Source organism: Pinus tabuliformis, chromosome 9, assembly GCF_031772625.1.
Source record: "Pinus tabuliformis cultivar Carrire ecotype Pingquan chromosome 9, CPIR1, whole genome shotgun sequence".
Classification (NCBI taxonomy): Eukaryota; Viridiplantae; Streptophyta; class Pinopsida; order Pinales; family Pinaceae; genus Pinus; species Pinus tabuliformis.
This window is the reverse complement of record NC_142307.1, coordinates 14,529,480-14,601,568: the sequence shown is the minus strand read 5'-3', so window position 1 is coordinate 14,601,568 and position 72,089 is coordinate 14,529,480. Positions and strand designations below refer to the sequence as shown.

Sequence of the window (72,089 nt, the reverse complement as noted above, 5' to 3'; positions counted from 1 at the left end):
ATATGTCACAGATAGTTTTCACCTCCATCAAAAATCATTAGCTCCGTTCCGTGTCATTGATGTGGGATTCATTAAGGCCCTCCTTTGACGGATCACTTCTTCTCGACATCAGCTCATTATCCAAGAAGTTGATCAAGGAACAACCACTTCAGTACTTTGAAGCTTGCATGCCTCAATGGCAAGTTTCTCACTTCCGGCGACACGTATACATCAATGACCTTCGACCGAAAGATTTTGCGTGGTGTTCGACGCCAAGTCCTTTATTCACACCACGTGAATTGTACTGCAGTACCTTGAGGGTCATTATCATTATTGGTGATTCCTCTCGCGCTTGTTAACGGTTTACCTCATTGACCGGTAATCAAGCAATGTCTTTCCATGTTCGACTTCAGAACATTTCTCACATGGATCGACTTGTACTTAGAGTGAAGATCGAACGAGTTTGAAGACCCCGGATCTAGTTTCATCCATCCGGGCTGCGATATATATTCAGGAAAGATAAAGGAATTGACATGTACATCATTGCAGCAGATAATCATCCTACCCAAAGGATGATAATTTAATCAAAATTATCAGTCTACCATCAGACGATTGTCTGTTCTATGTACAGAAAAATGAATTTATAAAGCTGAGCATGGGAATGCCCACCTCAGCTAGATCATGAAAGCAGTATGAAAAATAATGTATTGTATTGTATCTTATTACAGGTCTCCTCCCAGCATTGGATGAACTTCGGATCCCCCTGATAAAGCATTTCACCCGATAAACAACCTCATACTTTAGGGGGCAACTGTTATAGACATTTTTGTGCCTTACAGCATTGAGCATGAAATGTCCATAATCTAAGGGATCCAAAAGTCCCTAAACATGTTGTTCCTACCCCTAGAGGAACAAGGCTAACAAACCACAGCAATTCACAGAAGTTCTCCACCAGAAACTGCTCAAAAACAAGTCAATTCAGGATCAATTCAATGGCTCCACTAGCTGTCTGCGCTGAATGTCAAAGCCAACACTGGCTACCTGCACTGCAACGCAGGTAGAAGCACTACCAGGGTGCGTTGAGCGAGAATTACCAAATGGCAAGTTCATTCCAAGAGGTGTCAAGACCCAGGAAGCTTCCAGAATCTTCCTCAATGACACTTGCCTCAGTGAATTCGACTGGTGATGAGTAAGAGGTTCCTAATCTCCAAGTGGAAGCAAGAACCTCCAAGTGGAATCAAGAACTGACAGAGGGAGAGGACACTAGTCAGATCTCAAGCTGACTCATCCTCTCTCCAAACATCTATATATGGATCTCTCCTCCATGAGATCTAGGGGCTGGAATTTTGTTATTGCAAAGAACTGCTGTTGGTTTGAGATTGGAATCATTGGGTGCTTAATGCTTTGAAGGGGGTGAAGATAGGAATTCCATTTGCTGGGAAGGAGATGCTGGATTGGAGCCCTCTGGGTTGTATCTCTTCCTGAACCTTGTTATTCATCAATAAAGCTATCTTGGTTTCTCCTATATACTGATGTATCTTTGATGTATGATTGCATTAGTATGTTTAGTTTATTTCTAATCCTGAACTAGTTATGAATATGAATCCATGTCTTGTGTAGTGTTCTCTTCTTGTGATCTTGCAGAAACCTCTTGAAGCTGGGCGAGCGAGAAGGCAAGTAGCTGGGAACCCTCAAAGAGAAGAGAGACCGGATTGAGGGACAAACAGAAGACACCGGTTAGTCCATCTATCTCTCTTCATTCTTAATTCATAAAGGAAGAATACTAGAATAGCTGTCTCTGTTTGTTGCTAAGGCACTGTCACACCTTAGGTGGATAGGATCGTCCTGCATAGGCATTTTTCCCCACAACACCCCCCTAGATTGGAGTGTTGCTTGACGATTCTTGGTTGGAGTAACAATCCATATGGTAGAGAGACTTCAGGGAATGATTGAAATTTGTGAACTAGATTTCACACTAATACTAGATTTCCATAGAAAATACTGGAACCTATCCAAGAATGCCTTATTTTCTATATCATATACTATTAAACCTTTAAAGAAGTGAGATAATCTAAAGATCCAATCTACTAATGTCATATTTATAGATTACTTTTGATTGACTTTTGCATGATAGATAATGTCAGGTTGAGTAATAACTCCATGGTTGGATCTAATTTCATTAAGATGAGTCATAGATTAAAACAAACAGAAGTGACATTTGGTTTTCATTTTCCAAGAGGTGTAAAGGAATTTTCAAATTCATCCTAAGTTAATATGTTTTCTTTACAATTTACCTCAATCCCTATGGACTACGTATGTAAAATCCCCTGCTCACCCCCCAATTTGTGTTGATTTTATAGTGCAAACAAGACTATTATAACTTTTCAAACTGATAAGTACTTCCAATGATATAATTTGATTTTAGAGCATTCCAATTACTAAGTAGTTTTACTTGAAAAAATTTCAACCATTAACTTCAACAGAGAAATTTAGATCACAAATAACAATAAAACAAGAGACACCAAAATTTCTTGGGACAAAACCCCACAAGGGGGAAAACCCGATAATCTTTCCTTATGAGAGAGATTTCAATTCATCAAAATGCACATCAAAATATTCTAGTCAAAATTTCAATCTTTGACCTCAATATTTTCCAAGTCAAAACCAGTGAAAGGAGAGAGAAAAAGTCAATGCAATGTTCAAAGTACAACTATGCAACAAAGGGATGAATTTTGGCCAAAGATAGTTGGACAAAGGGCCAAAAATTAGTCCTATAATATCCTTAGAATTCTGGTCAAAAATTTGAGTTTGACCAGTGGGAAAACCCTTGGTCAACGATCCAAAACAGAGTCACAAATCCAGTTAAAGACAGTCAATGATCCATAGATAGTTTTGGTCTCCAAGTTGTAGAAATTCCCACCGTAGATCAACAGATTATGCAATATACTAAAGTAAAATACAAGATCTACTTCTACAACAAACTTTGCGGAAGCTTAATCGAATATGAACAAGATCAAATAGAACACATATAATTGAGAATGAGAAATCAATCACACATGAACACAGAAGAATACTCTGGGGAAAGCCTCAGTTAAAAACCTTGATCTCTGTATTATCATACAAGTGGAAAATAGTTTGGATTACACAAAGAATTAGCTCACAAGCTATCCTTCTCTCAGTACAATCCCTCTGCTACTCATAGACAGTCAAAGGCTTCTCACAAACCTTCTCCTTTGCCCTCCAAGCCTCCTATTTCATTGCACAGTTTTCCTTGGGGTCCAGTACTGCCACCTGTGTGAATTGGCCTCTTCACACACTCACTAACCTCTAATCTAACTGCGCAATCCTGAAGGAGATAATTCCTTCTGCATGGATGAGTTTCATTTATAGGAAAAATCCTCCAACTGATAGTACACTGTCCCTTCCTCTGATCTCAACTAGGTCTCTAACTGAATTGACATGCATGAGTTATTTATGAGAGAATATTTAGTTATCTGGAGAAAACTAGTTGCATGCATGCATGCATTAACTGACTGAACTCACAATTAGTTCCTCCAATTGTTTGGAACTAATTTAACAGGACTTAACTCAGTTAATTGAGCTAACTAATTACAACTTAAATACAACTCATCCTTGTCTCCTTAATTAAGGGATAACTTCCTTAATCAAAGGGATAATTGTTGCATGTCTTCACAAAGACTTCATGTTTTCTTTTCTCCAAATAATTAACTCAAGATGAATTAATTAATTATTTTACAAACAACTGCTAAGATCAAATTCGAATTTTACTTCTCAATTTTAGTTCAGGGACTGTTATAGACATTTTTGGGCACTGCAACCCTAAGCATAAAATGTCCATAAACCAAGGGCTCCTAAGTCCCTAAAAGTGTTGTTCTAACCCCTAAAGGAACAAGGTCAACTGATTACAACTTCTCCCAAAAGTTCTCCATGAAAAACTGCTCAGAACAGGTCAAAACAAGATCATTTCAGCTGCTCCATAGGCAAAGTGCGTTGCATCTCACCTAAGTACACTCTGTGGGTGCGTTGCATTTCAAAAAGCCCTTCTATGGGGTGCGATGGGCGAGAAGTGACAAATGGCAGTGCCAATCCGCGAGGTGGAGAGGCATGGAATCTTCCAGAAACTTCTCCTGTGACACTTGCCTCTCTGAATTCGACCAAGGATGAGTAAGAGATCATCAATCTCCAAGTGGAAGCAAGAACTATCAGAGGGAAGACACTAATAAAATCACAAGCTGACTCATCTCCCTTACAGATATCTATATATGGATCCCTCATCCCAGAGATCCAGGGGCTGGAATTTTGCATCTTGTAAGGAGTTGCTGTTGGTTTCTTGAGACAACATCATAGTGTTGGGTGATCTAAGATTTGTATGAGGTGAAGAAGGGCTTACTTGCTGAGAGGATGATGCTGGGTCAGAACAACTGGTTGTAACTCCCTTGGCTCTTTCTTGATTATCAGTAAAAGGTATTCAAGTTTTCCTCCTTACTCTTGTGTCATTTATGTTTTATGCATTTGTATGGTCAATTTACATCTGATCCTAGATTGTTTATGATTATAGATCCATGTTCTTGTATAGTGCTATGCTACTTTGATCCTACAGGTACTCTGTGAAGCTGGGCGTACAAGGAAGCAAGTAGTGAAGGACTATCAGGAGAGAGAGGCACCGAACTAGGAGATAAGCGCAAGACAGAGGTTGGTCTCCCTTTGTTCTTCTCTCATCTATATTTCATAAAGGAAAAACGAAAGTAGCTTTACTTTGTTTGTTTCTAAGGTAGCTACCACACCTTAGTGGGATAAGCAGTTCTGTATAGACACTTTTCCCTGTAACAAAATGACGACTCTGTTGGGGAGCGACTAGGTTGTTTGTTTATCTTCCTTGTTGTTTATTTTATAAACTTACAGATGGAGCCTGAAGTCGAGCCAGGTAGCTTTCGAACTGCATTTGCTATGAAAATGCAAAGTAGATAAATGCTGCTTCAGACAATCTCTGGGATTTGTTTATGAATTAAACAACTGATTTACAAGCTCTCTAATTGGCCTCGTGGTAGCTCTTGGAACCTCCTTAGATCTACCCTGATTGTTGATTTACTGATTACCATTTGCTCGGCCAAAACCCCTGAACTGAACTGCAAACTGTGACCTAGAACCCAAGCAAAGTCTCGTCTCTGACCCAGCGCAGGCTCTGTTCTGTGAATCTGAAATTCAGTGCACTTCCCGAGTGTAGTAGGTGCGCTGCATTTCAAGTTCACTGTGTTACAGGTGCGCTGATCAGACTAGGCATTGTTCCTCAGTTTTGGTTTCTGCGTTCATTCTTTTTAGTTCTATTCATGAGTTTTGCTGTTTGTAATCAGTATATCTCTGTTTGAAACCCCTTTCCTTGCTGATATTCCGCCTCCATTGTGCAAAAGAACTGTAAATGTTTTTGTGTATTTGTTGAGTCATTTTAAGTTCTCCTTTGCAAAAAGTAACGTAATTGTACTATCGTTTCTTGATTTGAAAGTGTCGCAAGTGTCGTTTTCAGTCATATGAGAGAGTTTGGTTGCTCTTGATAGTCGATTACCCTGTTACTATTGTATTTGGTCTGAATTTGTAGTTTTTCTAGTGTCGAAAGCAAGTATTCATTTCCGAATCATAAAGTGTTGTGATTGTCTTCATTTTTTATTTTGAAAAGAAACTTGTTAGTAATTGTTGTTTGAAAAGTAATTCAGATTTGCACATTAGCTTTCTTTTTATCATTCACATAATAAGAAAGCCGAAAACAAATACATGCATGTGCATTTGCATTTAGACTGTTTCATTAGTTTGATTTAGGACAGTGCATTTAGTGTCTGCTCTTTGCTCTTTGTGAAAGAATACTGTCTCTCTTTCCTTAGTAGCTAGGATTTTCATTGCACAAAGAAGATAAAAGACTGTTTATCATCTTAGATTGCATTTTAGGAATTGTACATCTACATCTCGCGGTGGACCTGAAAGGCAAATTTCTTAAGCAAGATCAACTATAAAATAAATTTAATGAATCTAACAACGCTTTGGAACCTAACGCACAACATCTAGAAGTCTAGGCTAGAGACGTATTCCAGCGTCGTAAAGCCTGGTAACTGTTGTTCTCACTGATGGTTGGATGATTCCTCCACTTTGAGACGATAAGTGCTAGTATGGACTTGTGCTCCCACGTACTGTCGAGTATATTTTGGGAGACCACAATAGGCTTAATCCTTTATCCATAGGAAGCCGTGTCTGCCGCCCTATTGATCGCAATGCACTGAACACAACATTCGGGAAGATTGACTGCCGTACCGTAAAAAGTATTCTGCATTTTGGCGATTGGTTTGGTAATCCCTCTACCTAGATTTCCAGAGCAGTCCCTTTCATTCCTTTTAAGACTCCTTAATGGAAAAGGTCCATCTGAGCACTTGTCACTTCAGGCTCATTAAAAATCGAAGGCGACTAGAGTCATCTTTTGTTTTTTCTTGACTCTTTAAAATTGAAAAAACAAGTTGTGTCAAAGCGTCTAAAATTTATTTTGAACGGAATAATCATCACCCTTTCCTACGTTGATCTTAGGTTGGGAAAATGGAATCCACCAACTAAGGAATTCCCCTTCGAGGAAATCCTAGTCCCTTCTCCTCTTGGGGAGATGTTGGTGCACCCCATATAGCCACATTGTCGCTTCCAGGATTGAAAATCGGCTTGCCCGTATGGCTCTTCTCAACCTCTGTCGTTCAGAACACCGCAATTCCTAAACAATCGAGTCAGCAACTAGACGATTCCAGAGTTACCCACCAACCTTCTACTTCCTCCAATTCTTCCTCTCCTGCTTCCTCTTTGCTTGATGGGGCTGGTAAAGCCAAAAATCAAGTACCTGAGAAGAAGAAGGAAAAGAAGAAGAAAGAGAAGAAGAAGAAGGAGCCAAAAGCGAAAGGGGGCAATCAAACATCGTCTAGCGAAAATCCACACACTGCAGCGACCAGGCCTAAGTCGCCATGTGTCATTTGCAAAGGAGACCACTATCATCGAGATTGTTCCTACATCCCTCGGATCTTAAGGGACTGATCTCCTCGTTTTCACAACCCAGTGTCGTCAACCTTTGATGATCATGTTGAAAACACACCGTCGACTAGTGAAAGTGAAGCCCCAGGACAAAAAGGAAAATATAGATTTCCTTGTAAACTGTGCGAAGGCGATCATGTCGTCCACCGTTGTCTCTTCTTAGACGAGGCTAAAAGAGTTTTGGATGATCGTCCGGTTTCACCGTTACGACTTCCTCCTAGATATAAAAAACTCTTGCGGAGTCTGTCACAAGTTGAAAATCCAGCTGACCCGCCCAGGTGGTCGGCCGAAGCATCTATCATTGAAGACGAACCATCTGAACCCATACCAGACGAAAGTCAAAAGGTTGAGGCGGCAGTTGACCCAGTCTTGCCTTCAGAGGTTCCATCTTCAGATGATACAGTCACAGAAGAGAATAAGGATGACACCGTCCAAATTATTTTTGTAAGCACAGACTCCGATGAACATGGGGGCAATTTACCCATTCCTTTACCGCAGGAAGGAAGTTTGTCATAGTCGTACCCGGCTGTCTATTTGGCCCCACCTCCAAGCAACCTAGTTGTTTCCTTCGACTGGAATCAACTAGGCAGACCCCGTTTACCGGCTAGTGTACCATTCCGAATTATTGCTCAAATATATAGAATGGTTATGGCTGGTACCATCATAGATGAAGGGGTTTCTGTGAGTATCCTTTCCTCGACTGCTTGGAAAGCGCTTGGTTCACCATCACTTTTTCCTGAGATGAGAAATATAACAGGCTTTGACAAAGGAACCAGTCGACCGTTAGGGATCCTTCCCAATGTGCCCATAACATTGAGAAGGAAAACCGTTCATATGAACGTAATAGTAGTCCAAGGACCCCTGGATTATAATCTACTCCTTGGACGAGACTATATTTATTGCATGGGAGCCATTGTCTCATCACTCTTTAGAGTAATGTGTTTTCCGCATGAAGGAAGAGTGGTCAAGCTCGTAGACCAGCTTTCATTTCCCGGATCACGCATAGCAAATAGTCATATACCATCCCTAAATGGTCTTTTCACACAAGGAATGTCTCATCAATCTCCAGTCCGTCCACCTGATGAGCGCGAGTGATTCGGGGGACATGACTGAAACCCAGGGGGCATGCACCCTGGTCTGCTTCGGCAGGAAAACTTCGGGTATAGGGTAGGTTTCCGTGAGAGATATATGACTAGTCTGTACTCCCGTCCGTGATTGGAAAAGGGGGTTAGACTGGAATAAGATTCCCTCGTCAAATTTATGTGAGTGGATTGTCTCACCTTTGTCTATTTCGGTAGACATCGTCGAAGAAGTGTTTTATTTGCTATGTGAATAGAGCAATCTTTGGTAACCTGAAAGAGGTAGACCTTTCCTGATAAAACAAATGTTTTGTCGGTAGAATGAAAGGTGACCTTGAAACTTTATTTTATACCTGGGGGCATGCAAACCTTTTGGCGTGCAAGGAAAGAGCGACCATTTATTTTTTAAATTTATAGGTCCTCTAACCCTTTAAACTTATAGGATTGGTCGTTTCCTAACTTGCATAAAGAAAGGATCAGGAGCGAGGTTTAAGCTTCTGAAAAATGGCATCTTAGATGAGACATCCTTATTATACGACTGGATTAATCGAGCAGTTTTAGCACATATTTCAAGCTCGTTAAAAAATAAACATAAGTCATGAGCAAATGTTTCTCCCCGCGTTTAAGCTCGTTAAAAAATGAACTATTTCCAGGTAAATAACCATCGTGAATGTAGTACTTCAGCCTTTAAAGCCTTGGTCGTGTTCTCATCATCACCTCCACTCTGTATTGGCTGATCATTCACCTCCATTTTATTGTTTACCCCTTTTGAGGAATAGCTGCGAAGAGTGATCCCACTAGCCATCCTTGTAACACTGCCGTGATTGGAAAATTCCAAACCTTACCTGGAATCAGCTGCTACCCAATTTTATCACTCGTTCCTCAAAAGACGAGTCTCCTTTAAGCTCTTTTCAACTGACTTGTAAAATATCAAAATATTTCCGAGCCATTGGCCTCTCCAGCTCGTTAAAGGGACCGGAAGTGCTATCGCTCCTTTAGATTTTAATCTTTTTGGACCTGAGGGATTATTACACAAAAAGATCGAGCGCTTGTTTTATTCGGCTCGTTAAAAGTATCGAAAATTCATCCCTTCTGTATTGTTTTATACTTTTTCGGACTTAAGGGATTAGATGACGAAAAAGGAATTTTGGAGTTTCCTTTACGTCCCTTTTCAGACTCTCTAAAATTGAAAAGGACCGAGTTATCTTTGTCGTTAAACTCGTTAAAGCTTAATAGCGACAAACTTGTCCATAGCAGACAAGAACGAGTTTCACTATCGCTAGGCTCGTTAAAACATAGCGATGGGTTTGCCCGAAGGGAAAATTATAGAACAAGCATATGTTATCCTCCTCAAGCTTGACAAAAATAAAGAGGTACTGGTCAGCAATGACTGGGGAAACATTGGGAAGAAAACTTGAAGAAACTTTGTTGGTAGCAAGTCGCTCTTGAACATGACACTTTCACTCCGCATCCAAGTCGGGTTGGGTTGTTTCATTCACTGGTCACATCACCATCGTCCCATCAAACCATCCACATTTGGGGTTAATGCTACCAATCCATCACGTCAGTGTCGCCGATATGTTCAAGAGAAGTCATTCAGAGAATTCACCTGTGTCTCACCCGCTACAATACATTTACACTCCATTCTTTCATGACCGCCACCCTGAACCTTATATCACCTGATCGTTTTCACCTCCATTAAAATCATTTGCTCCGTTCCGTGTCATTGATGTGGGATTCATTAAGGCCCTCCTATGACGGATCGCTTCTTGTTGACATCAGCTCATTATCCAAGAAGTCGATCTGGGAACACCCCGTTCAGTACTTTGAAGCTTGCATGCCTCAATGGCAAGTTTCTCACTTCCGGCGACAGGTTTACATCAATGACCTTCGACCGAAAGATTTTGCGTGGTGTTCGACGCCAAATCCTTTATTCACACCACGTGAATTGTACTGCAGTACCTTCAGGGTCATTATCATTATCGGTGATTCCTCTCGCGCCTGTTAACAGCTTACATTATTGGCTGGTAATCAGGCGATGTCTTTCCATGTTCGACTCCAGAACATCTCTCACATGGATAGACTTGTACTTCGAGTGAAGATCGAATGAGATTGAAGACCCCGGATCTAGTTTCATCCATCCGGGCTGCGATATATATTCAGGGAAATAAAGACATCAAATGTACATCATTGTTGCACAGATAATCATCCAATCAAAGGGATGATGACTCTACCAGAATCATCAGTCTACACTCAGACGATTGTTTGTCCTATGTACATGAAAATGAATTTATAAAGCTGAGCATGGGAATGCTCGCCTCAGCTAGATCATGAAAATATTATGAAGATAATGTATTATATTGTATCTTATTACAGGTCTCCTCCCAGCTTTGAAAGAACTTCGGATCCTCGTAATAAAGCATTTCACCCGACATCAAAAGATTAACGACCTCATGCTTTAGGGGGCAACTGTTATAGACATTTTTGGGCACTGCAACCCCAAGCATAAAATGTCCATAAACAAATGGCTCCTAAGTCCCTAAAAGTTTTGTTCTAACCCCTAAAGGAACAAGGTCAACTGATTACAACTTCTCCCAGAAGTTCTCCACGAAAAACTGCTCAGAACAGGTCAAAACGGGATCATTTCAGCTGCTCCATAGGCAAAGTGTGTTGCATCTCAACTAAGTACACTCTGTGGGTGCGTTGCATTTCAAAAAGCCATTCTATGGGGTGTGATGGGCGAGAAGTGACAAATGGCAGTGTCAATCCGCGAGGTGGAGAGGCATGGAATCTTCCAGAAACTTCTCCTGTGACACTTGCCTCTCTGAATTTGACCAAGGATGAGTAAGAAATCATCAATCTCCAAGTGGAAGCAAGAACTATCAGAGGGAAGACACTAATCAAATCACAAGCTGACTCATCTCCCTTACAGATATCATTATATGGATCCCTCATCCCAGAGATCTAGGGGCTGGAATTTTGCATCTTGTAAGGAATTGCTGTTGGTTTCTTGAGACAACATCATAGTGTTGGGTGATCTAAGCTTTGTATGAGGTGAAGAAGGGCTTACTTGCTGAGAGGATGATGCTGGGTCAGAAAAACTGGTCGTAACTCCCTTGGCTCTTTCTTGATTATCAATAAAAGCTATTCAAGTTTTCCTCCATACTCTTGTGTCATTTATGTTTTATGCATTTGTATGGTCAATTTACATCTTATCCTAGATTTTTTATGATTATAGATCCATGTTCTTGTATAGTGCTATGCTACTTTGATCCTACAGGTACTCTGTGAAGCTGGGCATACAAGGAAGCAAGTAGCGAAGGACTATCAGGAGAGAGAGGCATCGAACTAGGAGATAAGCGCAAGATAGAGGTTGGTCTCCCTTTGTTCTTCTCTCATCTATATTTCATAAAGGAAAAATGAAAGTAGCTATACTTTGTTTGTTTCTAAGGTAGCTACCACATGAATCTTATGAATCAGAGCTGCATCATTTATTAAATTCCTGGCCAAGCTGTACAATGAAACACTGAGTTTTTTCTCCACAATGTTTCCCAGAAACTCAAAACCTTTCACAAAGGTTTTTCATACAATAAATAAACTCAATCTGTGGGAGAACAAATCGATGAAGATAGAGAGTCATTTAATCATCATTAGCAACTGAAGGTGAAGATCCAATCATCCGTTTCTGAAGATAAGCAGCGTACATTTTCTACTCGAATTTGCGGAATGACCGAAGAAGAGGTGAAATCTGCCAGTGTAAATCCCTTTGAATCGCACATGAAGACAAAAATGGGCCCCATGGCTTATTTCTCTGCCACGTTTTGATGCCATACGTTTTAAATTTGAGCGTTCGGTCTTTGACCATTCGCTTTCCTTTACATTGGCCATTTGAATAACTTTTGGAACCATTCATAATATTTCCATTTTTCTTTGGCTTTAATGTTTTTTCGTGTGCATATGAGCCAATCTACAGCAAATCCGTGCGTTTTCGTGCGATTTGGGCGAGTTCTGGAGATTTTTGGGCCCCCTGGCTCTGTGCGCCGCGCCGCGCCCTTTAAAAAATACACTGTGGCAGCAAGCCCAGTGCGCCGCGTCGCGCCTATGTGCTGCGCCTGTTCCCAATGCACCGCGCGCATTCCGAACACGCATCTGGATGGGGCCTTTCACCTTGTTTGAGGGATAACTGTGGAATCGACCATATGATGAAGCTTGGGAGTGTTCACCACACACAAAACTTGTACATCGCCTGCGTGAAAGCATGGATTTTTGGCCACGACTACTTTTCCTTGGACTATGCTAGTTTTAGAATCCTGGGGATTTTGTGTAGATGCAGAAAGCCCAGCATCATGGAATTGGTTATTTCCTGGTGTATATGAAACTTGAACCAATACTTCTTCATACTTCAATGTTTTGCCTTCATTCAGGCACTCCATCAAGCATCGTTCCCTTTTAACATCTTTTTCCATTCTCTCTTTAAAAAACCAGAAATAGTTGAGCCTCTGCCACACCTTTTTTTTAGCATTTTCTCGAATCGCACATGTGTTGATGAAGATGATTTTGGCATTCTCTAGTGTGTCTACAACCTCTATATATTTAGCACTTTTCATGACTGTCGAATCCGTGCAAGTTATGAGTGTTTGGAACAAGTTTTGACCAATTTTTAGGCTTTCTGGCTGTGTGCGTCGCACGCGTGCCCAGTGCACCGCGCGCGCCATGTGCGCCGCACCTTTGTTAATTTACACTGGGTTCTGAGGCCCAGTGTGCCACGCTCAGCGTATGCACCGTGCCACCTGTTCTATGCACCGCGTAGACTTGTAAACAAAGTCTTGGCTTTCCATTTGTTGTAATCTCTAAACTAGTTTCGAATTGCAGTTTAATGTGCCTGGAAAGTGCTTCTCAACGTTGTTGACATCATTGACAAGTGGCGCCCTTGGATCATCAACCGAAATAGCAACAATTTTCCAATCCACTACACCTTCATCAAACATTGCTAAAGCAGCTAATGGCTTCACTTTGGGTACTCTTCCAATTTTAGCCTGCCTTTCCCCAATCTTCGCTACATTAACTGGATCATTGTCATCAAATGCTCCTTTAACTTTTGCATTTGCAAGAGATGAATCTTCCCATGTTCGTGGAAGCAATCCATAGTTCCAATTTCATGTTATATGGGTAATATCGAAGTTTTCCCTTCTTAGTGTTTTGCTTGATTGGAAGTTTTCCCTTTTTGCAGTAAAATGTATCTTCAGTTGCAACTTCTATTTTTGCACCTGTTTCCTTTGGTATTTTAACCACAAAATTGATGACCCCATCTCCTAATTGCAACATCATGCCAAGGTGATATCTTCTAACCAGTTTTCTCAAAAGAAGAAAACTCTGTAATCCAGAGTTTATGGCTTATTCTCTCAACTCTGTTTTGGGCATTTATATCATCATGTTTCTGATTAACTGAATGCTGGATTTCTATTTGTCTTATAGGGTATAGAGATGCTGAAGATAACAAGGCGACCAAGGCCTGCATTTGAAATTATTCATGACAGAAGACTTTACATATTAATTACAAACATTAATTTGATGATTTCCTCTTCAAAACAGAGTTTTGAAGAGGAATAAACCTTGAGCATTACTGATGATGAAAATCTGGAGATGAAACTTATTGAACCTCCCTTCAGCCTGCTGGCATTATTGGGCATTTTGAGGACTAAATCAACTACCCTAAACTTGGTGACTAAAATTACTTATTGATCAAGAGACGGAAAAAGGAATGTAAGTGGCTTTAAGACTTGATTTAAATGAACAGACCTGAGCCATCAGGTACAAAGCATGAGGGAAACAAGAACACCAAGCCCTTCCGTCAGTCAATGGCATGCCCCTAAAGGAATGCAACTGAATGAATTGAGTGAGACCCCTAAAGATGAAATGGAAAAAGAGTTTTGATCTTTGACGGAGGACTGACAAGACCGACTCTAACAGTAGCTATGCCAGCTCTTAGGAAGACCGAGGAGTGCAAGACTCACCATGTCATCATCGACTGTCGTGATCCCCACACTTCCAGGCTCATCCCTGCAGGTGGTGATCTTGTTCAGATATGTAGAGTGTTGAAAAGTGTGCAACAAGAAATGCTAAATTTAGAATGTGATAAAAATAGAACTCAAAAAATAGCACTTCTAAAAATAGCAGTTTGGCCAATGAGCATTTTGGTCACCTTGGGTGAGAGGTGAAACTGCTAAAAATAGAATATTCTAAAAATAGTGTCTCTAGGTCCCTTCCTATTTTTAGCAGTCCCTAGTCTAATTATAGGAAGTAAAAACGAATTTGGTCTTAACAACAGTTTAAAATATTAATTAATTAATCTCCATGAGTTAATTAATTATGGAAAATTAAACTTGAAGTCTTTGTGAGAACATGCAATTAGTTGTCCCACTGATTGAGGAATTTATCCTTGATTTTCTCCACTGATTGAGGAATCAAGTATGAGTTCTATAATGAGAGGATTAGTTGACTTAGTTTTACTTAGTCAAGTCCAGTTAGATTAATTTAACAAGTTGTTAAATTAATGAGATATAGTTTGTTAATGCTTGCATGCATGTGACAACTATTATTTCAGATAACTAAGGATTCCCTCATGGATAACTGATGCATGTTAGTTCAGACAGAGACCCAGTTGAGTTCAAATGAGGGACAATGTACTATCAGATTCTTGGATATTTCTAGTAAGTATTCGTTGCATGGAGAAGGATCTATTTCCAAGAGAAATACATAATATAGGAGATTGGAGGACTTGTGGCCTGTATATTGAGGCCTAGGTAGTCTATGATCTTCATCTTTTGATTTCAGAGAGTACAACATAGCTCTTGAGATGATTCTTTTTGTATACAGAAGAGGATTTCCACTTGATTGATAATACATAGTTGGGGTTTTATGCTGGTGCTTTCCCTAGTAATATATCTTGTGTTATGTGTGATTATTTTTCTTGATCAGTTATATGTGTTTATGCTTGATGTTGCTCATGAATTCGATTATGCTTCCACTTAATGTTTTGTAGAACTAGATCAAGTACTATGCTTTAGTATATTGCATATATTAGTTTGATCTACAAGTGTGAAATTTCTACATGGTATTGGAGCACAGGTGATCAAGGAAGAACAATATACAAGCAATAGAAATTCGAAATTTATTATTTGGGATATAGATCTCAAGTTCTTATCACATCTATTTCACCAATGGCTTTCTATGGTTTGAGACTTGAGTATGCCCTTGATGGCAGCTCAAACTACATAGCTTGGAAGGATCGCATGGAGGCAGTATTGGAAGATAATGACCTTAAGGACTTCATTGATCAAGATGTCCCTAAGCCTACTGATGCTACTCAATTGGCGGAATGGAAGAAGTGTGTGGCTAATGCTAGGAGAATCATCCTGGAGGGAGTTCGAGATCACATAGTTTCGAGCCTCCATGGGAAGGAGACTCCGCATGCAATGTGGAAAACATTGAAAGATTTATATCAGAATAGCAGTGATCAGAGGAAGCTGGCATTGAAGGACAAACTTTGCAAGATCAAGTGTGAAAAGGGTGACACTATCTCTACGTTCCTGAACAAGCTCACCACCTGCAGCGATGAGCTTGCAAGTGTAGGGGTCGTGACTGCTGATGATGATATGGTGAGTCTAGCACTCCTTGGCCTTCCTAAGAGATGGCATAGCTACCAGGACTTAGTGAATGGAAGGGACAAACTGCCAGATTGGGAACGACTATGGTCAGATTTGATGTAGGAGGAGATCAGACAGAGCAGCAGGGATGGAGCTTCTTTATCAAAATATGATGATGAAGAGAAATTGGCTTTAGCATTAAAGCTAAGAAAGGGAAAGGGAAGGCATCCCAATCCAAGTCTTCTCAAGGAGGGAAGAAGTTTGACAAGTCGAAGGTGAGATGCTTTCATTGTCACGAGTTGGGCCATTATGCTACTAATTTCCCAAAGAAGAAGTCCAAGAAAAGTTCCTCCAAGGAATCTGATGGTGATGCACTAGCTTCAAGATTTGAGATGGATTTCTCACTTATTGCATGCATGGTTTCATCTAGCATGGGATGTGTTTGGTACTTGGATAGTGGAGCCTCTTTCCACATGTTAGGTGACAAGAATATTTTTAGCACTTTGGAGGAGAAGGATCTCCAGATACGGATCGAGATGGGTGATGACGGAAAGTACCATGTCTCAGGTGAAGGTACGGTTGTATTTCAGAGGGAGCATGGTTCTCCCCTCACTCTTTCTAATGTTATGTATGTACCGGGGCTGAAAAAGAATCTTGTGTTTATTTCTATGCTTGAGGATAAAGGCTATGATGTAGTCTTTAGTTTGGGATAGGTTTTCCTAAGGCATATCGACACTGGATAGACCAAACAGATAGGATTCAAGTTAAGAATCTCTATAAGTTACAGGTAGAAGACTGTGCTGCACTGAGTTCCAAAGCAGAGGTGGTGCATGGCTAAGATATTGGTGAGTTATGGCATAGGAGACTAGGCCACTTTCATCATGGGCCCTTGAAGATCATGTAGAAAGTTTCTACTAGATTACCCAAGTGCAAGCTGGAGCAAATGAGCACATGCAAAGGTTGCACTTTGGGTAAGTATGCAAACAATTCCTTTCATGATCAGGATAGTAGAGTAGGAGCAGTTCTGGAGCGAGTTCATTCAGATGTATGCGGGCCCTTCTCTACAGCCTCCACGATAAAGCATAGGTACTATGTTATTTTTGTTGATGCTTTTTCTCATAGATGTTGGATCTACTTTGTTAGAGTCGGTCTTTGTTGAGATTGCAACAAGATGATGGAGCTTAGTGAAAAGAGTCGCCTTCACTAAGTGGGCCCGCAGGCTATTTTTGGCGCAAGTCTATTTTTAGACTATGTCTATTTTTAGACATATGGATCATGTCTATGGATTACAGGTTGCTGTTTATGGATGATTGGTCAAGTTGGGAAAAATAGATGGACTTATATTTTTGATCAAAGTGTGAGTGATCACAGTGTGAGTGATCAAAGTCTATTTTTAGACTGGCTGTCAAAAATAGAAAAGTCAAATGTTATTGTCTCATAATAATATTTGGACTATAAACTTGATCTTATTCTCTTGGAGCACTTCAGTTTGAGCTACAGAGGTGGCACATGCAAGTTTAAGAAGGAAATACACTTTTCTTATGAGTCATTTGAGTTGTTGCATGCATGACTTCAGTTAGAACTCAATCAGTTGAGTTTGGTGGAGTTAATGGAGTTGTGTTCAGTTTGACTTAGTTAAACTAGTTGTAATTAGTCTAACTGCAAATAGACTAATGATGAGTTGTTAAACTAATTATTAACTCATGATGCAACTAATGAATACATCAGTTAACTCAGTTGCATGTCAGTGCATGTTCAGTTCAACAGGGACAGGTGGTAGAGAATCAGATTGCTATCAGTTGTGACTATAGTTGTGCACCAGATCTTGCACAATCAAGGGATTGAGTATGCCAATGAGTTTTCTCATGTATTTACCTAGTTTGTAGCCTTTTCTCACATCCAACAAAGTGTGAGTGATTATTTTGAGGTGAAATACGAGTTTGGTGAGCCATTCTCATCAATTCTTGAGCAGGTATTGAGCAGTGGAGGCAGGCAAGCAGTGGAATAGATTTGGAGATCAGATCTGAGTTGTATTGTGTGTAACAGGTGGAGCTGGTACTGGATTGCTTGTGATAAGCATTGTACTTTGTAATGTTACATGTTCTCAATCATTAATATACAAATAGTTGGGGTTTTTAGCGAGATGCTTTCCCCGGGTTACATACTGTGTTAATGTGTGAATGCTCTTGATGTTTTATTGTTATTGATGCTGCTATATTGATGATCAACGTAGAGGAGCTTATGTATTGTGTATGTATTCCACAATAGTACATGATCAGGATAATCTCTGTTGAATATGTGTTAAATTATTCAAAATTTCTACAGTCTTTGTAGCCCTCCGTCAGAGATCAAAACTCTTTTTGCATTTCATTTTTAGGTGTCTCGCTCGTTTCACTCAGTTGCATTCCACTAGGGGTATGCCATAATCTGACGGAAAGGTCTTGTGAGTCATTGCCCATCATGATTCGTACCTGTTGGTTCAGGTTTGTTCATCGAAATTTATTAAATAAATTTTAAGTCATTTGCAGTCCTGTTCTAATATCTTGGTCAGCAAAAAGTTATTTAAGATTTTTAGGTCTTTTAGGTCTAGGTTTTTTTTTTTCCAGCAGGTTAGAGGGAAGTTTTAAATCAGTGTTTATTCCAGAAATCTCAACGTCATATTGCTAGACTATGACTTTTCTTCAAAACCCTGTTTTGAAGAAAAAGTCGTCTTTTCGTCTTTTGAAATAATTGCCATAGATTTTTCAGTTGAAGATGTTCACATGCAGCTTCTCCTGATCTTTTGCCGAAATCCAACATCAGTCACCCCTGCAAAATCAACCAAGAAGTCCTCATTCAAAGTCAGAAGAAACAAAGTTTATTTTAAAATGTGAAAGGAGCCGAGACCAAAACATTACATAAATGGGTTTGTAAGGCAATTCCATTATTTTTACATCCATTTGCATCCAAGAAGATTAGTTGAAATCGACTTGAGCAGGTGAGAGGGCTAAACTACATTTTGGAACTAAGACTGAATATTTGTGTGTGGCGCGGCGCGTTGGGCTTGCGCGTAGTGCACAGAACTGGAACAATAAATTTTTGCCTCTGCTCTCTAAAAACAAAAATTCCTTGCTCCAAATGGATTTGTAAAGCCGAGAATCGCCTTTGGACAGTGTTTAGGGTGATTGCAGATTGTTTCATTAGAATTTTTGTTTGATTTGGTTTATATGCAGTTATGGTTTCCGCAATCAATGTTTCCCAAGGGGGCCGTCGATACTTTGGAGCCACCTACAGGAAATTAATTTGATGATTCTATGAGCAGGAGGACCAAAGCCAAGGGAATCCGAGAATTATGGGGAGCTCGTTTTCTATTCTACACAAATATTTACAACAACATCGACATCCCCGCTAGAAAATTCACCAAGGCGTGAGGTGAATGAAGATTTTTCCTTGGTTCGTGTTGCGACCTTGGACATCCAAGATAAAACATGGAAGAGAAAACAAAGTTTTTGAAGCCAAAATGTGCATTGAAGGGCCGCGCGGCGCACTGGGCGCCTCCACGCAGTGTGTTTTTACATGGGCGTGGCGCACACAGCCAGGAAGACCGAGAATTTTCCCAGACTCACTATGATCGCCCAAAAATGCGCGGATTCGCATTATGACAACTGGGACCGTTCATTTGCAATGTGTTTTCCATTCACTAAAGGCCAAATCTCCGTTCAAGTCTATTTTTATTAAAAAATTGGTTTTATTCAAACGGCATACGGAAAGCGAACAGTCAAAGACCAAACACCTAAATTGAAAACGTAGATGTCTACCGTGGTAGAGAAATAGTATCGGGTGTTTGTTTCTAGCTTCAGTTACGACTCAGGAGGTCTACGCTTCAGATTTCATTGGTCATCAATAGATTGAAATAAAAAGTGTAACGCTGCTCCCTTTAGCGATGACTGGCTTTTCATCTTCAGCTAAAAATGATTAAATCATCCCATATTCAGAGTCGATTCATTTTTCATATAGTGAGTCTATTTATTGTATTGAATATCATTTTGTAAAGGGTTGGAGTTTCTGGGAGAGGTGTGGAGGAAAGACCAATGCTTTTTCATTGTACAATTTTTGGCCAGGAAATTAATAAATGATGCAGCTCTAATTCATGAGATTCATGTGGTATGAAGTTTAGCAAATGTTTCCTTTTTCAGCTTCATATGTGCCTTGTTATGTTTTAAATTTCATTCAGAATCATTTCCAGTTGAATGCTCTTAAGTAGGAAAGGTAGAATCCATTTTTATGCTCTGCCTTGTAAAGCATTCATACTTTGTGTGTTTTCCTCTGTCTGAGAAGGATTCATGTATATGCCCTTTTCAGCTTTCTCAAATGTCTTTCCACTACATATTATTTCAGTTTAACTGCTAAACCTCCTGCCTATCTTGCCTCACGAAATACTCTGCGTCTTTGATTTAATTTCCCATCTCAGGCTGCCCTTTGTCCCATACAGCCCAGAAAGTTTCAGTCATTCAATAAATTTCCTTTTTCATATCCATTTACTAGCCTAAAATCAGCATTCGTTTTGAGTCATCTCAGATCCTATTGTCTATTTTAACTGAGTGTGACCTGGAGAGAGCCCTCTCCTGTTTTGGTAGGGCTAGCTACCAGACTGAGCATGATTTGTGGTTACCCTGAATTTTTCCTTCCTTCAGCCTAAGGCAGATTTAGGCGCTAACATACTTCATGAAAAAGAAGAATCAAACCTTCTTGAAATTTTGTGAGTTCAAAGCTTTGGCAGAGAAAGAATCAGGGATGAAAATAAAGGCCTTGCAGATTGATAACAATGGAGAGTATGTTTCCAAGCATTTTAAAGACTTCTGTGCTTCAAAAGGAATTAAACGAGAACTCACAACACGTCATTACCCACAACAGAATGGGGTGGCCGAAAGGAAGAACAGATCTATTGTGGGAGTAGCTCGAGCGATGTTGCATGACCAAGGCCTACCACTTCATCTATGGGCTAAGGCATGCAATACAATAGTGTATCTTCAGAACAGAAGTCCTCATCATATTTTGGGGATGAAGACACCTATGGAGGCTTTTTGAGGGAAGCAACCAGATGTGAGTCACTTCCGCATCTTTGGATCACCAGTTTTCTGTCATGTGACCAAAGATGCTTGGAAGAAGCTAGACCCAACAACTGAGTTGGGAATACTTGTGGGGTACACGGATACACCTCACAACTATCGTGTGTTTCTACCTGCTAGTCAGAGGACCGTAGTGCACAGGGATCTGAAGTTTGATGAGCAGCGAGCCATACAAGTGTCACTTGAGAGGCAGCTCAAGTTGCATGGTGATGATGAGGAAATATTAGTTCCTAAGGAGGTGGCGCCTCCTGATGATGTGGATCAGCCACATGCAGAGATTCCAGTAGTGGATATCACCACTGCTGGAGAGTCTTCCAGAGATGGGCGAAAACGCTCATGGGAAGCTAACAGATTGATGTAGGATGCGAGAGAGAATGTGGGGTAGCCATCCTCTCAGCGCAGACTGAGGAGATCTCTGGATAGATACACTGGCTACATAGCCTTGGTTGGGGAATGTGTAGCGACTGAGCCTTCTTCTTTTGAGGAGGCAGTGCAACAACCAGTTTGGGTGGATGCGATGGTAGAAGAGTATGATTCTATCATGCGGAACAGTGTGTGGGATGTTGTCCCTAGACAAGGGGACAAGTTAGTGGTTACTTCCCGATGGCTTTATAAGGTAAAGCATGCAGCTGATGGCAGTATTGAGAAACACAAGGCAAGGTTTGTTTCCTATGGTTTCTCACAGGTGGAGGGGATTGACTATGATGAGACCTTTGCTCCTGTTGCAAGGTACTCATCGATCAGATCAATTCTAGCACTATCAACATAGATGGCTTAGAAGATCCATCAGATGGATGTGAAGACAACTTTCCTCAATGGGGAGATTGAGGAAGAGTATACATAGAGCAGATTGAGGGATTTGAGACCTTAGATTGTGAGTCGCATGAGTGTCGGCTCAAGCAAGCACTGTATAGGTTGAAGCAAGCACCCCATGCTTGGTATACCAGGATTTATAGATATTTCACCGGGTTGGGCTTCACCAAGAGTGAAGCGGATGCGAACCTCTATCACATCATGGTAGAAGGTAAGTTATTGATTATTGTACTTTATGTCGATGATCTGATTTTGACAGGTGATGATTGGTTGATCAAGTCTTGCAAGGAGGACCTTGCAAGCGAGTTTGAGATGGAGGACATGGGCCTCATGCACTACTTTCTAGGCATGGAGGTGTGGCAGAGAGATGGGGAAGTATTTGTGTCTCAAGGCAAGTATGCCAATGAGATACTCAGGCGCTTCCACATGGAGATGTGCAAGCCCATGGAGACTCCTCTAGCAGGGAACTGGAGGAAGGAGGATGCTACTTCAGGTGAGGTAGTAGTTGCTACTGTTTATCGGCAAATTGTGGGTTCACTTATGTATCTAGTGAACACACGACCAAATTTGTGCTTTGTGGTGAACCAGCTGAGTCAAGCTATGGTTCAGCCAACCAAGTTATTTTGGAAGGCGGCAAAGCATGTGCTGAGATATCTCAGAGGTACTACACAGTATGGATTATGGTACAGGCAGACAAAGGGAGTGAAGCTCCAAGGCTTCACGGATGCAGATTGGGCAGGTAGTCCATCAGATAGGAAGAGCACTTCTGGAGGAATCTTCAACCTTGGGTCAGCTGCGGTTTCTTGGTATAACAGGAAACAAAGATCAGTTGCACTTAGCTCACCGGAGGCTGAATACATGGCTGCTAGTCAGGCTGCATGTGAGGCCATATGGATGTGAAATATTCTAGTGTGATTGTTTGGTCAGATGATGGATCCTACTGTGATATATTGTGATAATCAGAGTTGCATTAAACTCTCTAAGAATCCAATGTTTCATGACAGGTCCAAGCATATAGATATCCATTATCATCGTCTACGAGATTGTGTGGTCAAGAGGATCATGATGTTGCTATACATTTCGACTGAGGTATAGGATGCAGATATTTTGACAAAGGCATTGTCAAAGGGAAAGTTTGAGTTCCATAGAGACAGGATCGGGGTTGCTGATAATCCCTTTCTTACTGAAAGGGAGTGTTGAAAAGTGTGCAACAAGAAATGCTAATTTAGAATGTGCTAAAAATAGAACTCCTAAAATAACACTTCTAAAAATAGCAGTTTGGCCAATGAGCATTTTTTCCACCTTGGGTGAGAGGTGAAACTGCTAAAAATAAAATCTTCAAAAAATAGCATTTCTGGGTCCCTTCCTATTTTTAGCAGTCCCTGGTCTAACTATAGGAAGTAAAAACGAATTTGGTCTTAACAACATTTTAGAATATTAATTAATTAATCTCCACGAGTTAATTAATTATGGAAAATTAAACTTGAAGTCTTTGTGAGAACATGCAATTAGTTGTCCCACTGATTGAGGAATTTATCCTTGATTTTCTCCACTGATTGAGGAATCAAGTATGAGTTCTATAATGAGAGGATCAGTTGACTTAGTTTTACTTAGTCAAGTCCAGTTAGATTAATTTAACAAGTTGTTAAATTAATGATATATAGTTTGTTAATGCTTGCATGCATGTGACAACTATTATTTCAGATAATTGAGCATTCCCTCATGGATAACTGATGCATGTTAGTTCAGACAGAGACCCAGTTGAGTTCAAATGAGGGACAATGTACTATCAGATGCTTGGATATTTCTAGTAAGTATTCGTTGCATGGAGAAGGATCTATTTCCAAGAGAAATATGTAATATAGGAGATTAGAGGACTTGTGGTCTGTATATTGAGGCCTAGGTAGTCTATGATCTTCATCTTTTGATTGCAGAGAGTACAGGATGGATCTTGAGCTGATTCTTTTTGTAAACAGAAGAGGATTTCCACTTGATTGATAATACAAAGTTGGGGTTTTATGTTGGTGCTTTCCCCAGTGATATATCTTGTGTTATGTGTGATTATTTCTCTTGATTAGTTATATGTGTTTATGCTTGATGTTGCTCATGAATTCGATTATGCTTCCGCTTAATGTTTTGTAGAACTAGATCAAGTATTATGATTTAGTAAATTGCATATATCAGTTTGATCTATAGGTGTGAAATTTCTACATAGAGATCGTGTTGCCCTTTTCAAACTTGATTTTTTGAAGCTTGTCTTTCAGTGCCAGCTTCCTCTGATCGTTGTTGTTCTGATATAGATCTTTCAATGTTTTCCACATTGAAAATGGTGTCTCCTTCCCATGGAGGCTCGAGACAATGTGGTCTCAAACTCCCTCTAGGAGGATTCTCCTTGCTTTAGCCACACATTTCTTCCATTCCGCCAATTTTGTAGCATTAGTCGCTACCATCTTGGGGACTTATTGATCAATGAAGTCCTTTAGATCGTTATCCTCTAATACTACTTCCATGTGATCCTTCCAGGCTATATAATTCAAGCTACCATCAAGGGTATACTCGAGTCTCAAACCGTTGAATGCCATTGGTGAAATCGAGATGTGATAAGAACTTGATTTCTATAATCAGGAACCTCAAACTTCTACCTTCTCCCTTCTTGTATACTGTTCTTCACTTTGATCACCTTTGCTCTGATACCATGTAGAAATTCCCACTGTAGATCAACAGATTATGCAATATACTAAAGAAAAATAAAAGATCTACTTCTACAAAAAACTTTGCAGAAGTTTAATCGAATATGAGCAAGATTAAATAGAACACATATAACTGAGAATGAGAAATCAATCACACATGAACACAGAAGAATACTCTAGGGAAAGCCTTAGCTAAAAACCCCGATCTCTGTATTATCATACAAGTGGAAAATAGTCTGGATTACACAAATCATTAGCTCACAAGCTATCCTGCTCTCAGTACAATCCCTCTATTGCTCATCGACAGTCAAAAGCTTCTCACAAATCTTCTCCTCTTCCCTCCATGCCTCCTATTTGGTAGAGGGAATTACTCCCCTAGGGATTTTTGGGTGAAACCCTAGCAGACTGAAAGTTGTCTATTCAAAGAAACATGCATTCATACAGCCATTATGCTATTATAAGCAAATTCTATGATAAGGGTACGTACCTTCGGTCCTACGTTTGAGAAGGCCTTTAGGGTCCAAACCCTTCTTGGAGTTCCCTTATTCTCTTTTGTCCTGCAAAACAAACAATTCAAAGAACACAACAGTACATGGACAAAAACTTATAAAGAAACCATCTTCATGTTATAAAGAAAGGTAGTTAGTTATGAAATCCAAACAACCATTTACACATGAATTCAAAACATGAATATCATTAACATAAAGAAGATTCATTTCAGGAACCAAGACATGTGTTTCTTTTATTATAGACAAATAAAGTACATAAAAAGGAATATGTTCACCTGAGTCACCTTCAGCAGGCTCCAAGCAAAGCTTCCTTCCGGATCCATTCCAGCCTCAAGCCTCTAGCAAAACTCCTTCCATGACTCTCTCAATGATGTCATAAATGGTGGATGGACATCAACACACAAGGAAACAAAGGTTTCCTGTACAAAATGGGGGAAGTGCAGAAGGCACAAGGGACTTCAGACCTAGTCAAGGGAAAAATCTCAGCATAATAACCTTTCTCTCTATTCTCTCCCCTTAGGCCTTCCCTTTGAGGTCTTTTTATACCATCTCCAAAGTAGTTTTTTAGTTAGGAGTTGGCTGGGAACAGTTGGGCCACGGGCACTAACAGGTGATCAACAGGTAAAACCCGCGATCTCCGCCCGAAAAGAAGGAATTTTATATTTTTTTAAGTGTTTTAATACATACACGCGGGTTGGATATACACAGACCCACGTATACACGCGTTTAACTCAGGGCAATGTCACGTATAAGGGATAAAACACTGTTTTTTAAATTTTAGGACCAGGTCTAGAAGGAGGGGTTGCCCTAGGCCATGAGTACAGCATCACAAACCATAAGAGTGAGATTTGGAGCTATAACAGATGCCCCCTAATATATGAGGTCAGAAGGGGTACATGATGGCCGAAATATATTATGCGAGTACATGGAAAGGAAGTCTGTCAAAAACCAAGGAGGACTTCACTAGAATTCAGCCTGCCAAGCCACCAAAGGAGATCAGAAAGAAACACTATCTGAGGCGGGCATACCCATGCTCAGAAAAAGTAAAGCATGTCCGCATATCAAGTACAAGCGGATCCACTAAGTATACAAGTATAAATGACTGAAAGATACATAATGGATCATCTGATCATAATGAACAAGTACATGTCTGAATATCACATATAAGACTGTCAATGATGCCGAAAGATGCAACAGATCACTGATATCAAAAACTGATCCCAAAAGGTACCAACTGAACATGATGGAATAGGATGGTACTACACTGCAAACTCAGGTGCCAGCATATAGAATGTCGCCATGACTGACTGCAACATATAAAGTGGAGTGGTATCAACTAGCAACAACAGGAGCAACTGTCAAGTGAACTAATGAATGCTGATACAACCTGAGGTCTTCACTGACCATCGTGGTACATTTCTACACCATGGGAATAAATGATCTGAAGTCGACCATGTGAGAAATCGTTTGATTACCGGTCATTGATGTATACCGTTAACAAACGCAAGACTACTCACCGATAATGATAATGAGCGTCAAGGTACCCAGTACAATCTAACAAGTGTGAATAGATGAGCTGGAGTCGAACACCTGTAAGAATCTATCGATCAGGAGACAATGATGGTTTCCCACTCTCGATAGTGAAGGATCTGCCACTAATGACTGCAAACCCCAAGGTACTGCCAAATGGACTCTAGATCTTTGCCCCAGAGCAATGAGTCAGAGTCGATAGGGAAAGATCCGCTAGAAGGAAGGCATTAAGGCATCCTTCATCAATCTAGCGCGAGTGTAACCCGTAGGCCAATAATGTGGAAGGAATCGGACGAAAAAGATGTAGTAACCCAACCGAAGTACGTTTCCGGCGTACGCAAGATGTGGCTGGCGCACGGCAGAAACCCTCTGAACCAACCAATAATGAAAGCTGACACAGAGGCGAGGTATCCACCAATAGGGTCAAATGGAAACCAAGGTACTGCATGAATCCCAATGTGTGATAATGTAAGCTGATGTCGAACAAAAGGGAAACCACTCAGTCAAAGACCCATGATACTGATCGATGCTGAGCACAAGGTGACCTATCAATAATGAAAATAGGGCCAGGGTGCGGCTCTAGGCCTGTCCTCAGAGCAAGGTGTCGTCGTCGATAAGGACAAGACCCGCCAGCAAGAAGTCAATGGGGACCTTCTCAAACTGGCACGAGTAAAGGACCAATATAACTGATGTGATGATAGACATGACACTGACAACCAGGGATGGCCGACTGAAAATTGAGTCAAGAGACACCGCAAAGAGGCCGACTCAGGCTAACTTCCCTTGAACAAAAGCACGACTCAATGTGACTGTGTGGCAGCATATGATGACTCTGTATAAGTTCGCCATGCATGAGGCACGAACGAACCCTCCATATGATTGGAAGAGATAACCAATCGGGGGAGAACTGACTCAATAACAAGGTTATGGCATACCTAAGTCAAACTAAATCCCACCCATGCGGAGGAGACTTTTGTTTTGAGTGCTTTGTTCAAGGGCGACACGACTGACTCTAGCTGCCAACAATAAATGGAAATAATGTCCCGTTCCCGCTCTTTTTGGAATATTTAATTTTTTTGTCTTTTTCTGTTAAGCCGGAAAAAGAATAAAAGAATGCTATGGTACAGTGGAAAGAGCGAGTGTCAGTGAAATAGATGATCTAGTTCCCGGGAAAGGAACGTTCCTATGCTCAATGCAGGGAGGTGAAAACTGGTCAGTGACACTCAAAGGTATGTTCCTTCCACGGGTCAAGGTGTGTCAAGCTGCAGAAGTCAAAGGTATGCAAGGTTGATTTTGCAGACGTCATGGTCAAAAGTTGGCTTAAACACGAGTCCAAGTGAAGCCGGCTCTAGGCCAAAAGGTGCAAGTGGTCAACATGCAATGCAGTAGTACAACTCAACACAAAGGAGCCTCTAGGGTATAAGGCCAGAACGAAGCGAAGAAGCTAAGAAGAATGAGTCTTCAACGCATAAGTCATGGCGGGACTACAGAGGACTCCCGAGCCTAGGGATGAAAAATCAACATGAGTGCCAAGCAACAAAAAGGTACTAACTAGGGCACCCATGATAAGGTAGGCTCTACCACACAAGTCATGATACTTCTAAGCAATGAGAAGGTTCCGCACCATAACTTGGTGGGGTCGATCCTAAGGCAAAATGGAAAAGGAAACTGATAAGTGCACAATGCAGGCGGAAAAACCTAACCTATATGCCAGTTTCGAGAACCAATACCTGTCAGAACGGACCAACCATAAACTTCCAAAGGAGACATCTTCCAAGTTCTGTGAACATAAATAGGAACACTAGACGAGAAGTTAATGCATCCCACATATAAACTTCATATAAGATCTTGTGTTATAGAATACCAAACTTGAAAATGCGTACCTCATATGTACAATATGGTACAGGGGACCACGCAGCCTTGCGGCTTACGCATAATAGTTCTTCTGGACAAACCCTTTGCAGGGATCGGACCAAGGACTCCTTTGGTAGTCATAACTCATGGCTTCAAAGAGTTCCTCCTGTGAAGGCAAAGCAAGATCTGAGAAATCATGAGAACTACAAGGATTAAAAGAGGGAATTAAAGGGTCCCATGTCCCTATAGGAAGAATCTCTCGGTCAACTGCCGAGAACAAGTCCCAAGAAGGAGAATAATAGGTCAAAGGATTCTTCTTAGAAGCGATTGAACATTGAGGATTCAATGCCACATAATTGACCCGTGGCAGGGTAGAGTCTACTTGAACACTTGGAACAAACCAAGGGGCATTCTGTAATAAAGTCGAATTTGGGTGGTGATTATCAGATGCAAGCTGATCAATAGTGACAAAACTCCCGTTATGAGGAAAGCACATTACTCGAAAGAGTGAAGACACCACAGCATTCATAGCATAGACATAATCACGCCCAAGTAGCATATTAAAGTCTAAAGGGCTATTAACCACCATCATATTGATTAAGACAGTCTTCCCACCTAAAGTGATAGGCAATTGAGGAAGAACACCCATAGATTTACCAGGTCTTCTATCATAGGCTAACAACTGACTTTGAGCTGTCAACAACTTTGGGGAACCCAAAGCTTTCCAAGTCAAAGAGGATATAATACTTGCAGAGGATCCTTCATCCACCATACATCGATAGACATTTGTGGAATTAACCCTGACCTTTATTTGAAAAGGTGCAGCGGAAGGAAGACGAGGCTCAACAAGACTATCCCAATCAAAGGAAACACTCTTAGCACTTGGAGGGGGAACATTCGAAGTAACCGGAATGCCCCCTATACTAGAAGACTCTGTACTAGAGATCAAACAAACTCTTTTGTTAGGCCCTTCACCCCCCAAAAGAGGAGTGTAATCGGCCAGCGATTGCACTGGCTCTACCACATTATCAACCAATGGTTGATGGGATTGATGAGAAACCATATCAGGTTTAGGAGTAGAAGTACTTTCAGACTCAGACCATATCCTTTGAACCTCTAGAATACCAGGGCATAAATGAGTAAGATGGTCTCCCTTGCATATCTTACAAGGGAACTTAGGTTTAAAACTTCTACGTCCAGGTTTCTTATCAACCTCCATTCCACCAACATGACTAGCAGTGGTTCGCGGAGAGTCCTGAACATGACTTGCAGAGGTCGGTGACTCTTTGCTAGTATGACTCATAGTGACTAGACCTGTGCCCTCAGCAGGACTTGCAGCGGCTGAAGGCTCATCTCCAACATGACTAGCAGAGGTTGAAGATGAAGTGCTAGTGTGACTCGCAATGATTAGACTTGTGCCCACAGCATGAGTAGCAGTGGTTGAAGGCTCATCTCCAACGTGACTCGCAGAGGTTGAAGATGAAAGGATAGAATTATTCTTTTTCTTTGACTTCCTTTTTCTCCTCTTTTTAGATTTCTTGTGACAAGAAGGAGGAGAAGAAGGAACCCCAGATTTCTCTTTGAAAGAAGATGAACAATTAGCACCCATGTGATGCCCTTGAAATAAAGCATTCAACTGAGAGGCTTCAAGAGCATTTGGAATATTCGGAGTGGACCACAGCCAAACGGGTAGTCCAACATTCAACCCAGGAATATTCAAAGTGGCCATCAAGGGAGTACCAACATTTCCAAAGGAAGGAAAAGCACAAGGATCCCCTTTCGGGAGGGCACCTTGGTTGGTTTCCACGGGAATATTGGCCATATCTAACTGATCCAAAGACCCTTCCCTTACGGGAATATAGAAATAACTTTTCAAGGAATATGGATAAGCAATCAAAACCTTTGCCCTTGAGGAGGCAACTCCACAACTTCTAAAAGAACAACCAAAAGCCTTTCAAGATCGGTAGAGTGGTAAGCCAGTCACTCAGAACACAAAGTCCAAACGTGACTAGACAAAAATACCTAAAGCCAACTATATACAAGGAGCAAAGAGCACTCACTAAAAAGTCCCTAAAGATATCAGCCAGTCAAACAACTTCCAAGTATTTCCGCTTCGGGTGATGAGGACCGGACACCAAAATACAAGAAAGTGGAGTCAGGGGCCTTCCGAAGATAGTCTGGGATAATGACGGCCCAGTCCTATCAGCGAAGGTAACAGAGGAAGTTACGCTGACCTCCTAACAACAGCCTGCGCCGGTGCAAGCCCCCAAGCTTCGCAAGGGTGCCCTCCAGTAGTACCGTTGAGAGTGATGCAACGTCAACCTCAGGTGCCACGGGATTCCCCTCCGCAGCCACCTGTGTAGTTCCCTAGGAGCAGCAACTATGGATACCAACTCGTCGCAGAAGCCAGGCGGAACAGTCGTGAGGTAAGTTCAGACAAGTAGGAGAGGGGGTATCTCTCTTCCCTGTCTTCACAGACCCTCGTGCTTAACTCCCAGATCCGGAGCTTTCCTAGTCTTCCTAACGCTATTGGATTTTCTCTCGTTATTCAGACTCCTACGTTTGACGTTTATATGGCCTTGGAGAGTTAACTCTCCACTCGCCTAATCCAAGGCCCTAAAATCCTAATCTTGTTGGTGTAACTGACTAAAACAAAAAGTTCTAGTGAATTTTAGTTAGCGCTTGATTTTATTAGGCTGTTCTTTAAGTCACAAGGTAACGGAAGTGAAACTAGTGGTGTTTTTTGACGCAAAAGAAATTAATAAAAACTTAACTACATGCACATGCACTTTTTCGTTTTTCGATGAAGAGCAATTTCTATAGGGTTCGGAGGTACTTCTAATAAACAAATTTTTCTTTTTCTTTTCAAACTCCACACTCACAAAAGTTAACAAAACTATGGATGCCTAAAAAGATATGCAAATCTATCCTAATGCAACAAATATATGTTGATGCAACAAAAAATGAAAGTTGCTTGCTTATCAATCTTTATCTTGCCACTTAAAATGCCTAGATGGAATATGAGATGTTACCATCCATTTCGTCTAAACACTAAAAACAAGTACTAAGACAAACATAAAGCACTTTCACTTCACTAAAAGGAAACCAAATGAAAAGCAAGTTCAAGAAAGCAAAACTAAGATTTTCAAAAGATTTTCTTCAAAGCAACAAACAAAAAAGTCTTTTCAAAAAATGCTCTCAACAACACTGAAACTTGTGATTGAAGAATAGGCAATTAAACACTTTTGCGAATCAACACCACTTAATGGATGAAAACCCAACAAAAATAAATGTGTTTGAAATCGCTCTTAACAATCAAAAGCAGCAATGAAAGCCTTGGCAATGAAAACCAAAAAGATAAAAAAGACAAATTCCAAGAAAGTGTCAAACAACAACTTTCATGAAACAAAGAAGTAGATGGTCACAAAAAGTGATTGTGTCAAGCAAACAAAAAGTCACCAAAAGCAAGATTAACACAAAGATTGAATTCAATCTTCCTACCCTGATGAAACAGAGCATCCAAGATTCCTAGCAAGAAATCTTGCGTGCTTTAGCCGAAAACGATGACGCTTGCAATCAACAAAAAACAAGACCAATACTCCTTATAATCCGAGAGAATTCAGAACGAGATGCTCGCTGTAAAACAAATAACTGATACTGGAAAATGACTGTTTCAGACTGACTCAAACCACCAGACAAGCCTTCAGAGACTAAAAATATTTATAAATCTCGAAAATTGCAATATATACGCGACTGTACTTAAGTACAGATTGCGTGTATACGCGACTGTGTTTGAGGAAACCTGCGTATACGCGGGTTCACTCAAAGAAACAAGCGTATATACGCCTCTGTATCTAAGAAAAACAGCGTGTATGAAAAACTTCAAGAAAAATAAAAAATAAACTGAAGAAACTGGCAAAGCTTAAAGTTCAAGAACAGACCAGACAGTAAGAGCAAGCAGACAAGGCAGCTGAGCCCTGATTGGCTTGAAAAACACCCAAACTAGGAACAACAAGAGTGTTGTCCCTAGTGGAGTCTCCAATTCTGGTAGAGGGAATTACTCCCCTAGGGCTTTTTGGGTGAAACCCTAGCAGACTGAAAGTTGTCTATTCAAAGAAACATGCATTCATACAGCCATTATGCTATTATAAGCAAATTCTATGATAAGGGTACGTACCTTCGGTCCTACGTTTGAGAAGGCATTTAGGGTCCAAACCCTTCTTAGAGTTCCCTTCTTCTCTTTTGTCCTGCAAAACAAACAATTCAAAGAACACAGCAGTACATGGACAAAAACTTATAAAGAAACCATCTTCATGTTATAAAGAAAGGTAGTTAGTTATGAAATCCAAACAACCATTTACACATGAATTCAAAACATGAATATCATTAACATAAAGAATATTCATTTCGGGAACCAAGACATGTGTTTCTTTTATTATAGACAAATAAAGTACATAAAAAGGAATATGCTCACCTGAGTCACCTTCAGCAGGCTCCAAGCAAAGCTTCCTTCCGGATCCGTTCCAGCCTCAAGCCTCTAACAAAACTCCTTCCATGACTCTCTCCATGATGTCATAAATGGTGGATGGACATCAACACACAAGGAAACAAAGGTTTCCTGTACAAAATGGGGGAAGTGCAGAAGGCACAAGGGACTTCAGACCTGGTCAAGGGAAAAATCTCAGCATAATAACCTTTCTCTCTATTCTCTCCCCTTAGGCCTTCCCTTTGAGGTCTTTTTATACCATCTCCAAAGTAGTTTTTTAGTTAGGAGTTGGTTGGGAACAGTTGGGCCACGGGCACTAATAGGTGATCAGCAGGTAAAACCCGCGATCTCCGCCCGAAAAGAAGGAATTTTATATTTTTTTAAGTGTTTTAATACATACACGCGGGTTGGATATACACAGACCCGCGTATACACGCGTTTAACTCAGGGCAATGTCGCGTATAAGGGATAAAACACTGTTTTTTAAATTTTAGGACCAGGTCTGGAAGGAGGGGTTGCCCTAGGCCATGAGTACAGCATCACAAACCATAAGAGTGAGATTTGGCCTATAACACTATTTCCTTGTGCAATTTTCCTTGGGGTCTAGTGCTGCCACCTTTGTGAATTGGCCTCTTCACACACTCACTAACCTCTAATCTAACTGCGAAATTCTGAAGGAGATAATTCCTTCTGCATGGATGAGTTTCCTTTATAGGAAAAATCCTCCAACTGATAGTACACTGTTCCTTCCTCTAATCTCAACTGGGTCTCTGACTGAACTGACGTGCATGAGTTATTTATGAGAGAATATTTAGTTATCTGGCAAACACTAGTTGCATGCATGCATGCATTAACTAACTGAACTCAAAATTAGTTCCTCCAACTGTTTGGAACTAATTTAATAGGAATTAACTCAGTTAACTGAGCTAACTAATTACAACTCAAATACAACTCATCCTTATCTCCTTAATTAAGGGATAACTTCCTCAATCAAAGGGATAACTGTTGCATGTCTTCACAAAGACTTCATGTTTGATTTTCTCCAACTAATTAACTCAAGATGAATTAATTAATTATTTTACAAACAATTGCTAAGATCAAATTCGAATTTTACTCTCAAGTTTAGTTCAAGGACTAACTAAAATTGGAATCTATCCCAAAATACTATTTATAGCAATGTTATTTTTAGCACTTCTATTTTTAGCATTTCTTGTTGCTATTTTCAACACAATTTTAGTCAAAAGATCGATCAAACAACGACAATAAATCCCAAGTCAACATTGGTCAAAGAAAAAAAAGAAAGGTCAAACTTCATTGGAAACTGGTGTCTTCCTCATTTGCATATGTGAATGAAAATCCTTGTTTCAGATTGAATGGATGAGTTGTGATGGATGCCAAATGAGGTCAATCGAATGACAATATATATCTGTGCTAGGGGATGGGTTTTGACCTTGGCGTCAAACCCCTTCAAGTGTTGATGCTGACTTGGACAACTTGAAAATACATAATTTCTTCTTTGTTTTGCCCATGAAAATGCTGACTCAAGCTACCAATTTTCAACACTCTCTCTTATATAGGAAATCAATTTCCATTCTCTCTCTTGAGATCAATCTACTCGACCAATCCATTGGTTTCTTAGACTTAATGATCTAAGGGAGAGATCACAAAGTTAATCTCATCGTAAGGAAAGATACATAGAATCAAACTCATCCCACAAGCCAAAACCCAATGACATCAAGGTCAACACCCAACTAACCATGGGATTAATCAATGAGGCAAAACTCTCCAACCATATGCAATGGTTTCTCAATCAAGTACAGTGACTGAAGAGAGAACTAAAAAATCATTCTTCTTGACAAAGTCCACTTGGTATCTCAGTTAAACACAATGACTCAAGGAAGATAACTCAAAATCATTGTCCCTGACTAAACCCACTGGTCTCTCAGTCAAACACAATGACTTAAGGGATCACCCCAAGCATCAAAACCAAACTCCCCAATGGCATTGGTTTCTCATTCAATGACCTAAGGGAGTAACCAAGACAATCTTCTCAAACATAAACCAAGGTTTCTTAGCTAATGCCAAGGAAAATCGTTAATCTCATGATGCTATACAATCAATTCTCCCTCTCTCCAAGAGAGGGATTCTCAACAAATCCAATTTGTTCTCTGAAATAATAAAACTTCATCTGGCATAGTGGCTTTGTCAAAGCATTAGAAACTTGGTCATCAGTAGGGATGTATTCAAGCCTCAATGTTGGAAAAACTGAGAGGAGGGTGAATCAACATTTTTCTTCAATTAGTATATATTTAAATTTACAAATAATTATTTTTTATTAACATAAGATAACCATAAAAATTCATTAAAACCATTCAACAATGAACGACATAAAATACATTGGAAACAAAGATTTTTAGGTGGAAACCCCTCCGGGACAAAAACCACCAAATGATTCTTAATATTTGTCTTCAATAAAATGTACATCAATATTTTCAGCTCCAACTGAGGGAGGCTCCAACTCCATAGTTTACAAGCTTCAATCTGAAGGACGCTCCAACCCCCTAGTTTACAAGCTCCAACCTATAGGACACTCCAACGCCTTGTTTACTAGCTGTAACCAGAAGAAAGCTCCAACAACCTAGTTTACAAGCTCTAACCTAAAGGATGCTCCAACACCTTGTTTACCAGCTGCAACTAGAAGGACAATCCAATGCCCTATGCAGGCTCTAGCCTGAAGGAGACTCCACTCTCCTTCCTTGCACCACCCTACCACCCTGATCAACTGACATAACACGTTTCACAATTTTTAGACTATATCCACTTGTGCACATATATCAATACAAAAATAAATAAAATACAAGAAATTACGATACAATTTTATCAATCAAATCTTCCTCAACTCAATCTGCACATCAAAATCTATTTCTACACTAAACATCAAACTTCATCAAATCACTGATCAACACTGTAATGGTAATCATCAACCTTTACATAAAACCTCTGTTGAATTGCTCGAATCACATTAGCTTTCTTTCTGAAAATAAATATGTCTCATTCTCTACCACAAACCCTAGCTTAACAAATCATAAATATAATATGTTTTTTGGTGCCTTAGAAATGATTCTGAGGCTGCTTCAATACCCAATCTATCTTACCTGTCATGATCACTATCTATTATTTCAATGCAATGTGATTTAATACTATTTCATTGCATATGTGAAGGATCCCTGATTTATATTTATGATTACCTGACAGATTAAGAGATTCAATGTTTCTATCTACACATATGCTTTCATGCTAAATGATGTTACAGGATAGAGTGTGTGGCTTCAGATTTTTTGTAACGTTTTACAAGAGACTTAGCAACTTAACAACTTCACAATCCTAATCAGCCTCCACCCTCATAGATTCAGACAAAAATCACTCTTTGTTTCATGAATGAATATATGAAAACAATCAAACACGATGTCACTCATTATTCCAGGTCAGAGAATTCTTCAACATTATAACCACTTCGAATTTAAGCCCAATTAGAAAACTGGATCACAGTTTTCTTTTCTTGTATTTTATACGATCTATGCTATACTAAACAAGTAAAAGATATCAAGCGGTCCCTCCAAGACAAGTGCGATTTCACCTAGATTCAAATCACACTATATTAAAAATCACACCAGCATTGTATCCATAGAGGTATATAGCTATATAGAGCCTAGAGAAACCCTTAAATCAAGAAAAGGACCCAAAATTAAGTTGATTTAAAATTGAAGATTTTATGCCCTTAAGATCTATTTGAATGATTTCGCTTTGCCAAAATAATCACACGAGTCTCCTTCACTAGTTTACAAGAGCCACAATGATGATGTGCTTGAGAAAAGTCACTTATGTAGAGAATCTTTGCAATGGATATTCTTTAGAATGCATCAAAGAAAACTCATTAAACATAACTAAGAAAGCATAGATCTTTTCATCCTTTTAACCACAAAAATTATTTTAGAAGATTAGGTGTTGAGTTACAATCTTTGTGGAGGATCCAAGTCCATTTTATAGTAGATGAGAGCTCGTTAACCATGGGCAGAATGACTTTAGTTTTGTTGGTACTTTCAAATTCAACTTTTCATTTTGAAGCCAAAATAGGAGGCTGATTGCCATGGAGGGATGAGACGATTTGAAATCTCTTTAATAATTATTTTTATATATTTCTTCTTGCATTTCCTCTATGAGTTTTTTTGTAACATTCTTTTGTATTTTACATTTACATGTCAAAAAGAAAAGAAAGAATACAAAAATAAAAATATAAAATATAAAAAAAAAGAAAATGAAAAATGAAAAAAATAAAAAAATGAATATGGAAAAAATGACAAAAATATCAAATGAATCCCTAGAAAAATAAAACTAGTGAGCAAATTGAAATTCCACTTTCAAAATTTGAAAATGTTAATTTTTTTATTTTTATTTTTATTTATTTATTTTTTAAGCCTTGTTTATTATGCTTATTTGATTTTTATTATGTTATAATACCAAAAATTTATTTTTTTGTTTGCAAATAAACACTGCACTAAATGCCAAGATCTACGACGGACAAGGCATCCCCCCCTGCACTCTCGACAGTTAACATGAGGGGAGTGGGGGGGCGGGCAAGAGGGCAGCGGCGGGGCGAAAAGCTGTTTCTCTCGAAACTACTAACAAAGACGTGGCAACCATTAAGCCATGTCGGGGGGTCACCTCCTAATACAGCTTACTACTTTCACCCCCCGTGCAATACCACGTTCGCCTCCTGCCAATGACTTGTCCTTCCGCCACTCCTTTCCTACCATGTGTCTTCCCCTTCACCACTGCTTCCTCACCATATAACCATTACCCCTCGCCACTCCACTTCTTTCACTTGTCCTGCCACATCACTCTCTTCCACGTCATATATCTGTTAATGTTCAAAAATCTACTGCGAATTCTCTTATATACGTTATCTCATAAATTCCCAATCGTATATCGTTTTGCTAATAAAACCTCTCCACTCCACAGATGTTAATCTTGCCGTTATCAAACCGATTTAGTTGTTATAAAATCCTTTGATTGTAGTAGTTCTTTTCCTTTTTCTCTCCATTGATCCTGTAGGAGAAAAGTAAACTGCCACCAGCTGCTAGCTTTCGACAACAATTTTCCTGTGCACAGTCAACAATTTTCATGGGTAATCCTGTTCTTTGGACTTTTTTATTAAGCTTTTCTCTAGTAATTTTTTTTTTCTATATACCCTCCACTTTTGTAATTTCAAACCGTAAATGAAAGGAAAATGATACAAAGTCAAATCCCCTCATTTCCCCAGTACCAGATTTTAACAAGGCTCCCTTAATAGACATCCAATACAAAATTGCAGAAAGCCTGTCTGAATTTGACCTCTACGAGCTCCATAACTGGGAAAAGAAAAAGTACCTGTATAAAAGTGACGAATTGAGTATCTGGGAATCCTTTCTCCCACAATTGTTTTCCCTGATACACACTTTTTCCTTGAGTTCTCTGTCTTGTGCCACCTTAGATAATTGCTGAGTCAAAAAGATGTCATTTCCCAAAACAATGAAGTCATTTTCTCCATTTCCCCTGAAAGTATCTGCAAGGCCCTGCAAATTGAATATTAGGCCTCCCATCATCCTTTTTCTACTGATATTTTAATGGAATTATATAACAAACTGACATTCCCTCAGAGAGCCCAAATTTTTGAGTATTTTCTTCTCAAAAATGCTAAATTACCCAGGACCAGTCCCCTGTATCCAACTTCAATTTTGCCTAAAATGTCAAAGCATGTAATTTATATGGTAACTTGACTGCTTGGGTACCATAATGATCAATGAGTAGATGATATAGTGTTAGGATTTTGATCTACTTCTGCACTCGGGAAACCACTCTCCCTCCTTTTCAATTACAGTAAGTTTTTGGCCAACTCAATCCATGACCAGTTTGTCAATTTTGAAGTAGAAGGTGTCTTTAAGTATCAGTCAGTCCTATTTTACCTTATGCTATGTTACCAATAAGACAAATTTAAGTTCCATTTACTGAAGAAAGATAGGGAAGGTAACCCCTGGTTAGTTATTCACTAGAATTCTCTAGTTAGAAAAAACTCAGAGGAGTATTGTTATGCTGATTATGTTGATAAATTGTTATATACCTCATGCTGTTTACTAAGAAGTGATGTAATACCAAGGGTTTCACTAGAGATAAGGAAATTTTTACATCTATCAGAGCAAGCCAAAGTTGGATACTGGAATTTATACTAGAACTACATTGAGATTAGAGTTTATGGATAAAAATTTCCTCCTTACAGGTTACCAGTTTTTGTACTTGTTAGGATCTTTGCATTGGAATACTCTAGGCAAATGTTAAATATGGATGGAGTGATTTTGTCTCTTACAAGAAGAAAGCACAATTCAAACTAAAAGGTCATATAGGGCCCTATATCATCAACACTAGAGTTGCCACAAAGGAAATAAATGCAATCTTGAGTCAAATGAAATTCAAACTCAATTTTTCTTGGTCTTATCATCCTTAGGGCATCATTTCCAAGCTCATATTGGAACATAAAAGTAATTCCTATGCACACATGCCAAGGCCTAATATTGAACAATATGCCAATCAGGAAGAATGGATAGAGGGTACTTTACAGGAAGCTGAAGAACAACTAGTCAATCGGTCATCCATGTAGACACCTCTTTCTAAAGAAAAGATATTCAGAAGGGAAAGAGAAGGCATGTACCCAAATGACTATGAAGCTGCACAATTTCTTGTTTTCAAAAGGAGAAAGACCAATGACCAAACTAATACTCAGATGTTAGATTCTCAAGTGAATCCTTAAGTGATTACTATTCAAGATGAACTCTAGAGGAAGGGGACATAGAGCAGCCAACCATAGTGATTTTATCAGGGGCCTCTGTCATTCCTTCTAATCAAGTAGAAGAAATAGTACAATCACCTACTATAGAAGCAACAATCCAATATCCAGTATCGTTTAGTTCAAATATTTCAACTCAGCAGACTATCTTTTCAAGATAGAAGGAAATAAAATTAAAAAATGAAGCTTTGAAGGCTTCCACCTACTTTGAGTTTTGGACGCAGACTACTAAGACTAAACACATATTACTTTTTGCATTTGATTTAGAAAAAGGATAGTTCTAGATGGCCTTCATGGAACCTCTAGTGCCAGCCGGGGGGGGGGGCGGGGGGGGGGGGGGGTGGGCGCAAAATGCTGTTTCTCTCGAAACTACTAACGAAGACGTGGCAACCGCTAAGCCATGTCAAGGGGTCACCTCCCAATACTGCTTACTTCTTTCACCCCTCGTGAAATACCATGTCTGCCTCCCGCCAATGACTCATCCTTCTGCCACTCCTTTCCCACCATGTGTCTTCCCCTTCACCACTCCTTCCCTGCCATATAACCATTACCCCTCGCCATTCTGCTTCTGCCACTTGTCCTGCCACGTTACTCTCTTCCACGTCATATATCTATTAATGTTCAAAAATATACTGCGAATTCTCTTATGAACATTATCTCATAAATTCCCATCGTATATCCTTTTGCTAATAAAACCTCTCTACTCCAAAGATGTTAATCTTGCCATTATCAAACCGATTCAGCTGTTATAAAATCCTTTGATTCTAGTAGTTCTTTTCCTTTTTCTCTCCATTGATCCTGTAGGAGAAAAGTAAACTGCCACCAATTGCCAGCTTTCGACAACAATTTTCCTGCGCATAGTCAACAATTTTCATAGATAATCCTATTCTTTAGGCTTTTTTGTTAAGCTTTTCTCCAATAATTTTTTTTTTATATATATATATATATATATATATATATATATATATAGATAGATAGATATATACCCTCCTTCACTTTCGTAATGTCAAAGTGTAAATGAAAGGGAAAGGATACAAAGTCAAATCCCCTCATTTCCCTGGTACCAGATTTTGACAAGGCTCCCCTAATAGACATCCAATACACAATTGCAAAAACCCTATCTGAATTTGACCTCTACGAGCTCCATAACTGGGAAAAGAAAAAGTACCTAGATAAAAGTGATGAATTGAGTATCTAGGAATCCTTTCTCCCACAATTGATTTTCCCCATGCTCACTTTTTCCTTGAGTTCTCTGTCTAGTGCGACCTTAGATATTTGCCAAGTCAAAAAGATGTCATTTCCCAGAGCAATGAAGTCATTTTCTCCATTTCCCCTGAAAGTATCGGCAAGGCCCTGCAAATTGAATATTAGGCCTCCCATACTCCTTTTTCTACTGATATTTTAATGGAATTATATAACAAACTGACATTTCCTTAGAAAGCCCAAATTTTTGAGTATTTTCTTCTAAAAAATGCTAAATTACCCAGGACTAGTCCCCCATATCCAACTTCAATTTTCCCTGAAATGTCCAAGCATGTAATATATATGGTAACCTGATTGCTTGGGTACCATAATAATCAATGGGTAGACAATATAGCATTAGGATTTTGATCTACTTTTGCACTTGGGAAACTACCCTCCCTCCTTTTCAATTACAGTAAGTTTTTGGCCAACTCAATCCATGACCAGTTTGTTAATTTCAAAGTAGAAGGTGTCTTTAAGTATCAGTCAGTCATAGTTACCTTATGCTATTTTATCAGTAAGACAAATTTAAGTTCCCTTTACTGAAGAAAGATAGCGAAGGTAACCTTTGGTTAGTTATTTACTGGACTTCTCTGGTTAGAAAAAAATCAGAGGAGTATTGTTATTCTAATTATGTTGATAAATTTTTATATACCTCACGATGTTTGCTAAGAAGTGATGTAATCCCAAGGGTTTCACCAGAGATAAGGAAATTTTTACACCTATCAGAGAAATCCAAAGTTGGATACTAGTATTTATACTAGAACTACACTGAGATTAGAGTTTATGGATCAGAATTTCCTCCTTACAGGTTGCTAGTTTTTGTACTTGTTAGGATCTTTGCATTGGAATACTCTATGCAAATGTTAAATATGGACGAATTGCATTTTGTCTCTTACAAGAAGAAAACACAATTCAAACTAAAATCTCATATAGGGCCCTACATCATCAACAGCTGCCGCAAAGGAAATAATTGCAATCTTGAGTCAAATGAAATTCAAGCTCAATTTTTCTTGGTCTTATCATCCTCAAGGCATCATTTCCAAGCTCAGATTGGAATAGAAAAGTACTTCCTATGCACACACACCAAGGCATAATATTGAAAAATATGCCAATCAAGAAGAATGGATAGAGGGTACTTTACAGGAAGCTGAAGAACAACTGGTTAGTTAGTCATCCATGCAGACACCTCTTTCCAAAGAAAAGATATTCAGAAGGGAAAGAGAAGACATGTACCCAACTGACTATGAAGCTGCACAATTTCTTGTTTTCAAAAGGAAAAAGACCAAGGACCAAAATAATACTCAGAAGTTATATTCTCAAGTCAATCCTCAAGTGATTACTATTCAATATGAAATTTTAGAGGAAGGGGACACAGAGCAGCCAACCACAGTGATTTTATCAGGGACCTCTATCATTCCTTCTAATCAAGTAGAAGAAATATTACAATCACCTACTGTAGAAGCAACAGTCCAATATCCAGTATCATCCAGTTCACAGATTTCAACTCAGTAGAGTATCTTTTCAAGATACAAGGAAATAAAATTAAAAAATGAAGCTTTGAAGGCTTCCACCTACTCTGAGTTTTGGAAGCAGACAACTAAGACTCAACACATATTACTTTCTGCATTTGATTCAGAAAAAGGATAGTTCTATATGTCCTTCATGGAACCTCTAGTGCAAGCCCCTAGGAGTGCTGAAGACAATAAAGCCTTGATTTTTTCAATTGATACCAAGAAATACATGAAATCGACTAGATAGATTTACATAAACAAATAGGGGAGTTGATCTTTTCATCACTCACTAGTTTAACAATGACTGTTTCTAAATTACATTCATCTTTGAATAACATGAATTCTCAGTTAAAGATTGAAAATATGTCATCATTTGCTAAGGATAATAGGATCAAATCTTTGGAAGATTTGATCATAAATCTAGGACATGATCCTAAGGATATCAAAGCAGTAGAAGAGTTCATCAAAAACAAGGAAGAAAACATTCAAGCATTGAGGAAGCAACTGAAGCTACCCTCCAAAAAACATCCTTAAGCTAAAGAGGTTGCCAATATAGAAATGGAGAAAGAATTTTTTTTTACTATAGTGGTTGAGCAAAGTGTACAGATACAAAATATGGAGCAAGGCATGGAAGCACTATTGAAAGAAAAAGAATTGTGGGAAGCATCATGAGCAGCTACATCAGGCACAGGTACAATGGCAAAAATTTCAGCAAAGACTATAGTTTCAAAATCTATAGAAGAACTTACCAGAGCTATGGATGAATTATCAGCAGTTCAACCAGAAAAAGAAAAATTGTCAGCAACATTGGCTAAGATGGAGGAGAGTAAACTTAAAACCGACAATGCATATTTGTCAGAACTCTAGAAAAACTACAAACTCATGCAGCAGGTACAAAAATATGAAGACTAGTCCTTTGTCATTCAAATGTTAGTAGAGGATAAGAACAATATTTTGTAGAATATAAATGTCAACATAACAAATATTTTTCCTTCAATACAGATTAATTTTGAACAAGAAGAACTTGTGCATAGAGTTAAGGCAACAATAGAAAATGCAAAGGTAGATTTGGAGCACAGGCCAGAAGAAGAAAAAAAGATCATCAAGCTACTAACTTCCAAAACCAAAGAGGAACTAGAATACTTGAACATTCCAGACAGAACAACAATAGTCATGGAGGTTAAGAGGATATTGACCAAAAAGAATTTGATGATACAGTTGGAAAATAAATGCAAAGATCTTGAGTTGTAGATCAGAAGGTTCAACAAAAAATTTACATTATTGCAGGAAAAAGGCTTGCCTACTCTCAAAAATTCTAATGGAAAATTAATCCCATTAGTAAACTACCAAGAACAACTGTGCAACATAGGTGTTGATACTTCCAAGTTTGCAAAATCTAAAGGAAATATTAGTGGGGAACCATTCATATAGGGAATATAATTTGGTTTAAATATCCAGCATGAGGTCCACCACATTTTTGAAAATAAACCAATTTTTGACACTTACACCGAGGTGGATGAAAGGTTCAAAAATGTGGTTAGGTTTTCTATCCTAAGTGAAGAAAGGTGGGACTGGTTGCAAGAATTTATCAAGTGAAGTGTAACTAAAGCACAAAAATTTTAGCATAAAAGGAACAACATTTCTAGTGAAGTAGCAATAGTCATTACCAGACTCATACATAGCCTCAATAATGCAACAAATTTTCAACAGGTTTTCCTATTTTTCCATCTATATCTAAAAATATATGCCTTTACACAAATATTATTTTGTAAATGTATTTAATTTGAAATCCAATCTGAGATGTAAAGGTTTCTATAAATACTTAGAATAAAGACTTAGAAATGGTTGAACCATTGTGATAGACTTTTGAGTAGACTTGTATCCTTCGAAGTTATTTTTGAAATAATAAAAGGATTCTGGATTCATTTCAAAACAACTTGTGTCCTTGTAAGTTCTTTGTCATTATAGTTTCACTATGTTTTAATCTGTATATGCTTGAAGTTTATCGAAGTTCTGTGTATGATAATATTGAGTTTCAATTTATTTGAAATCCCCCATGAAGTTATAATCCTTTACAAAGATTAGTTAATTAAACTGTCTGTTTGTTTGTTTGATTTAACTCCTCTACATCACTAAATTGTCATCTTCCCTTAAGTTTCAAACATATATTATTTGGCTGTAAAAGTATTTTACACGCATCCACTGTATATGATTGGTTAAATAATCTGTTTGATGTTTAACAAATCATATAGTTTCTAAAGTTTCAACCTTACATATCTCATCAAAGCTAAATTATTGTTAGAGGTGAAGAATCAACCCTTCTAATAAATCATAAGTAATTAATAAATTACACCTGCTTAAACATTTTAGATCTTTGGTCATCCAAGAAATTTTAGGAACCAACAAAACATTATAGATCCTTTGACATAATTCCTGACCTAGAATTATCTTTAGAGGTACAACCTGTTTGACATTAAAATAAATAATTGTAACATTTTTCTTTATCTTATGAAAAAGTATCATAGTCTAATTGATAGAATGTTTACACATCATCAACCGTTGGGGTTTTTTCCCACTTGATGGGGTTAGCATCCTTGACTGGGCGTATCTCTCAATCTGTGAGGACTCTCATGGCATGCCATATACCATTGGAATCAACTTGAAGAGGAACATACAATGATGGTGGTCTTGGGAGAAACCTGTTTGATATTCATTCTCAAAAATCCAAATGAGTCTGGGGCTTCTAGGTTTTTCCAAAGGTACTTCCCTTAGAGCTTCCAACTGATGCAATTTAGACAAATATTAAGAGCGTTCATGAGCCTATGTTGACATCAATGACAACTCCATTCAACAATACCCCCCTTTGTCATTGATCACAAGAAATACTCCCACTATGATCACTGCTCCCCCCAATTTCATGTCTCGATCTTGTTTTCCTGATTTCTCCCCCCCTTTGACATCAACGGAGAAGGGTTACTTTCCATGACAAGCTGCTTTCTTCATGTAACATGCCTTTTGTCCTCTTGATGAAATGCCTTCCTCTCTCTTCCTATAAGATGTCTGTCTTTGTTTAATTGATTCTCTTCTTAATTATTTATTCAATAAACAACCTATCTCCTCTTAACATGCTATGCTTCACACAAATTTCCATAGTTGATTTTACCTGTCAATGTGCATTAATAACATATGTCCCTAACTTTTCCTAGCAAAACTGCTACTTTACTCAAATTTTCTATAATGCTAAATGTTGTTCTAAATACTTCTTCATGTTTGCCATTTGTCAACCTGTCAAGGATAGATATTCAAGAGAACAACTATTGCTATAAAGACTCCCCATCTTCAAGATTCATAGGAGAGGGAGTCATCATGTTGGATTCCTCAGAATAGTATATGAACTAGCTCTTCGGCTGAATCATATTGCATCTTGTCATCGTCAAATGTACATGTTGATTCATCATGACATTTCACTTTTACAAAACCTAAAAGCATGACTGCAAAATCTTTTTCATTACCTTGATCTTCCTCCTTTTTATTTCTTCTCCAAACCTTCTTACACTTGATTTTAGGATTGTTACTCATGGAATATTCCATCTTGTACCTACAATTGCAAGATATATGCCCATAGTTATGGCATTTGTAACATTGAATTTTGGGCATGAATGATAGAGCTAGATACATATTCTTTATGTTGACAAAGTTTGTTTGAAAGATATTTTGCGATCTTGCAAACTTGTATCTATGGTTTTCATGACGTCTTTGATAATCATTCATGTCACACATTCTGCAATCCCTAGCCATATTCCCATAGTTAGAACATGAAAAACAAACAATAACTATTAAACATGCTAGGATACCTGGATGGGATGTCCTATCTTGATGATCTTCAGTAGTCATCCTTATTTGTTGGAGGTGCAACATTTTGTTCATGACTTCTTGTATCAATTTTTTTTAACCTTGTTCTATCCTTCATCTTGATTTGGTCTTTGAGGGATCCTACAATTAGACTTTTAATCAATCTTGTTTTGTAGGGGCTTTGAGTTTATGTCTTCATTGCATGGGGCTTCTTCTATTTCTTTTGCCTTCATCTTTAATTGAGTAGTGTCATTGTTCTTCCTTTCATCTTCCAATAATTTCTCTCTTTGTCATTTCCTGATCTTGTCTATTTTAGTTATGGCAACATCAAGTTCTTTTTTCTTTTGGTTAGTATCTTCTTGAAACCAACTTTTCAAGACTTTTCTTCTATCTTTTTCTTTTTTACTTGTAGCTTTAGAAGAGTAAAATTTTCTATTTCTCTGTTAAGAGTTTGTATTTTTCCTTCTATATTTCATTTTCTAAGTCTGCTAGTTTATGCTAAAGATGCATCCAATTCCTTATTTTTATTTATTTATTTTTTTAATGTACCTTTGACTGTATTTCTATAATTGGTTTGCTAGGTATTTCTCTTTCTTTTCTGCATCATGTACTTGCAATTTTAACAGAAAAAACTTCTTATTTGAGTGTGAAATTTTCCTTCTTTGTGTTCTTCCATTCCTTGAAGGCATTGATTAATGATTTCTCCATATCGTCCTTTGCTTCATCATCATCATCATCATCAATTCATTCATCCTGAGGAACTGCATGATTTGAAACTTTGGTTATCATCATCTTTATCATGATATTGACATGCATGTAGATTTTAAATTCTCTCCCAAAGATGGTTGGTAGATGATCATGGACCTTCGTTGGATTTCACAGAATCTAGCAAGGCTCTTAGAATGATACTCATGGCCCTTAAATTGTACCTTGTTGATTCATCAGTAGATGTGTCTCCAATAATAACTGAAAACCATACATTACATCCAATAGCTTGCAAATAAATAGTACCTCCATTTTAGCTTTCCAAAATGCAAAACTTGATTTAGTGAACAAAGGAGTTGGACCAAGCTGCCTCTCTTCATTAGTTAAAACAAGTTCTAAAATTATTTCAATTTCAGGGACTTCCTTTCATTCCTTCGAATGCTTGTCGACTTGCTTTCTTTATTTCCCATCTTGATTCACCTGAGATCTGCCTTCTAGCTATTAAGGTGCAAGTGCAGGAACCTGATCTGTTACCAAATGTTGGAAATACTGAGAGGGGGGTGAATCAAAATTTCTCTTCAATTAGTATATTTTTAACTTTACATAGAATTATTTTTTATTAGCATTAGATAACCATAAAAATTCATCAACAACGTTTAAAAATGCACAACATAAAAGACAATGGATACCAATATTATTAGGTGGAAACCCCCTTGGGACAAAAACCATCGAACACTTCTTAATATTTGTCTTCAACAAATGTACATAAACATTTTTATCTCCAACTAAAGGAGGTTCCAACCCCTTGGTTTACATGCTCCAACCTGTAGGACCCTTCAATGCCATGTTTACCAACTGCAACCGGAAGAATGCTCGAACGCCCTAGTTTACAAGATCTATCCTAAAGGATGCTCCAACACCCCATTTACTAGTTGCAACCAAAAGGACACTGTTAGTATGGAATTTATTAGAAGGTGTACCAAAAACATCTCACTTAATTCACTGGTGAAACATGGCCCTAACAATAATTTGTGGCTTCTTACGCTTCATATCTACAATAATAAAACTAGAAAAGCCTGCAACAAAATAGTGTATACGATCCAAAACAAAAAACATCAATACATATATCCAATGTAATAACCAAAATGGAAAGACTTTTAAAATTAATAAATATTTTATTGATAACGCTCAGTGAAGGATATCTACAAAATGCATCTGGAAACCCCCTCCTTGGGATGGGTCCTTTGATGTCCTTGATGCTTCAGTAATTGATTCTCTCCCTCAATGTGAAGAAAACCATAAACAATGTGGAGAACTCAAATGGGAGCTCAAGTGAAAAGAGATGATAATGGTGACGATGATAATGATCATGTTGAAGAATGAATGGAAACCCTCCTATTTATAACAAAGTATTGAGTTAATCTCGAAATGTTAGGATATTCTGACACATAGGAAATAGTTAAGTATAACTTGGCCTAGTGTAGAGTTAGGAAAAGTGTGTTTCTATACTATGTACTTTTATAACTTACAATCTGATGGTCACGATATGTTCTATACATGAAGTGATCCGACTATTCATTCTCTCCTCGGTATTACCAGCACTTGATCCGTGGCTTAACACCCAATTGGTCCATGATTTATTTTTAAAGAGGATGGAGATTCATTTGTAAGGTGACTGTTGATGAGAGAAGCTTATGTAAATTTTGTTTCTTTTACATTAATAGATTACCTGAAGTGGCCGCGTTGGCTCAGGCCGTGGACTGTTTCCCTCCCTGAGGGTTTTAACCACGTCAAGAATATTGGTGTATTGATCTGTGATTTGTTTGTGGGCGGTGTCCTTTGGTGTTCTATCTGAGGAACTTACCCTGTAAATTCCTACATGGTGTCAGAGCTATTTGAGGGCCACATTCGTTGGTGATCCAAATCTGAAGCCGATACAACTGCATCCGACTATCATTTCCTAGAGATACTGTTTCTGACTGCTTTTGGGTCGATAGGACTGCTCTATTGTGTTAGGAGCATCTGTTCCAGTGAGGAACTCATTTTGTTTCACGTGAAAAGGTTTCCGGTAGCCTAGCTACATCATTTTTAAGATCTGGAGGTATACAATCTTTATTTGCAGTTTTAGTTATTTAATCTCTTTGTTTATTTCAGTTTATTTATCTCTTTGCTTTTTATTACTAGATCTATACCTTTCATTTCTATGTATGCTATTTCTCCCCCAACTCTGTGCAATTAGGGAAAATTAGAAATAGAAAGGAAGGATTTTTATCTTGTGTATGCTCTTTTCCGTCGTGCCTTAGTGTGATCTTGGAAAATCAGAAACATTGAGGAAAATATTTATTTTCTGGAGAAATCTAATTTCAAGCTATAAGGTTTGGTTTTTTTGCATGTCCATTTTGGGTTGTGTGGTTTTTTGTTTTGTAGGAAAAAAGAGCTTTCTCAAGTAAGAATGCACTCCAAAGCTTCAGCGACTAAAAAAAAAAAAAACCCCTTCCTCTTTTCCAAAAATTACTAACCTTTTAAACTAGCTCACTTGGTCCTGTTATCACTCCTCCAGATCTCCAAGGTTGAGGAAGAGTCCAGTTGAGGTAACCACAGATTAGTCTTTTGACTTGGTAGCTAGCCATATCAAGCTAGAGAGGGTTCTTTCCAAAGGATCACATCAGAGAGGGCTGGATAGATTAGGGTTTTAGGCTAGATTTAAAGTGTAGAGGGTGTTTAATTTGATTTGGTGGGGTTTTTGGAAGAGGATTAGGTAAAAAATACTAGGTCAGGTCAAATGAGGGTATGATTGCAGACATCTGATGGAGCAAGGCAGGTAGGCACTCAAACACTTTAAGGTTATGAAGTGAGATGGATAAGATTGGAGAGGTGCTAGAAAGAGCAAGACAAGCATGTATTCTTTCTAAACTGAAGAAACTGGACAAACTATGTAGATTTCCCCAAAATAGAGCATATAAAATGTATTCTACTTATCAACTTGAAATCAACATATCATAGAAGTGAAATGAAATATGGGAGTACAAAACATTCAAACATATGCAACTTAAGAAGAAACTAAGTCAAAATTCCATACCACAGGTATGCCACCAAAATAACTGCAACTCATTCATTAAATTCTGCCAAAGACTGATTACACTAGTGTCTCTGATCAATAGCCAAACATCCAATTGATTCCAACCCTTATCTATGACGAATAAAGGAACTAAATAGACATAAAAAACACTTCCCCTGATCCTTAGGGATCGAATCCATGAGGTGGGGAAGATATTACAGAAAAATCTGAACTGATAGCTAAATTGTAGGATGGTCCAAGTGACTCATTCCTATCTTAAGTGAACTGATTCATTATACCTCATCTATTTGATTTACCTTATGCATTTACCCTAGGTAATAGTAAAAACATGATAATTACATCATCTTGATCAATTACATGAGTAAAACATCAATTCCCCTTAAGTGAAAGTGAGTTTAGAGTGAAACAATGAAAAATATAGAAGACTGTCAAATGTGCCCTTGAACTGTCAAACACGCCCTTCAACTTCATCGATGCTTTTGGATGCCTTCTCAGTGTCCAAATTTGCTCCAAGATAGCTTGTTCGAAACCCCTTCAAGTCTACTTTCCAAATATGCCTTAATTTTTCCATTTGGAGGTCATTTTCTTTATCAAAATTCCAATCTCCCAAGACTTGTAAACGTGCAGCGACAAGGCCAAAAAAGAGGTAGAAAGGTGGTTTTTGATGGTTTTTGACCCTTTTGGCTGACCATTTTTCCTCCAAATGCTTAGAAAATGCACAAGGTGCATGTCCTCATCACTGCAAATCCCAAAATTCTGACCATTTTCTCATTGGATGCTCCAAAAAAGAATGCAACGTCCAAGGTGCTGCACGTTTGACCATTTCACTATGCTAAAAATACTTCAAAAAACACAGAAAATCATAACTTGCCAAATTTGTTCAAAAATGGTCAAAATTGGTGGGCTGATAGCTGGTCATATGTTTGAGGCATGGAGTGATGCCTTGGCAAGAATATCTAGCCTCTTTTTCTCCTCTTGCTTGGTCAAGGCTTCAATTTTTGCATGAGCTCTTTTGAGCTTGGCCCTTGCAATTTTGTTTCTCATGGCATAGTACTTTTCCATCCTTCTCTAAATCTCAACATCCCTTTTGGCCTTGTCTAAGAGGCTCTCAAGATGACCATTTACCCTCTCAAGCCAATGTTCCCAGTTCTCATTTACCATTTTGGCAAATTGCTCATTCAAGGTGAGCTCATTGGCTAGTTCTGCCTCCTTTTGCCTTTCTAGCTCCAAGGCTCTCTTTAGGCCTCTAGTCCTTGGCCTTCTTCTTAGTACCTACTCATCAAGATGTTCACCATATTGTCCATATGCCTCATCAAGTAAGTCCTTAGCCTTTTTAGCCTCTCTCTTTTCTTTTCTGCACTGAATCTCCATGAGCTCATGTTTGACCTCAAACTGCCTGTTCTCCTGCTCATAGTAGGAAATAATGTATTTGGCCCTTTGCAAGTTGACCTGGAGCTCTCCCATGAGTGCATTCTTCTCCTTGATGACAATAGCATCAAGATGTTCACCATACTGTCCATATGCCTCATCAAGTAAGCCCTTAGCCTTTTCAGACTCTCTCTTTGCTTTTCTGAGCTAAATCTCCATGAGCTCATGTTTGACCTCAAACTGCCTGTTCTCCTGCTCATAGTAGGAAATAATGTATTTCGCCCTTTGCAAGTTGACCTGGAGCTCTCCTATGAGTTCATTCTTCTCCTTGACGACAATAGCTATGCTCTCACTGTCATCATGCCCATCTGAGTCAACTAACTGAAAATCATGCTCTATCTCATGGAAGTCTTCCTCCTGCTGCTTGATCTCTGCCTCTATAAACTTTTCCTTACCCTTATATACCTACTTTGTCAATCAAGAAGGCAAGACCCCTCCCACAATCAGTGGGACAAACACTTTCCTATGCCCTCTCTGATAGGTATGTGCCAAGGTACCTAAACCAACCCTTTTGGGCTTGCCGCTATCACCATGATCAATATGCTCTTGCCCACTGTCTTCATCCATGCTAGGTTAATGAATAGGCTCATGAAATGGTGATGATGGAGGTGATGGTGTGGCTGAATCATTAGATGAATATAGATGATGTATGGGTTGAGGTGGAGGAATGGAGGTGGATGGGTGAGAAGATGAAGGTGCTTCTTGGCCATGCTGAATAGGTGGGACTGTGAAAATCTCATTGGATATGAAAGTCTCCCATGCAATGTTAAGCTGATCAAGGTGGTGTAGGGCTATCATCTTGATGAGAGAATGGTGAAAGATGCTATGCATTTTGATGATCATAATCCTTTCTTCGAGCAATGAATGACATATTGTCAATGTCCCGGTAAAGATAGTGGGGTAGATTGAGCATTTTGACTCTTGTGAAATGCATGAGTAACCGAATATGATAGGAATAGAGTCTAGAAAACCTACCCTCACATGTAAAGTACTTCATGATGATTTTCATCATGGGAACATATCTATCTAGGAGGTGAGAGAAAGGAAAAATCCTCTTTCTCTCATTGTTGTACCTTGGTTTATGATATGGCTCATAATAGTAATGATCCAATTCTCCTTGTTTAAACCATTTTTATCCAATATTTGGGATCCCGGTGGCAGCTAATATAATAGCAGGAGATATAGTGAAGGTGACACCAGCAAGGGTTGCCTGGTTGTCATGGATATTGGTGATGAATAATCTGGTCAAATCAAGATGATGCTGGATCCTTTCCACTTTATCACAAAACTCAAAACAACCCATATGTTTAAAGCTTTCCACAGTGATGGGAGATGCCATGAGTTCTCTGGTGTTGGTTGGCTCATGTCTAGTGATTCTTCCTCCTTTCTTATATCACCTGCTCTCTTGTCTTTCTTCCTCACTCTGACTTTTGTGCTCTTATTCTGCCATGAGTTATTGTTGTCAAAAACCATAAAATGGACTGTGGGTGTGAGAAATATGGAATGATGTGAGGAGATTTGATGAGGAGGGAATGGGGATGTGTGGTATGAAGGATGTGATAGTGGATAGTATTTAAGTGATAGGAGTGGTAACGAAATGCTAAGAAATGTGATTTAAGAGTGAAAATATGTTACTAGGGTTTTGAGTTTAGAAATGAAAACAAATGACTATGAAACCCTATGTAGATCAACAATGGAGGGGAGGGTTGAATATATTTCCCACCTACCTCATTTACTGAAGTGTGTGATAAAGAATTTCAAAGCTTGGTGGCGATGGAGGACGTTCTGGCATGTTTTTGTTCCTCCCAGGAAAACGCACAACTTCCTAGTCAAACACGCCCTTCAGCTATAGGAGCACAACACCGTTTACAAATGCACTGAAATTTTTGGCAAACGTGCCCTTTCTTTTCGAAATGCGCCCTTTGGCTCTTTTTTGCCCAAGTTCGCCTTAAATTCAAAAATCTTCTTTTGCTGAGGAGTTTTGAAAGTTTAGGAGTGCAAATGGCGTTTGCATAGATGTCTTGAGAGCTTTTATACTTGAATGAGTTTGATTTATGAGTTGCAGACCCAATGTTTCATGTCACTTTTCATACTTTCATACTAATGCTTTTTTGACTTTTTGACCCTTTTTTTTGTTGATAGGTGGATGATGCTTTTGGTAATCTTGATGACCTTTGTTTGGATATTATTGGAAAATGGAATTGAGTATACAGTTGAAATAGTGACTTATGACATATAATAGACATAAAATTAAATAGGTGAAAATAAAAATTGTTACATCTATTTTGAAGTAAAAATTTACAAATTGGAATAAATTCCCTTTTGAAATCAAATTTGAGGCTTTCAGTAACCATAGTTACATGCTTGTACACCTTTATTTAATTGAAAAAGATATTATTTTCTTCACTCTCATATTTTGTTGACGTTATGCAGTGAGATGATGATTTATTGGACCTTGGGAAAATAAAACCTATGTGACCTAATGGAACCTTAAATGAATCAATTTCAGGTGAATTTGACTGATATAAAACATGATGAAATGAGCCTTCATGGTCAATGGATGCTCAGTAAGACACATGAAGGTGGGCCAACAAATACAAATTTTTGAGAGGGGAAAGTGATTTGGATTTTGGGCTACCATTAGTGAGTAAATTTTTGCATGATGACCTAAGTGAAATGAAAAAAATTTCAACAGGACACTAATATGATATAAAAGAGGGATTTTGATCACTGATGGCAGTTTGCAAATACTGACTCTAACATTGGACTTATTTGGGGATGGCAGCTCCTTGGAGGTGCCAAGAACACCGTAGACCAAGTAGCATTACATATGGGCCAATATGGTAAAAAACTCAGGATTGACTAAAAAATGACTTGAAACTGACTTACATGACTAAGGACTGAATATTAAAGGAGCAGAAAATTAGTGAAGCTCCATGGCCTTCACTCCGGGCTTCGAACTCCAATGATCTTCAGCTTCACACTTGCAGAAAATTTAAAATGTATGTACAATGAAACCAGGACAATTCAAAAAAGATAATGCTTTAGGAGCCTACCATTGACTGGTCATCCTAAGCATGGTTCTCCATTCATCTCCTCCAATAATATAGCATTTTGTCCTTGGAAAGCTGAAATTTGATAAGGGCCTTTCCATAAATTCTCGAATTTTCCATGCTTACCCTTGTCCTCATTTCTAGCATCCCAATGAAGTACCACATCTTCGATTTTGAAATCATCTTCCTTTGTTTTTTTGGTCATAGATCCTCTTTATATTCTCATGAAGCTTGGAGGTGTTTTGAAATACCTCTTCCTGTGTCTATTGTAAGTGAATCATTTGATTGATTTAGCGCTGCATATCATTCTCTTCACTTCCCGCTTGTAATAATTTGATGACTGGGACTACTAATCATGTAGGAAAAACAATATCTACTCCATAGACAATCTGAAAAGGAGAAAGCCCAAGAGATTTCTTACTACTCACCTGGTCTGCCCACAATGCATTGATCAGTTTTTTGTGCCAATTCTTTTTGTTGGCCTCCAATAGTTTCTCGATGATGTTGATTAAGGATTTATTGGAGGACTCTACCAAACCATTTCCTTGCGGATAGTATGTTGTAGAATGTCCCAAATTTATTTTGTACTTGTCACAAAACTTAGTCATATTTTTGGACTTGAATGTTGCCGTGTTTTCTGTGATAATATTATGAGGACAACCAAAACATGACAAGATATTAGTTTCTAAAAACTGAATGGTAACTGAATTAGTTTCTTTCCTGGTTGGGATCACTTCGATCCACTTTGTGAAGTAGTCCATAGCTGTCAATATCCACTTGCGTTGTGTGGATGATGATGGATGGATCTCACTTATGAAATCTAGGCCCCACTGCTGAAAAGGTGCATTAACTCATATAGGTTGTAGAGGCAAAGGAAGAAGCTTTCTTTTACCTTGGAAAACTTGACATTCGTGACAACTCATCACTGCCTTATAGATATCTGAAAAAAGTGTAGGCCTATGGTAACCTGCTCTCAGTACTTTGTTGGCCATAGTCTTCCAATACAAGTTACCCCAACAATCTACTTTATGGAAGTCATTTATTACTTCTTTGGACTCATCTTCTATCAAAAAGTTCAATAATACACCTCCCAGATCTTTCCAATAAAGTGCACTATTCATGATAAAATATCTGGAAGCCTTCAACTTCAATGACCTGGTCTTATCCTTAGACATACTTGGAGGGGGATTTAGATGCCGAAGTACATAAATAATATTAGAATATCATGGAGACGAGATAAATATATTAGATACCTGAATGAGATCCACTTCTTTTTGATCGTCCGACAATGCTTCCACAAGGTTGATGTCCAGATCATGAAGGTTTGACTCGACCATGAGTTTGCCTTGCCCCTTGATCAGCTTTATAGGCCTGATCTCAAGATCATATTCTAATAGTGTTGCTATCCATCTTCCTCTCCTACCTTCTGGGTCATTCTACACAAGGGCTTCTTTTACCACTGCATTAGGCACATAAGCAAGAGTATGCGAATGTAAGATGTAAACTCTGAAATATTTGATTGCCTTTACCAAATCTAATGCATGTTTCTCAATGATATTGTACTTATGAGCTGCATCCTTGATGTTGCAACTAAAAAATGCGATTGGAAGCTTGATTTTATCCCTTTTTTCATTAGAATCGCTGCCATAGTATGCTCAGAAGCAAATGAAAATATGATAAAATCATTGGTATAATCAGGACTAATCAAAACATGGGTAGTAGTTAAGGCAAGCTTGACCGCATGAAAGGACTTACGAGCTTCTTCAGACCATTTTACCTCATTATCCTTTTTCAACATATTGGTCATTTCTCTAAGATGCTCAACCAAATTAGGAATAAATCTTCGTAAGAAATTCATCTTACCATTGAAAGCTTGGATTTCCTTTTTGCTGCAAGGAAAATCAATTTCCTGAATGGCTTCTACTCTTGAAGGGTCGATCCGGATGTCGTCTTTCAAAATGATGTGGCCGAGGAGTTTACCTTCCTCCATAGTGATGAGCCAAAATAGATAATTATATGGGCTCATTCAACCTCCTAATTTGACTTAATCCACCATTATCATTAGTTTATTGCATGTTTTTGATTATATTTATGCTAATAGAGTGAATTGGGTTAGTCATTATGCCAACAAGTCTAATGGGTGCTTTGTGCAGATTTTTAGTCAATTTTGAGACAAAATCAATGGTTTTAATGAGCACTTGGCAGCCAAATTCGTGGAAGAACAAGGGAGAGGATTTGTAGGAAGGTGTCCCCTTCATTTATGGGCCCTTACCTCAAATTCTCCACCATCAGCTCGGAGTTCAAGGGCCACCAAATCAATTATCACAAGGGCAGCCGAGCAAGTGCTAGTAAAAGTGCTATTAACTACAAGTTTTGGCAGCCGAGTTCCTAAAGTTTAGGAGGGTTGTTGGGGTCCTCAATTAGTATAAATAAGAGGGCTTAGGGCCTCATTTCATTTAGTCACTTGGAAGGCATAAGTTAGCTAGTTTGTAGTTCGATTTTAGTCAGTAGATTAGCTTTGCATTTCAGCACATTTTCAAGCTTTCCCTTGTGGATAGTTTTTGATGTAACTCTTCTTTTCTTGCTCAATAAAGATGAATCCAGCTTTGCACCAGATCTTGGGGTTGGGCCCATCTCAAGTGCCCAGTACCTCCTTTGTTTACTTTCATGTGTCTTTGCTGCATTCTTAGAATAAAATCTGCTATTTAGATTTAAATCTTGTTTTGTTATTTAGGTTGTTTTTGATGATTAAAATAGTTTTTTATGTTCAGATTGAGTTGATAGGTTATTAACAGGGAAGAGCTTCAGAAAAAAGGCCATCAAGCACCTTTTATTTCACCTCCCCCTCAGTGGGATCAGGAGCTGGGATCAAGGTGACCTTGCTGCCACAAAAACACAGTCTTTGCTTCGCCATGCAATCATTAGTGTTAGATTATTATTTGCAGAAGTTGGTTACATGTTCAGATTCTTGATTGCTTCATTGCATAAGTTATTTCACATGGTTTCATTGCAAATAAACTTATGTTCATTCTCTTTACTGTTATCTAGGTCAGAATAGACTAACGTAACTAGGTCTTTGCTTTTCCAAATCCTTGTTTGTTTCATTTGAAAAACAACTTGCAGAGCACCTATTATCCTTCTTTATCTGCCCATTCTCCATCAATCCCACCTGCTTCATCCTCTACTTAGAATCCTTGCCTTACGTTTTCCATTTTCTCACTCTGCCCTAAATTCCCATATTGTTGTGCAACATTGCTCTACCTCTCCTTGAACGAATCCAACCATGCTCGCAACTTCTCAACTCCATTCCCCAAGTCCTGGACCTCCTCACACCATTATCTCACCTCCATGCCCACTCTTTCATCTTTATTCCTCCATCCATTCTCCAAAATCCCATTTCTGAACATCCTGTAGAAAAATTACAGACATCCTTTAGAAATTCTAGAACACCCTGTAGAACCCCTGCAGACTTCCTGTAGAAGCTCACGAATGAGGTTTCTTGATAGCCAAAATTTGTGAAACTCTCTGGAAGGGTGTTAGGGACCCCTTAAGCCCTCTCTAAACCTTCCCGACCTCCTCCAAGCATTTCCTCTCGCCAATCCACCTCTGCACAGTCAAAACCAGTTAAAAGCACATGCATGATAATTCTAACAACTTATTCAAAAATGCAAAAAGATGTTTCTTTTCAGATGTTACTGTAGAAGTAGCTTAGACACATGCATTTTACCTTCCTAGAAGTTAATGGCATCTCTCTCAGTAGCTTGCATCCTCTTTCTTGCATCAGTAGGGCTAGCTGGTAAAATCAGGGTTTGCTAGGGTTTACGTTTCCTTTCAACTTTCTAGTTTCTTTTTGCAAGTAGATTAGCATTCTTTGAGTTAGCTTTCGTCCATCAGTTAAAAATCTTCTTCTAAGAGCTCATAGAAGTTGGCTTAAGCTCCTAGCGGACTTGTGCCAGCTGATCAAGTGACAACCGCGGCAAGAGCTAGTACTTGTGCATACATCACCATCGCTTCCAAGTTTGTTACGAACTACCGGGTTGATAAAATTAAAGAAGGGAGTCCTAGGAGTTGCAGCATTATTGTTGCAATACTGGGGCTCACCACTCTTTTTGGTGCCATTGCCGGGGAAGCGTCAGAGTATTGGTGATTGCTGCTTTTCTTCTATTTTCCACTACAATCTTCTGCTAAGTAGTTTATTTCATTTCCATTATGCAATTTTGTTTATGCAAAAGTAGATTAGCATTTCCCGCTTTCATAGATTAGCATTTCAATTCTGCAATTTCAATTCTGCAAGCGTAGATTAGCATTTCAATTCTGCAAGCGTAGATTAGCATTTCATTCCTGCAATTTCATTTGAGCAAAATAGATTAGTCCTTTCCTGCTTTCATTTCAATTCTGCATTTTCATTTCAGCAAGATAGTTAGTTGCATTTCAATCTATTTTAGTTTTGTAGGTACAAGCAAAAAAGTGCAAAAATCAACCAAAAAGATTTCCTTTCATGCCTTGTAGGAGTAGAGATAATTCAGAAAAATGATTGCACAACACCCCCAGTGCTTCACACAGCCAACCTTCTCTCTTCTTCAATGGCTGTGAGTAAAGAACCCTTAGGTGGATAGCAAGACATATTTGAAGAACCTCAAGGGAAGAAGAAGAAGAAGAAAACATTCCTCTGGAGAAAATGGCTACAAGCAGAAATGTTGGGAGCAGTACCTTATCCAAAAACGAATTTTCAAATCAGATGGAAGATTTCAAAAATGAGATGAGGCAGTTTCTTGCCATGTAATTGGATACCTTGTAGATCTAAAGGAAGCAAGAGGAAGCCAAGGGGGCTTTGGACATCTTTTGTCCTAGGTGCACTAGAAAGCATCCTAGGGACGAATGTACAATGCACTCCCTAGAAGTGTGTTTTGTCTGTGAAGAATACCATCCTATGAACCAGTGCCCTTCCTTGCCCGGAATTAAAGCTGCATATCAGAGAGCCAAAGGAGGCACTGAATCACTCTATTATATGAACCAAAGGAGGCCACATGGACCCATACCCTACCAACAGGGAATGCAAGGGACATCCCAGACCTATTACGACCCCTATCAAGCCACTTCCATGCCTTCTTGGGGTCCCCCTGCTCATCCTTCCTGGTCCACACCCCCTCCTTGGTCGTATCCTCCTCAATACCATGCTTCTCCAGTTGCTCATTCCTTTCACTCTTATGCTCAGCCACAACCTCAGTGGAATGCATCTCATCAGGGGTGGAGGCCCCAGTACAACTCTCATCCCACTCATTTTCCTCCACCACCTGCCCAACCAAAACCCCATCCACATCCATCTCAAATATACACCCCCACTCAACTACCCATACCACCATTTCCAAACCCACACATTGGAATAGCTCAACCCAATTGCAAAGCTGAGGCGCAACATGTCCAAATGACTCCTCTTAAGCTCAATGATATTCACCGTAGCTCAGGAAGAGTGTTGCAAAACAGAGATTATATTGACAACATTGAAGGACCAAAGGCAAAAGAAGATTCAAAAGAGGAGATCAAAGCACCATGGGCTGCACTTGATGAAGAGAAGACATCAGAAGCAGAGATCAAGAAAGCGCCCTCATGGTTACCATCAAACCCTCCATGTAGTCAAGAGAAAAATCAACACAAAGAGGAAGATGTAAAGGTCATGATAGAAGGAGATATGGAGAATGATCCAGATTAGCAAAAGGACCAAGGATATCAAAGCTATATTGAGACATGGTTCCAGATGGTCACTAAGTTGCAGCAATACTCTCTTCTTCAGCTATGTTTTATCCCTTAAAAGTCAAATCATTTGGTCTCTGAAATCAGGATAGCTGTCAAAGCATGCATTTCAAGCCTCCACATCATCTTGTCTCTAATCTCGATGTGCACATGGCTCCAGTGGAAGTATTCTTATACTTGAAAAGAATTTTGTTTTTCAAGTAGGGTAGGGTAGAAAAAAGAGAAAAAAGAAAAAATTAAAAAAGAAAAAATGGAAATAAGAGGAAAAATCTAAGGTGAAAACCTCCTCGGAGGTGCCTTAGATTGGCTCATTGATTGAAAACCTCCATGAGGCGGTCAATGGGTTGAAAAAAGAAGAAAAAAAGAAAAAAGAAAAACAAAATAAGATCCCTGGGTGAAGACCTCCCTTAGAGGCACCCAAGGTAGGCAATTAGGGTGAAAACCTCCATGAGGCGCCCTAGTTGTTTTCAAAAAAAAGAAAAAAGAAAAAAGAAAAAAGAAAAAAGAAAAAAGAAAAAAGAAAAAAGAAAAAAGAAAAAAGAAAAAAGAAAAAAGAAAAAAGAAAAAAGAAAAAAGAAAAAAGGACTAATCTCTGTGAAAAATTGCAGGTTGCAGTGAATACTTTGCAGGAAAAGAGGGGCGCAAAATGAGGACAGGAGTCCGTACCAGGCTCCAGGACATCCCTTCAAACACTCCCTCCATGGTCACTCACCTCTCCTTGGATTTGATCACATTCAGGTCAAGATTTGGCTTTCTACAGGAAGTTCCAGGCTTTTCTACAGGAAGTTCCAGGCATTTCTACAGGAAGTTCTGAAACATCCTATAGAATCTTCGGACGAACCAAATTCAATTTTAAAAGGGAATATGATGGTTGGAATCTGTTGGTTGGGCTTGCAAGCACCCCTGTTTCCATCCCTCACCTTTCTCCATCATTTTTTTTCCACCTCATTGTGCTTCTACAGGAAGTTCCTGTAGAAATTAAAGGAAGCTAGAAATGGATTTCAAAAAGGTAGTTTTGCGAACATGATAGCTTCCTCAAGGGTTCAGAAGTCCTCCTACAATCTTCAAACTCCTCCTCCATCATCTCCATGCCTGCATCACAACCCAAGCTCATTTTTTTTACCATGCAAAAACTTGCAGAATGCTTTGAAGAAAAAATACATAGAACAAAATTTGTTTTTTCCCTAGCTTGAAAACCGTGCATATATTTGCAAAATTGTTACAGGGGGAGTTGTATAGGGATGATGGAAACATGACGGAGCAATTTCAGCTAATTCTGGTGCACAGTTTCCAAGAAATCAGCCTCCATCACCTTCAGCCATTTTTGCATTTTCTCCATATCCGTGCATCCGTTTCAAAACTTGTTTCATGGGGAGATGCAAATGGGTGATAGTAGCCTACCCAAGTAGTTTCAGCCAATTCCAATGCACGGTTTCTGAGAAATTGATCTCTGTAATCTTCAACCATTTTCCATTTTTCTCAAAATCTGTGCATCCATTGATCGCAATTTTTCTATGGGAGGTGAATAATTATGATCGGAACATTCTTAGCAAGTTTCAGATTGCTCCGATCTATCGTTCGGGAGCAATGGCGAAAACAAGTTTCGGTCCTATGAAAATTCGACATTAGCAGCTTGAGGGTGCAGATCTGAACGTGAAGCCAGCTCCTACAGCATGGATTCGGCCAGAGGATACTTGCACAAGAAAAAATAGCCATGAATCAGCAACCAAGCCACCATGCAACCACAGAAACCAGTACATGCAGCAAATGAAAGGCCACAGCACCTCACAACAACCATTCAACTTCTGGGTACGTGACTAAAACTCATTCCTCTTATTGCATGAATGTAATTTGGAAATTGCATGAGCAATGAGATGGTTGGGATTAAAAAAATCGGTGGCCAGCTAACTGGCCACCCTCATCCAATTCAACAACGCTCGGTGGGTGAATGAGACACGTGCGCTCAGCCATCTCAGGAGGAAATCGGGAAACAGGTAATGGTGACTGTTTGACCTTCAACGTAATTGATGGAGTGATCACAGGTAGGAAACAGGATGTTTCATGACAACAGCGCCGTCTACATGGGCCAACGCACATGTTGGCCACTTCACTCCCTCACCGCAAATCACGCAACAATTAAAGAATGCTCGACTGACTCTCACCACCCGCTGATTAATTTGCACTTGCAGCGTTCTTAGCTGAAGTACGTGTCCTCTGCTCCCACAATCTGTTAACCCGTCGTCCTCCACGAGTTTTTCAGCTTAGTTCGAGATTCTGCTGCGTTTTGGGCTTGCTCAAAGGTGCAGGGGCATTCTACAGGAAGACGTTCTACAGGAAGTATGGCATATCCTTCCGAAGCAGAGAAGCCTGGACTTTTCTTCATCGAGTTTGGAGTTCTGAGAGAGGTAGGCTTGAAAAAACACTCTTCCATGCATGATACGTTCGAAAGGCGGTGAATTAAACTATTTTGAATAAGAAAGTATGAAACAAGTCTGCCTGTGAGTCAAAAAAATAGCAGCTGCCTGTGTGTGGCACGGAATTTCTCAGTCAATTTTGTGTCAAAATTCTCCTCCACAGTTCTTGTTAACAAATTCCTTCTGTAGAAACGATAAACCACTGTAAGGGCTAACCTGTGCATAAAGAATGTGACTTTTATGTGGTTGGGGATGAAAATTAAGCTCTGCACTCTGTCTGTGAGAGCCTAATTCCCTTTTGACAGTCGAGTTTTGGGCAGCAACAGCATTATAACCAGGGAATTGTTGTTCATTGATATCAAACAACCGAGGAATTCTTCCTTGAGTCTAGGGGGAAACTATAAACAACATTTCCGTTTCTGACCAAAGCATAAGAAAAAGGGAGCACTCTCACCATGCCAGGGGGATTCATAATTCAGCATTATCCATGGTTATCATTTCAGGTTGTTGTGTGAACTTACACTTCATCTAACAGTGAAGATAGGGAACACATTGAGGCGGAAGAGAAAGCTAAGGGTAAGGAAACCCAGGACAGACCACCACAGAAAGAGCAAGAAGAGAAACAAGAGAAAGGCCAAGCTACTGAGGCCAAAAATGTGGGTGGAATAAAGGCACAAACACCAAGGGAGAAACGATTGCAAATCAGGGCAGAGAGGACTGAAAAAGTCCAAGAAAGTGAGGGCACACCCAAGGAAACCACAACAAAATTAAAAGAGAAGGCACCCCCAGCCAAGCAGGCCAAAACAATGAAGACTGTTTCTACAGGAAGCCAGAAAACAGTCAACACAGGACTTTCTATAGGAAGTTTGGAAACAGGGCAACAGAAGGAAAAATCGCCTGATATTTTAGCTAGGGAGGCAACAGCTATGCTGGCCACCCTAAGCACATCTCCCAAGCAAAAGGGTAAGCAAAAGAGGGAGCCTTCCCTCTATATTAAAGCAAGAAGGAGTGTGAGGATAAAAACTGGCAGACCCCAACCACAGTCAAAAGAGCCAATTACAATGGTAGACACGCCAGCTACACAAAAGGAGAGGTCTCCCTCCAAGGCATCCATCACCTATGAACGGGGAAGCCCAAAGACATCCACCTGGAGAGAAAGAATGAAAATGATGGACACAAAGGCCTCTCTACAGGATGCTGAGACAGTTCTACAGGAAGCTGAGAGTTCTCTAGGAAAAGGAGCACAGGCAGTGGGAAGAAGCAGAGAGAAAATCATGGTTTCATAACCGGGAAGAGCACATCACTTCAGAAGCTTGGCATGACAGGGAGGCCACCAAGACCATCAAAGATGAGGAGATAGATTGGTTGCTCAGAGGATGAGCAACACCTTCAGTAGGGGGGTGATGATGAGCCCCAAAAATGGATAATTACATGGGCTCATTCAACCTCCTAATTCGACTTAATCCACCATTCTCATTAGTTTATTGCATGTTTTTTATTATATTTATGCTAATAGAGTGAATTTGGTTAGTCATTATGCCAACAAGTCTAATGGGTGCTTTGTGTAGATTTTTAGTCAATTTTGAGACAAAATCAAAGGTTTTAATGAGCACTTGGAAGCCAAATTCGTGGAAGAACAAGGGAGAGGATTTGTAGGAAGGTGTCCCCTTCATTTATGGGCCCTTACCTCAAATTCTCCACCATCAGCTCGGAGTTCAAGGGCCACCAAATCAATTATCACAAGGGCAGCCGAGCAAGTGCTAGTAAAAGTGTTGTTAACTACAAGTTTTGGCAGCCGTGTTCCTAAAGTTTAGGAGGGTTGTTGGAATCCTCAATTTGTATAAATAAGAGGGCTTAGGGCCTCATTTCAGTTAGTCACTTGGAAGGTAGAAGTTAGCTAGTTTGTAGTTCGATTTTAGTCAGTAGATTAGCTTTGCATTTCAACACATTTTGAAGCTTTCCCTTGTGGATAGTTTTTGATGTAACTCTTCTTTTCTTGCTCAATAAAGATGAATCCAGCTTTGCACCATCTCTTGGGGTTGGGCCCATCTCAAGTGCCCAGTACCTCCTTTATTTAGTTTCATGTGTCTTTGCTGCATTCTTAGAATAAAATTTGCTATTTAGATTTAAATCTTGTTTTGTTATTTAGGTTGTTTTTGATGGTTAAAATAGCTTTTTATGTTCAGATTGAGTTGATAGGTTATTAACAGGGAATAGCTTCAGAAAAAAGGCCATCGAGCACCTTTGATTTCACCTCTCCCTCAGTGGGATCAGGAGCTAGGATCAAGGTGACCTTGCTGCCACAAAAACACAGTCTTTGCTTTGCCATGCAATCATTAGTGTTCGATTATTATTTGTAGAAGTTGGTTACATGTTCAGATTCTTGATTGCTTTGTTTCATAAGTTATTTCACATGGTTTCATTGCAAATAAACTTTTGTTCATTCTCTTTACTGTTATCTAGGTCAGAATAGACTAACGTAACTAGGCCTTTGCTTTTCCAAATCCTTGTTTGTTTCGTTTGAAAAACAACTTGCAGAGAACCTGTTATCCTTCTTTATCTACCCATTCTCCATCAATCCCACCTACTTCATCCTCTACTTAGAATCCTTGCCTTATGTTTTCCATTTTCTCATTCTGCCCTAAATTCCCATATTGTTGTGCAACATTGCTCTACCTCTCCTTGAACGAATCCAACCATCCTCGCCACTTCTCAGCTCCATTCCCCAAGTCCTGAACCTCCTCACACCCTTATCTCACCTCCATACCCACTCTTTCATCTTTGTTCCTCCATCCATCCTCCAAAATCCCATTTCTGAACATCTTGTAGAAAAATTACAGACATCCTGTAGAAATTCTAGAACATCCTATAGAACCCCTGCAGACTTCCTGTAGAAGCTCACGAATGAGGTTTCTTGATAGCCAAACTTTGTGAAACTATCTGGAAGGGTTTTAGGGACCCCTTAGGCCCTCTCTGAACATTCCCGACCTCCTCCAAGAATTTCCTCTCGCTGATGCACCTCCGCACAGTCAAAACCAGTTAAAAGCACATGCATGATAATTCTAACAACTTATTCAAAAATGCAAAAAGATGTTTCTTTTCAGATGTTACTATAGAAGTAGCTTAGACACATGCATTTTACCTTTCTAGAAGTCAATGGCATCTCTTTCAGTAGCTTGCATCCTCTTTCTTGCATCAGTAGGGCTAGTTGGTAAAATTAGGGTTTGCGTTTCCTTTTAGCTTTCTAGTTTCTTTTTGCAAGTAGATTAGCCTTCTTTGAGTTAGCTTTCGTCCATCAGTTAAAAAGCTTCTTCTAAGAGCTCATAGAAGTTGGCTTAAGCTCCTAGCGGACTTGTGCCAGTTGATCAAGTGACAGCTGCGGCAAGAGCTAGTACTTGTGCATACATCACCGTTGCTTCCAAGTTTGTTACGAACTATCGGGTTGATAAAATTAAAGAAGGGATCCCTAGGAGTTGCAGCATTATTGTTGCAATACTGGGGCTCACCACATAGAAAAAAGAATTTTATTTGGATTGAGAGAGATTCTGAACTTTCTACGCTTCTCAAAAATGATTCTTAAATGATGTAAATGTTCATCATCTGAATGTGAAAATACGGTTACATCATCTGAGTATACAACTAGGAAAACATCTTTTTCATCTAAAAATTCTATGTCCATGGCATGCTGAAAAGTGGCCCCTGCATTTTTGAGACTAAATGGCGTCTTTGCATATTTGAATGTGCCCCAAGGTGTGGTGAATTCCATCTTAGCCTGATTGTCCTCATGCACTAAAACTTGATTGTAATTGAAATAACCATCCAAAAGTGAAAGCCAGGAAGCACCGACAACTCTTTGACGAATATGGTCCATTTTTGGAAGTGGGTAATTGTCTTTTAGAGACCCTTTGTTCAAGTTTTTGAAGTCTATGCAAAGCCTTATCTCCCTAGTCTTCTTTCTCACCGGAACTAGATTTGATATCCAGTCGGAAAATTTGATGGGAACAATGATGCCCGCCTTGTAAAGTATATTAACTTCTTTTTCTATGGATGGCAGCAATATTGGATTGGTCCTTCTTAGTTTTTGCCTAAAGGGCTTTTGATAAGGATTAATTGGAATTGTGTGCTAAATTATCTTCTTATCATACTCCTTCATCTGCATAATCCCAAGCAAAGACATAAAAAAATCCAGACACTAAGCAAATTTATTTCTCTTTAGCTTCCGGAGATAATGATTTGGACAGCTTGATCATTTTTGGTTTGTCTGCTGTTCCAATGTTCACATCTTCGACACCTTTCTCTGTAGGAACCAATGTAGGCTTCCTTACTACACCATCCTGATAAAAAAAGTCTTCCAAAAGTATGAGACCTTTCGGAATATTGTTATCTTTCAGCTGTAGTATATCAACCTGAGCTACCTCGATGACTTGATCATCTTCATCATAGACTTTGTCCATAGAACAATTTTCAAACTCTCATTCACTCTGAAGAAAGGCATTAAGCTGTTTGTCCTCCTAGAATACTTGCCAATATCACAAGTTATCAGGAACTGAGGGTTGATGCTTCACATGAATCTCTAATTTCTTGTTAGAAAAATTGGAATTTTAAAACTACTGGCAGATGTAGCCAATGAATCCGCCATAAGATTTTGAGTTCTTGGTACTGTTAGAGTCGGTCTAGTAGCCCTCCATCAGCGATCAAAGCTCTTTGCATTTGCATAGGTAGGTGTCTCATCAGTGTCATTTTTTTGCATTCCGTTAGGCATGCCATAACCCTGATGGAAGAGCTGGTGTCTTTGTCTCCCTCTGGGCACTGCTGGATCAGCTTGTTTCAGTCATTAAACTTTGTCAAGGTTACTTGTCTATTGTCTTGAGATCAAATTTTTAGGTCTAGGGTTTTTGGTCAAGTTTGTCTTCAAGGTCATGTCTCTGAAGGTCAATAAGTGCCCAGCAAGCCAGAGGGATGATTTTCAAAGTGTTTCTTCAAAAGATTCTATCTTGTACAGTTAATTTTCACCTTGGATTTAAAAACCCTGTTTTTAAAGCCAAGGTCATTTTTCAAAATTTTGTAAAAAATGGTAAAAATTCACAAGGCTTCAAAGGACAGCATGTAACCCTGGCTCCCTTGCCAAGATCCCTCAGATGCTATCCCTGCAAAAATTATCAAAGAAAAGCATCAAATCAATCAGTTTCAGGACAAAAGGAAACCAAAAAGTCAAGTTTATAAAGTGTCAAAGAAAAACATTATAAAGTGGGTTATGATATGAAATTAATTCAAATAAAGTTATAAAAACCCCAATCTCCCTCCATCGAGCCTCATTGTGCATCCAAGTCATTGAGCAAGTGATTGCAAGTGAGTTCGAGCCGAAGTTGTGAGTTGCAGAGGCGCGCGACCCGTCAGACCAGGCGCGCGACCCGTTAGAGGCGCGCGACCCGTTGAGCGCCCTCCGATAGTGAAAAATTGTAATGGGCGCGACCCGTCAGAGGCGCGCGACCCGTTGGGTGAGGCGCGACACCCGTCAGTGCCTTCATTGTAAAAACTGCCTGTAAATTCACCAAGGAGCCACAAAATCGCCGAATTGTGTGAGGTAGGCCCTCCAACTCAAAAATTTGTTGCTTGTTATGGTTAAAGGAAATCATGAGTGCATTTTCAAAGGTCTCCATTTGCAAATGAAAAGCTCCACTTTGCTTTGGTTCAAAATTGTAAAAATGGCTAGGGTTTATATGCTGTTTTAAGGTATCCCCTTGTTATCATTTTTGTATCCCCTTGTTATCATTTTTTCCCATTTCCCATTTCTTTTTCCTTGTCTTTCTATGTAAATTTCCCTTGCAAAATTGGTGAAAAGCCCTAAACCCTACCCCTCTTCCCTAAGAAATAAAAATCAAACCCTAACTCTACCTCTCATAATATCCATGTAAATAAATTTATATAATGATGCATATGCAATGATTTTGCTATGATTTTTCCCTAAAATCCCTGTTTTATATATTATTATTCCCATTTTCCCTTTAAAGTATCCCTCCCCTAACATTCCCCTCGTGCTCCTTGTCCCCTTGAAACAACATTTTAATCAGCATTTTACAAAGCAGAAACAACAGTATATTTCAGCCACTTTGCTCTTAAAACAATGTCAGAAACTGAAACCAATTATGAGCAAAGTGATGACCAGGCATCAGCTTCATAGATTGAGGTACAGAGAAGGCCTCATAAGGGTGGACATCATAGAAGAGAGGAGCCCACCTTTTTGGCAGATTTACAGGCATGTCCTATGGCAGTCTCATGTTTCTGTTATATGTCTTGCTATGAGTTTTGCGAGAGGATCTCTCGGATTCAGCATCACAGGGAGTTGGTTCGCCTATTTGTTTTACATTTGCGTGATGGACATGTCAACCTTGCCGGGGTGGATTTTACATTGACACCTGAGGTGATTGCACAGGCCACAGGGATACCTAATGTCGGAGAGGTATGGAATAAGCGCAAGGTGTTGGACAGTGTTCAGTTTGAGCCTTTCATTAGACCTGCATTCATGAGACATTTGACGGGTGTATTTCCCTTCAGATTTTTGAGGAGTGAGTATGCTCCCATGATGAGGCTTATCATGCTCTTTTTCACCTGTGAGGGCAGATTTTCACAGATATATTCGTACCATATTCGCCTGATGATGCATTTCACACGGGTACGGATGATGGACATCCCTGTTTTCATGTGCTAGAACATTGAGAGGATGGTGCCCTTGATGCAGAGGAAGAGCCCAGCACAGTGGTATAGGAGCCTCTATCATTACGGTTTGATTCAGCTTGTGGTCAGACATCAGTTGGCTCAGCAGGGCATCACATGGGAGGATTTCATCTCTCGTGAGTTCTTTACAGCACCACCACCACATCCGAAGATTGTTCATGAGGAGGGAGGACCATCACAGCAGCATGATATCCCCGGGACTAGCCATGTCAGTGCTTCTCCATTGGTCACTTATCAGAGAGGCCACAGGGCCTTATTTGCAGCAGCTAGGCGAGTATTTTCTCCACACCAGGTGGAAGGGGTCTCGCCTTCTTCATCAGCACCACGAGTGTTATCTCCACACCAGGTGGAAGGGGCCTCGTCTCTGACAGCAGCACAGGTATCAGAGAGGGGAAAACAACCCAGGATTGATGAGGGGCCATCAGGTGTTCCAGATATAGAGCTTGTTGATCTTGATGTCAGTTCTCCTAGCCTAGAGTCAAAGGAGATCATTCAGCACCTTAGAGCTGAAAATGATGCATTGCAGAAGAGATTAGAAGGGGCACAATGGACAATCTCATATCTAGAACAGCGCAACAAGCAGTTGGAGGATGAGCAAACTCTTGATGAGTTGTGGAGGATTCGTAGTGACCGCAACTTGAATCGAAGAAGACCCGGTGATTTAGTGCCAGTTGAGCAAGAGGCTATGCTTATCCGGCTCAATGCTCATTTAGAGAGGCTGTTGGCTAAGGCCAACCAAGATAAGAAATTGTTGAGAAACATGAATAACCATTATTGGGCGCGGATGCACGTGTGCAAGGTGAAGATGAAGGTGCTCCAAAGGCGGTTGGCCAAGGCACAAAAAAGGAGAAAAAGGCCCGATCCCCTCCACATCTTGGCCGAGGCTTCCTTGAAGGAGAAAGGCACTAAATAGCTCAGCCACAACACAAATACCAAGAAATTTTGAACATTCTGGGTCAATTTTGGTTTTTTCAAGCAATTTACAGGTTTTACCCTCTCAACGGGTCTCACCCCCCGCGCGACCCTTTCACTTGGCAACTCTATTTTCAAAAAACTTAGCATTTGTGGATTTGGCATGAAAATTTACACATGCTCACCCATTTCCAAGAGATTTTATGAAGTTTTGGGCCTCCTGAAAGTCAAAAAACAAGCAAAAAATGACTTTCTGCCACATTTTTGACACACAGAAAGCAGTCTTGGGAGATTGCAATTTTGGAGGGGCAAATGACAACCAAATTCAGAAATTCTAGTTGGGTTGGAAAATAGACTCACAGAGCTTTCCAACAAGCCTACTCTTACTTAATTTTGACACCTGGAAGTGCCCCAAAAGTTCCCTCAAAGGCGCGCGACCCGTCAGGAAATGGCGCGCGACCCATTAGGCAAATTTCTCAAAATTTCAGTGTACAGCTTAGCGAAAAGCAGTTTTGACTGTGTTTGATTTTTTGGAATGGATTGTCATCCTCCTTGATGTAAATAATGTAATTTTATGACACTTTTACACTTATATATCTCTTCTAGAAGATTCATTCATGAAATAGGTGAAAATTAAATGAATGAATTGGTTTCCTAGCTTATAGAGGCAAGTTGTTTTGACTGCCTAGTTTTTAGTGCTTAGTTTAGAAGTGGTTGAAACAGCTCCTAGGATAGTGAGCTCGACCCCTAGAGGCAGGGAAAGATGTTAGATGATCTATATGATGTACTTTCTTGCTCATTTTCATGGTTGGACTCTTGAGGGAGAAGCTCTTATTGTATTATTCACTGTATCTCTGCAATTTTTGGCAAAGGAAGACCAGGGTTTTGCAGTCCTTTTTGGGATTCTTGTGGTCACATGTATTGATGGTGTGTTTCTCTTTGTACTTGTAAGTGTGTTATGTGAATCATTTCCTTACTTTTCCTTCTGCAAATTAGGCAAATGAAGTGTTAAAGTAGAATTCATGACTGTCATGCTCTGCTTTTAAGTTTGCTTAATATCAATGTTTTCAACTGTTTAAGGGGAATTCAAGGTTATTGCTTGCTCTCCTTAACTCCTCACCAGCCATTCTCATCCATCCATATCTATCAAAGGCATCAATACTGTTTCCTACCTCACCCCAAAGAACTCCCTGCGAAAACTGTGTCCAATCCCCGCACCCGAAATTGCCATTCCCCAATTTTCCACCAAAACTTTAAAAATCCCAAATCAAAACCTTTTATCAGTTTATTAGCCTAAAATCAGTGTTTTCCTATTGGTCATCTTGCCCATTGAAGATCTTTACTGAGATAGACCGGAGAGAGCCCTCTCCTGCCCCGTAAGGCTAGCTACGAGGTTAAGTGGTTTGATGTTGCCTTGAAGTTTACCTTTCTCAGCCTGAGGTGAAATTTCAAGTGCTAACAGGTACAACTGAAAGTTCCGAATCACCATACGTAGAAATTCTGTGGGCACCTAACCCCTTCAAGATCTTCAAACCTGTGATCAATGCTTCATATCTGCCTCATTATTAGTGCAATCAAAAGATAACTTGTATGAGCATAATCTAACATGCTGAGGGAGACTACCTTGCTGATGATGATATGGAATTCTAATCCAAATACCAATACCTGCTCTGTCTTTCTTAAGGGCACCATCAAATTCCATGGTCCACAGGCCATTTTCCTCTTCCAAGAGTTGTTCATCTTTTTGCTATTTTGGGTCCAT

General features: G+C 39.3%; 1 pseudogene; it reads right to left on the bottom strand.

Annotated features, from left to right (window-relative positions):
* Positions 1-12,924: 12,924 nt before the first annotated feature.
* On the bottom strand, positions 12,925-66,551 carry LOC149146884 (soluble inorganic pyrophosphatase 1, chloroplastic pseudogene; annotated as a pseudogene).
* Between the last annotated feature and the right edge of the window lie 5,538 nt (positions 66,552-72,089).